Source organism: Panulirus ornatus, chromosome 19 (genome assembly GCF_036320965.1).
Source record: "Panulirus ornatus isolate Po-2019 chromosome 19, ASM3632096v1, whole genome shotgun sequence".
Classification (NCBI taxonomy): domain Eukaryota; kingdom Metazoa; phylum Arthropoda; class Malacostraca; order Decapoda; family Palinuridae; genus Panulirus; species Panulirus ornatus.
Window position 1 is genome coordinate 20002459 of NC_092242.1, and position 72089 is coordinate 20074547.

At 40.0% G+C, this 72089-nt stretch overlaps 2 protein-coding genes across 2 annotated transcripts in view; one reads left to right on the forward strand and one right to left on the reverse strand.

Moving 5' to 3' along the window:
• LOC139755677 (arylsulfatase H-like) overlaps positions 1-3041 on the forward strand; it is a 26857-nt gene extending 23816 nt beyond the window's left edge. The window contains 2 exon segments of the mRNA XM_071674323.1: positions 1687-1876; positions 2568-3041. Of these exon segments, the coding sequence (XP_071530424.1) occupies positions 1687-1876; positions 2568-2706 (329 nt within the window). The 3' untranslated portion in view covers positions 2707-3041.
• Positions 3042-29892: 26851 nt separating this feature from the next.
• Positions 29893-57654, reverse strand: p (WD40 repeat domain-containing protein pink). The gene is given in 9 exon segments (XM_071673740.1): positions 29893-31085; positions 34016-34127; positions 37132-40309; positions 40312-41002; positions 42895-43053; positions 44101-44187; positions 51888-51998; positions 55891-56015; positions 57575-57654. Coding segments are annotated over 8 exon segments (4818 nt in total). The 5' UTR covers positions 55972-56015; positions 57575-57654; the 3' UTR covers positions 29893-30686.
• Between the last annotated feature and the right edge of the window lie 14435 nt (positions 57655-72089).

Below are 72089 nucleotides of genomic sequence, written 5' to 3' on the forward strand. Positions count from 1 at the left end.
GGAAACAGACGAAAGAAATGGCCCAATCCCCCCCACACACATGTATATACATACGTCCACACACGCAAATATACATACCTACACAGCTTTCCATGGTTTACCCCAGACGCTTCACATGCCTTGATTCAATCCACTGACAGCACGTCAACCCCGGTATACCACATCGCTCCAATTCACTCTATTCCTTGCCCTCCTTTCACCCTCCTGCATGTTCAGGCCCCGATCACACAAAATCTTTTTCACTCCATCTTTCCACCTCCAATTTGGTCTCCCTCTTCTCCTCGTTCCCTCCACCTCCGACACATATATCCTCTTGGTCAATCTTTCCTCACTCATTCTCTCCATGTGCCCAAACCATTTCAAAACACCCTCTTCTGCTCTCTCAACCACGCTCTTTTTATTTCCACACATCTCTCTTACCCTTACGTTACTCACTCGATCAAACCACCTCACACCACACATTGTCCTCAAACATCTCATTTCCAGCACATCCATCCTCCTGCGCACAACTCTATCCATAGCCCACGCCTCGCAACCATACAACATTGTTGGAACCACTATTCCTTCAAACATACCCATTTTTGCTTTCCGAGATAATGTTCTCGACTTCCACTCATTCTTCAAGGCCCCCAGAATTTTCGCCCCCTCCCCCACCCTATGATCCACTTCCGCTTCCATGGTTCCATCCGCTGCCAGATCCACTCCCAGATATCTAAAACACTTCACTTCCTCCAGTTTTTCTCCATTCAAACTCACCTCCCAATTGACTTGACCCTCAACCCTACTGTACCTAATAACCTTGCTCTTATTCACATTTACTCTTAACTTTCTTCTTCCACACACTTTACCAAACTCAGTCACCAGCTTCTGCAGTTTCTCACATGAATCAGCCACCAGCGCTGTATCATCAGCGAACAACAACTGACTCACTTCCCAAGCTCTCTCATCCCCAACAGACTTCATACTTGCCCCTCTTTCCAAAACTCTTGCATTTACCTCCCTAACAACCCCATCCATAAACAAATTAAACAACCATAGAGACATCACACACCCCTGCCGCAAACCTACATTCACTGAGAACCAATCACTTTCCTCTCTTCCTACACGTACACATGCCTTACATCGTCGATAAAAACTTTTCACTGCTTCTAACAACTTTCCTCCCACACCATATATTCTTAATACCTTCCACAGAGCATCTCTATCAACTGTATCATATGCCTTCTCCAGATCCATAAATGCTACATACAAATCCATTTGCTTTTCTAAGTATTTCTCACATACATTCTTCAAAGCAAACACCTGATCCACACATCCTCTACCACTTCTGAAACCACACTGCTCTTCCCCAATCTGATGCTCTGTACATGCTTTCACCCTCTCAATCAATACCCTCCCATATAATTTCCCATATATATATATACATAAGAATTGGAGTTAAACAAATCTCATGACTGGGAGTCACTGAGAAAGACATTGTAATGACTACGAGGTCCTGAGGATAAGGAGTTGTTGAGAAGCAATTATAGTGGTGGTTGGGAGTTCCTGAGGGACATTAATAGTAGATGGCAATGTTATACGGTGAGCGCATTAACTTCCTAATCGGTGTGTGAGGGGAACATAGGCCAGACGCCACTCACTACTGTAAGTAACCACTAACTCCCGCTCTTGACGGCTCCCCGGCAGGAAAACACGTATACAAAATGTACCTGAAGAGGCAGCGATGGTTCCCGGGCGGCTCACAGTGCGGCTGGGGCCACCTCCAAGGCTGCAACTGTGCCGCTGACGTCGATGACGTCTCCCATCAGCCCCACCTGTATGACCTCAGCCGTGACCCTTACGAAGACGATGACCCAATAAGCCCCGACACAGAAGAGTAAGTCTACTGCAAAAGAGAGAAACTTGATGTTAGATTTATCGGATATATTCTGGTTTTGATCACATGGATTGCATTCACAAATACCAATTACCGTCACTGGATCATACTGGAACAAAAATAACGTATTCAGACATCTAGTAAAAACAAAGTTATTATAATATCAATCGACAGCTCTTAGTTCATAACAGATATTCCTCCGTTTATTGTGGTACATAAAAAGGTATATGCCTCCATTTTCTGACAAATGTGTCAACATATGGTAAGGTAAATTGCTGTCGATCAAGTGACGATGTGTGGTCACACCAAACTGGGATATCTTCTCCAGACTAAGAGAGTGTAGGTTGTATAGTGAAGCAGTGACGAGTGTATAGTATAGACTGTAGTGTGTAGAGGATAGGTTTGATGTGTACAATGTAGTGTAGCTGTTGCATTTACATTCTAATCAATGTAGGTTGTACTTATGCTGCGTGAAGAGTGTGCCATGTGTAGAGCAGGGAGTGTAGTTTGTGTATTGGGAAGTGTATCATGTGTAGAACGGGGAGTGTACTGTGTTTAGAGTGAGAAGTGTACCATGTGTAGAGCAAGGGGTGTAGTATGTAAATTGTAGTATTATGTGTATAGAGTGAGGAGTGTACCGTAGTGTGTGGAGTGAGGTGCACGTGCCGTCACTAAGGGATATCTCCGGCAGGTACCAGGAGGTTGTGAGCCTTCTGCAGCAGTACGTGAAGGAGTGGTCAGCTAGGGTCACCTACCCTCCCTCCCTGCTAAATAACCGCTCCCTGATGGAATGGAACCCCTGGCTACAACCAGTTTGTCTCACCTGCTGAACCCTCCATCTGCTGACCCATGCAGGCACCTACCTACCTTCCTGCCTGCCTTCTACTCGTCTGTCTACCTACTAACCTGATTAACGTTGATGTTTAAGGCTGAAAACCTATTCCAGCGACTCGCCTGCAAACTCCCCAGACTGTTCAAACATACTGACCTGCAAACTCTCTCATGTATTTTCTCCCGTTGTGCTAAACACCTGACTTTTCCCCCTGTTCACTTGTGCATCTACTTACCTGCGCAGTGGTACCTTGTACATATCACCAGATTTAGTACCTGCTAAAATGTACAAAAATCATTTTACAGTAATAAGAAAAAAAAAAGATGCACAGACTGACATGTCTCTCTCCTGGTGATGCGGGAAATCCTGCTCAGAGCAAATGAATTAAGAATAATGATCTGGGAAGCAGTTGAGCAACACCATGTTTTGATTTCCAGAAAGGATCGTAACAGCAACTGACTTGGTGCACTTGTAGACTCTAACCCTTTTCATAATTTTCAGGTTTTGCGGCCACTGTGTTTAATTTGTTTATGGATGGGGTTGTTAGAGAGGTGAATGCAAGAGTTTTGGAAAGAGGGGCAAGTATGAAGTCTGTTGTGGATAAGGGAGCTTGGGAAGTGAGTCAGTTGTTGTTCGCTGATGATACAGCGCTGGTGGCTGATTCATGTGAGAAACTGCAGAAGCTGGTGACTGAGTTTGGTAAAGTGTGTGAAAGAAGAAAGTTAAGAGTAAATGTGAATAAGAGCAAGGTTATTAGGTACAGTAGGGTTGAGGGTCAAGTCAATTGGGAGGTGAGTTTGAATGGAGAAAAACTGGAGGAAGTAAAGTGTTTTAGATATCTGGGAGTGGATCTGGCAGCGGATGGAACCATGGAAGCGGAAGTGAATCAAAGGGTGGGGGAGGGGGCGAAAATCCTGGGAGCCTTGAAGAATGTGTGGAAGTCGGGAACATTATCTCGGAAAGCAAAAATGGGTATGTTTGAAGGAATAGTGGTTCCAACAATCTTGTATGGTTGCGAGGCGTGGGCTATGGATAGAGTTGTGCGCAGGAGGATGGATGTGCTGGAAATGAGATGTTTGAGGACAATGTGTGGTGTGAGGTGGTTTGATCGAGTAAGTAATGTAAGGGTAAGAGAGATGTGTGGAAATAAAAAGAGCGTGGTTGAGAGAGCAGAAGAGGGTGTTTTGAAATGGTTTGGGCACATGGAGAGAATGAGTGAGGAAAGATTGACCAAGAGGATATACGTGTCGGAGGTGGAGGGAACGAGGAGAAGTGGGAGACCAAATTGGATGTGGAAAGATGGGGTGATAAAGATTTTGTGTGATCGGGGCCTGAACATGCAGGAGGGTGAAAGGAGGGCAAGGAATAGAGTGAATTGGATCGATGTGGTATACCGGGGTTGACGTGCTGTCAGTGGATTGAATCAGGGCATGTGAAGTGTCTGGGGTGAACCATGGAAAGCTGTGTAGGTATGTATATTTGCGTGTGTGGACGTATGTATATACATGTGTATGGGGGATGGGTTGGGCCATTTCTTTCATCTGTTTCCTTGCGCTACCTCACAAACGCGGGAGACAGCAAAAAAAAAAAATATATATATATATATAAATATATATATATATATATATATATATATATATATATATATATATATATATATATATATATATATATACATATGGATAGATAGATGACTAGATAGATATAGATATCCTTTGTCTACCGGTTGTTCTGCTGCTGCCCTTACAAAAAAAAAATCAATATCTTGGCAACTAGACATATATCCTAGGAAATCTGGTGTCTGCACTATGGTCGAAGATGAATTTGACGCTATCCACATCATGACATGCACTATAAATCTTGTTTGCAAATTAATTCCTCCTGAAGCGTAGAAATAATTTTTCTAATATTTTTATAACAATACATGAAAGTGATTTAGATTAACCTTCGTCTACACTTTGGGCAATTAGGGCTCTAATCAAGGCCATCTCATTAACTGCAGAAGTTGGTGACTGAGCTTAGGATAAGTGTGTGAAAGGAGAGAGTTGAGAGAAAATGTGAAGAAGAGCAAGGTCTCTAGCTATCATGTGTAATGCACCGAAACCACAACTCCCTATCCACATCCAGGCCCCACAGACCCTTCCATGGTTTACCCCAGATGCTTCACTTGTCCTGGTTCAGTCTATTGACAGCATGTCGACCCCGGTATACCACATTGTTCCAATTCACTCTGTTCCTTGCATGCCTCTCACCCTCCTGTATGCTTAGGCCCCGATTGTTCAAAATCAATATCACACCAGCTTTTGACCCCCAGTTTGGTCTACTGCTTCTCCTTGTTCCTCTGACACGTATCTCTTTGTCAATCTTTCCTCACTCATTCTCTCTATGTATCCAAACCATTTCAACACACCCTCTTCTGCTCTTGCAACCACACTTTTCATTTCCACATATCTCTCTTACCCTTTCATTACTTACTCAATCAAACCACCTCACACCACATATTGTCCTCAATAATTTCATTACTCGATCAAACCACCTCACACCACATATTGTCCTCGATAATTTCATTTCCAACACATCCACCCTCCTCTGTACAACCCTATCTATAGCCTATGCCTCACAACCATATAACATTGTTGGAACTACTATTCCTTCAAACATACCCATTTTTGCTCTCCAAGATAATGTTCTCTCCTTCTACACATTCTTCATCGCTCCCGGAACCTTTGCCCCCTCCCCCACCTTGTGACTTACTTTTGCTTCCATGGTTCCATCTACTGCTAAGTACTTTCCCAGATATCTAAAACAGTTCACTTCTTTCAGTTTTTCTCCATTCAAAATTACATCCCATCTAACTTGTCTCTCAACCCTACTGAACCTAATAACCTTGATCTTATTCATATTTACTCTCAATTTTCTCCTTTCACACACTTTTCAAAACTCAGTCACCAACTTCTGCAGTTTCTCACACAAATCAGCCACTAGAGCTGTTTCATCAGTGAACAACAACTGACTTACTTCCCAGGCCCTCTCATCCTCAACAGACTGCGTACTTGCCCCCTCTATGTAACTCTTGCATTTACCTCCCTTACCACCCCATCCATAAACAAATTAAACAACCATGGAGACATCAAGCACCCCTGCCACAAACCGATATTCACTGGGAACCAATCACTCTCCTCTCTTCCTACTCGTACACATGCCTTACATCCGCGGTAAAATCTTTTCACTGCTTCTAGCAACCTACCACCCACACCATATACTCTTAATACCTTCTACAAAACATCTATTAACCCTATCATATGCCTTCTCTAGATCCATAAATGCTATATACAAATCCATCTGTTTTTCTAAGTATTTCTCATTTACATTCTTTAAAGCAAACACCTGATCCACACATCCTCTACCACTTCTGAAACCACACTGCTCTTCCAAATCTGATGCTCTGTACATGCCTTCACCCTCTCAATCAATACCCTCCCATATAATTTCCCAGGAATACTCAGCAAACTTTATATATATTTCTTCAAGTGATTTCTGTATGAGACTTGTGGCATGATTTGGCAACTGTCTATAGTATTTACACCGAGGTGTGATGATCAACAATGAACTGCATCCCTGATGTCACTGTCTGGTGCCGCGGGGAGAGGATTCGATCTGATCTCCCTTGTGTGATATGTAATATGACCAGACTGACCTTAACCATCCGTTTAATGTGGTCATCACATTGATCTCTATCAGATCTCAAAAAAAAAAAAAATCCCCAGCAAGCTTCAGGCAATTTGATGATATATATATATATATATATATATATATATATATATATATATATATATATATATATATATATATATACATATATATATATATTTTTTTTTTTTTCAAACTATTCGCCATTTCCCGCGTTAGCGAGTTAGCGTTAAGAACAGAGGACTGGGCCATTGAGGGAATATCCTCACCTGGCCCCCTTCTCTGTTCCTTCTTTTGGAAAATTAAAAAAAATTGAGAGGGGAGGATTTCCAGCCCCCCGCTCCCTCCCCTTTTAGTCGCCTTCCACGACACGCAGGGAATACGTGGGAAGTATTCTTTCTCCCCTATCCCCAGGGATATACACATGTTATTTTTATTATTTTTTTTTATTATACTTTATCGCTGTCTCCCGCGTTTGCGAGGCAGCGCAAGGAAACAGACGAAAGAAATGGCCCAACCCACCCCCATACACATGTATATACATACGTCCACACACGCAAATATACATACCTACACAGCTTTCCATGGTTTACCCCAGACGCTTCACATGCCTTGATTCAATCCACTGACAGCACGTCAACCCCGGTATACCACATCGCTCCAATTCACTCTATTCCTTGCCCTCCTTTCACCCTCCTGCATGTTCAGGCCCCGATCACACAAAGTCTTTTTCACTCCATCTTTCCACCTCCAATTTGGTCTTCCTCTTCTCCTCGTTCCCTCCACCTCCGACACATATATCCTCTTGGTCAATCTTTCCTCACTCATTCTCTCCATGTGCCCAAACCATTTCAAAACACCCTCTTCTGCTCTCTCAACCATGCTCTTTTTATTCCAAACATCTCTCTTACCCTTACGTTACTCACTCGATCAAACCACCTCACACCACACATTGTCCTCAAACATCTCATTTCCAGCACATCCATCCTCCTGCGCACAACTCTATCCATAGCCCACGCCTCGCAACCATACAACATTGTAGTGTAATATATTTCCAAATGTATTCAAGTTATTCACCAGCATTATTATGACTGTATATGAAATAAAAGTAAACAGTGACACTATGTTCTGGAAAAAAAGAAACAAAAGTTCTAATATTCTTCTACACACATGCCAGCCACCCACCCTGCTCACACTCATTTTTAGTGTTTGTAGTGTAAGATTTCCAAACATATTCAAGTTATTCACCAATGACATTGTGCCATGTATGATAGTACAGTATGACACCAAGCCTACATGAAAGAATATAAACCTTCCATTTCCTTCTTTCTTAATAGGAGCTATCAGATGTCTATCTAAACTGGTGAACTTCAATGCTGCTTTTTAGACTCTTTAAACTCACTACTACTACCTGACGTGTCTAACTAATGTTACAACCTATTACTTTTACCTGATGCTCCAACCTAATATTCCTACATACAACTACCTAATGCTCCTGTCTAATGTTCCAACCTACTTCTGTCTATTCTTCCTACTGTTTTGCAAAAAGGCAGGGCTAGTGTACAGCGCTCACAATAAAAAAAAATCTAGAGATATGAAGAATGAGTCACATGAGTTAAGTGTTCTTAAGTGTTATGTGTGACAAGGAGAGAGAGTATGGTTGTGGACAGAATACCAGCAGTCCATTGCTCAGTAGTTGACCAGCCCAAAAGAGGTATTCATTTAACTTTCTAACCATTTTTTCTTATCTCTTCATGCTAATATATCATTAGGGAGGAGAAGAAAATTTTTTTCTTTGTCTTTCAAACTGCACAAGCACATCAACATTGCAGTAGCTTGAACAAAGGCTGTGAATAGCACCAACATTACTGGAAACTTTTAGTCAAAAGAAATGTACAGTCTCTATCTTGTTTATCTCACTTCATTCTGTTTTTTAAGCTTGTAGATTATGCCTATATCATGATTCATTGTTTTTACCTGGTTTCATCTGAAGGAAGGAATTGCTTTCATAACTTATGAATTGTACTATACTATAATTCCCGTTTTTCACTGTGACAACACTAGCCCCCCCCCCAATTTTTTTTTTTTTTACATATGGAGATTTGTGTCACATTACAAGATATAATTCAGTGTTGCCAAAGCAAATACTGTTGCATATAGATATACATCCCTCTTCAATCCTTGTAAAAATTTTATAATACATCATTATGTGGTTATGGAATTCTCAGTTAACCCTGAAATATATTTTCTATTTATTTTTTATTATACTTTGTCGCTGTCTCCCGCGTTTGCGAGGTAGCGCAAGGAAACAGACGAAAGAAATGGCCCAACCCCCCCCCCATACACATGTATATACATACGTCCACACACGCAAATATACATACCCACACAGCTTTCCATGGTTTACCCCAGACGCTTCACATGCCTTGCTTCAATCCACTGACAGCACGTCAACCCCGGTATACCACATCGCTCCAATTCACTCTATTCCTTGCCCTCCTTTCACCCTCCTGCATGTTCAGGCCCCGATCACACAAAATCTTTTTCACTCCATCTTTCCACCTCCAATTTGGTCTCCCTCTTCTCCTTGTTCCCTCCACCTCCGACACATATATCCTCTTGGTCAATCTTTCCTCACTCATCCTCTCCATGTGCCCAAACCACTTCAAAACACCCTCTTCTGATCTCTCAACCACGCTCTTTTTATTTCCACACATCTCTCTTACCCTTACGTTACTCACTCGATCAAACCACCTCACACCACACATTGTCCTCAAACATCTCATTTCCAGCACATCCATCCTCCTGCGCACAACTCTATCCATAGCCCACGCCTCGCAACCATACAACATTGTTGGAACCTACTATTCCTTCAAACATACCCATTTTTGCTTTCCGAGATAATGTTCTCGACTTCCACACATTCTTCAAGGCCCCCAGGATTTTCGCCCCCTCCCCCACCCTATGATCCACTTCCGCTTCCATGGTTCCATCCGCTGCCAGATCCACTCCCATATATCTAAAACACTTCACTTCCTCCAGTTTTTCTCCATTCAAACTTACCTCCCAATTGACTTGACCCTCAACCCTACTGTACCTAATAACCTTGCTCTTATTCACATTTACTCTTAACTTTCTTCTTTCACACACTTTACCAAAGTCAGTCACCAGCTTCTGCAGTTTCTCACATGAATCAGCCACCAGCGCTGTATCATCAGCGAACAACAACTGACTCACTTCCCAAGCTCTCTCATCCCCAACAGACTTCATACTTGCCCCTCTTTCCAAAACTCTTGCATTCACCTCCATAACAACCCCATCCATAAACAAATTAAACAACCATGGAGACATCACACACCCCTGCCGCAAACCTACATTCACTGAGAACCAATCACTTTCCTCTCTTCCTACACATACACATGCCTTACATCCTCGTTAAAAACTTTTCACTGCTTCTAACAACTTGCCTCCCACACCACATGTTCTTAATACCTACCACAGAGCATATCTATCAACTGTATCATATGCCTTCTCTAGATCCATAAATGCTACATACAAATCCATTTGCTTTTCTAAGTATTTCTCACATACATTCTTCAAAGCAAACACCTGATCCACACATCCTCTACCACTTCTGAAACCACACTGCTCTTCCCCAATCTGATGCTCTGTACATGCCTTCACCCTCTCAATCAATACCCTCCCATATAATTTTCCAGGAATACTCAACAAACTTATACCTCTGTAATTTGAGCACTCACTCTTATCCCCTTTGCCTTTGTACAATGGCACTATGCACGCATAAATATATATATATATATATATATATATATATATATATATATATATATATATTTTTTTTTTTCAAACTATTCGCCATTTCCCGCGTTAGTGAGGTAGCGTTAAGAACAGAGGACTGGGCCATTGGGGGAATATCCTCACCTGGCCCCTTCTCTGTTCCTTCTTTTGGAAAATTAAAGAAAAAAAAAAAAAATTGAGAGGGGAGGATTTCCAGCCCCCCGCTCCCTCCCCTTTTAGTCGCCTTCTACAACACGCAGGGAATACATGGTAAGTATTCTTTCTCCCCTATCCCCAGGGATGATATATATATATATATATATATATATATATATATATATATATATATATATATATATATATATATATATATATATATATTTTTTTTTTTTTTTTTGCTTTGTCGCTGTCTCCCGCGTTTGCGAGGTAGCGCAAGGAAACAGATGAAAGAAATGGCCCAACCCACCCCCATACACATGTATATACATACGTCCACACACGCAAATATACATACCTACACAGCTTTCCATGGTTTACCCCAGACGCTTCACATGCCTTGATTCAATCCACTGACAGCACGTCAACCCCGGTATACCACATCGATCCAATTCACTCTATTCCTTGCCCTCCTTTCACCCTCCTGCATGTTCAGGCCCTGATCACACAAAATCTTTTTCACTCCATCTTTCCACCTCCAATTTGGTCTCCCACTTCTCGTTCCCTTCACCTCCGACACATGTATCCTCTTGGTCAATCTTTCCTCACTCATTCTCTCCATGTGCCCAAACCATTTCAAAACACCCTCTTCTGCTCTCTCAACCACGCTCTTTTTATTTCCACACATCTCTCATACCCTTACGTTACTTACTCAATCAAACCACCTCACACCACACATTGTCCTCAAACATCTCATTTCCAGCACATCCATCCTCCTGCGCACAACTCTATCCATATCCCACACCTCGCAACCATACAACATTGTTGGAACCACTATTCCTTCAAACATACCCATTTTTGCTTTCCGAGATAATGTTCTCGACTTCCAAACATTCTTCAAGGCTCCCAGAATTTTCGCCCCCTCCCCCACCCTATGATCCACTTCCGCTTCCATGGTTCCATCCGCTGCCAGATCCACTCCCAGATATCTAAAACACTTTACTTCCTCCAGTTTTTCTCCATTCAAACTTACCTCCCAATTGACTTGAACCTCAACCCTACTGTACCTAATAACCTTGCTCTTATTCACATTTACTCTTAACTTTCTTCTTTCACACACTTTACCAAACTCAGTCACCAGCTTCTGCAGTTTCTCACATGAATCAGCCACCAGCGCTGTATCATCAGCGAACAACAACTGACTCACTTCCCAAGCTCTCTCATCCCCAACAGACTTCATCCTTGCCCCTCTTTCCAAAACTCTTGCATTCACCTCCCTAACAACCCCATCCATAAACAAATTAAACAACCATGGAGACATCACACACCCCTGCCGCAAACCTACATTCACTGAGAACCAATCACTTTCCTCTCTTCCTACACGTACACATGCCTTACAGCCTCGATAAAAACTTTTCACTGCTTCTAACAACTTGCCTCCCACACCATATATTCTTAATACCTTCCACAGAGCATCTCTATCAACTGTATCATATGCCTTCCCCAGATCCATAAATGCTACATACAAATCCATTTGCTTTTCTAAGTATTTCTCACATACATTCTTCAAAGCAAACACCTGATCCACACATCCTCTACCACTTCTGAAACCACACTGCTCTTCCCCAATCTGATGCTCTGTACATGCCTTCACCCTCTCAATCAATACCCTCCCATACAATTTGCCAGGAATACTCAACAAACTTATACCTCTGTAATTTGAGCACTCACTCTTATCCCCTTTGCCTTTGTACAATGGCACTATGCACGCATTCCGCCAATCCTCAGGCACCTCACCATGAGTCATACATACATTAAATAACCTTACCAACCAGTCAACAATACAGTCACCCCCTTTTTTTAATAAATTCCACTGCAATACCATCCAAACCTGCTGCCTTGCTGGCTTTCATCTTCCGCAAAGCTTTTACTACCTCTTCTCTGTTTACCAAATCATTTTCCCTAACCCTCGCACTTTGCACACCACCTCGACCAAAACACCCTATATCTGCCACTCTATCATCAAACACATTCAACAAACCTTCAAAATACTCACTCCATCTCCTTCTCACATCACCACTACTTGTTATCACCTCCCCATTTGCGCCCTTCACTGAAGTTCCCATTTGCTCCCTTGTCTTACACACTTTATTTACCTCCTTCCAGAACATCTTTTTATTCTCCCTAAAATTTAATGATACTCTCTCACCCCAACTCTCATTTGCCCTTTTTTTCACCTCTTGCACCTTTCTCTTGACCTCCTGTCTCTTTCTTTTATACGTCTCCCACTCAATTTCATTTTTTCCCTACAAAAATCGTCCAAATGCCTCTCTCTTCTCTTTCACTAATACTCTTACTTCTTCATCCCACCACTCACTACCCTTTCTAATCAACCCACCTTCCACTCTTCTCATGCCACAAGCATCTTTTGCGCAATCCATCACTGATTCCCTAAATACATCCCATTCCTCCCCCATTCCCCTTACTTCCATTGTTCTCACCTTTTTCCATTCTGTACTCAGTCTCTCCTGGTACTTCCTCACACAAGTCTCCTTCCCAAGCTCACTTACTCTCACCACCCTCTTCACCCCAACATTCACTCTTCTTTTCTGGAAACCCATACAAATCTTCACCTTAGCCTCCACAAGATAATGATCAGACATCCCTCCAGTTGCACCTCTCAGCACATTAACATCCAAAAGTCTCTCTTTCGCACGCCTGTCAATTAACACGTAATCCAATAACGCTCTCTGGCCATCTCTCCTACTTACATAAGTATACTTATGTATATCTCGCTTTTTAAACCAGGTATTCCCAATCATCAGTCCTTTTTCAGCACATAAATCTACAAGCTCTTCACCATTTCCATTTACAACACTGAACACCCCATGTATACCAATTATTCCCTCAACTGCCACATTACTCACCTTTGCATTCAAATCACCCAACACTATAACCCGGTCTCGTGCATCAAAACCACTAACACACTCATTCAGCTGCTCCCAAAACACTTGCCTCTCATGATCTTTCTTCTCATGCCCAGGTGCATATGCACCAATAATCACCCATCTCTCTCCATCAACTTTCAGTTTTACCCATATTAATCGAGAATTTACTTTCTTACATTCTATCACATACTTCCACAACTCCTGTTTCAGGAGTACTGCTACTCCTTCCCTTGCTCTTGTCCTCTCACTAACCCCTGACTTTACTCCCAAGACATTCCCAAACCACTCTTCCCCTTTACCCTTGAGCTTTGTTTCACTCAGAGCCAAAACATCCAGGTTCCTTTCCTCAAACATACTACCTATCTCTCCTTTTTTCACATCTTGGTTACATCCACACACATTTAGGCACCCCAATCTGAGCCTTCGAGGAGGATGAGCACTCCCCGCGTGACTCCTTCTTCTGTTTCCAATTTTAGAAAGTTAAAAAAAAAATACAAGGAGGGGAGGATTTCTGGCCCCCCGCTCCCGTCCCCTCTAGTCGCTTTCTACGACACGCGAGGAATGCGTGGGAAGTATTCTTTCACCCCTATCCCCAGGGATAATATACATATATATATACACATACACACACATACACACACACACGCACACATACACACACACACACATACATATATATACATGTGAAAAATGTAAGAAACAATTTAGAAAACTGAAACTTCTAGCTTGAAATGAAATGAAAAAATGAATGTCACATAATGGTTCAACCTCTGGCTATGGAAAAAGGAAATGTTTAATTTATTTACACAAACATCAATAGTAGTTCTCATCAATTTAACCACTGTATCAATAAGCTTCAATGTCTAAGCTACATTTTTTCAATTTCACTATTTTCTTGTCAAAGCACCATGTATGAAAACTATCACTCTAGTAACACAACTATAAACATTTACTTCCCCTTTCTAATTATTTCTTCATACATTTGACCCTTAACATATCTTAATTCTTAACTGTGTACCCTAATTTCATCTATATTATGCAAGTTATCCATCTCTATTCGTTTTATTTGGGACACAAATCCATAAAGCCCATTCAGATGAGGTTTCTTTTCACCTTCAGTTTGTCTCCATGTAAGAGTCTTCAGTTATCCTAAGTACTATCCTTGCTGAATATTTTTTTTTTTCTTTTTTTTTTTGCTTTGTCGCTGTCTCCCGCGTTTGTGAGGTAGCGCAAGGAAACAGACGAAAGAAATGGCCCAACCCACCCCCATACACATGTATATACATACGTCCACACACGCAAATATACATACCTACACAGCTTTCCATGGTTTACCCCAGACGCCTCACATGCCTTGATTCAATCCACTGACAGCACGTCAACCCCGGTATACCACATCGCTCCAATTCACTCTATTCCTTGCCCTCCTTTCACCCTCCTGCATGTTCAGGCCCCGATCACACAAAATCTTTTTCACTCCATCTTTCCACCTCCAATTTGGTCTCCCTCTTCTCCTCGTTCCCTCCACCTCCGACACATATATTCTCTTGGTTAATCTTTCCTCACTCATTCTCTCCATGTGCCCGAACCATTTCAAAACACCCTCTTCTGCTCTCTCAACCACGCTCTTTTTATTTCCACACATCTCTCTTACCCTTACGTTACTTACTCGATCAAACCACCTCACACCACATATTGTCCTCAAACATCTCATTTCCAGCACATCCATCCTCCTGCGCACAACTCTATCCATAGCCCACGTCTCGCAACCATACAACATTGTTGGAACCACTATTCCTTCAAACATACCCATTTTTGCTTTCCGAGATAATGTTCTCGACTTCCACACATTCTTCAAGGCTCCCAGAATTTTCGCCCCCTCCCCCACCCTATGATCCACTTCCGCTTCCATGGTTCCATCCGCTGCCAGATCCACTCCCAGATATCTAAAACACTTCACTTCCTCCAGTTTTTCTCCATTCAAACTCACCTCCCAATTGACTTGACCCTCAACCCTACTGTACCTGAATATAACCTCAAAATATCTAAACTCACCCTTAACTACTAGGTCTTACCATACAGACACATCTTACACTGTAATCTCCCATCCCTTTCAGAAAGTATACAAATACTTTTACTTGCATGTACTCATAGCATACTCTTTTTACACAAATTAATTAAATGAACCACCATTTCAAACACCTCTTCCTCTGATTCAGTGAAGAGCTTAGTCTCATCAGCATACAGCAGCTATGTCACTTTCATTTTGTTTCACCATGATCGAGTTGCATCTATATCAAGGTACCTTATTCTCATCACTGGATGTAATAATTCATCTATACAAACATTAAATAATCATGGTGACCTCATACAACTTCTACCTTTTAACCCAAACTCACATAGATCTATGTTGCCTGGTGAAGGGTAAGTCACATAGATCTACAATCCATGTTTTTGCACCAACAATCAAACTTTAATCAACCTATGGTGGTGACATGAGATGCCTAATCCTCCTCACAGCAATTACACATGAATTATTCAGTTACCCTTCAACCACTGCATGCACAGGATGTTACAGCAGACTGCTAAAAGTGTAGGTGACATTGTGCAGTATTTGCTCCATAGCAATAAAAAAGTACATTATGATCTGTATGATGAAGAAAATCTATTTGATGATAACACAAACCAAGTACATGAAAACAATACATAAATGATGTAGTGACAGTCGAGATACATCAACACCAGGCTATATATATATATATATATATATATATATATATATATATATATATATATATTTTTTTTTTGCTTTGTCGCTGTCTCCCGTGTTTGCGAGGTAGCGCAAGGAAACAGACGAAAGAAATGGCCCAACCCATCCCATACACATGTATATACATACGTCCACACACACGCAAATATACATACCTACACAGCTTTCCATGGTTTACCCCAGACGCTTCACATGCCTTGATTCAATCCACTGACAGCACGTTAACCCTGGTATACCACATCGCTCCAATTCACTCTATTCCTTGCCCTCCTTTCACCCTCCTGCATGTTCAGGCCCCGATCACTCAAAATCTTTTTCACTCCATCTTTCCACCTCCAATTTGGTCTCCCACTTCTCCTCGTTCCCTCCACCTCCAACACATATATCCTCTTGGTCAATCTTTCCTAACTCATTCTCTCCATGTGCCCAAACCATATCAAAACACCCTCTTCTGCTCTCTCGACCACACTCTTTTTATTTCCACACATCTCTCTTACCCTTACATTACTTACTCGATCAAACCACCTCACACCACATATTGTCCTCAAACATCTCATTTCCAGCACATCCACCCTCCTGCGCACAACTCTATCCATAGCCCACGCTTCGCAACCATACAACATTGTTGGAACCACTATTCCTTCAAACATACCCATTTTTGCTTTCTGAGATAACGTTCTCGACTTCCAAACATTCTTCAAGGCTCCCCGGATTTTCGCCCCCTCCCCCACCCTATGATTCACTTCCGCTTCCATGGTTCAATCTGCTGCCAGATCCCCTTCCAGATATCTATATATACATAGAGAGAGAGAGAGAGAGAGAGAGAGAGAGAGAGAGAGAGAGAGAGAGAGAGAGAGAGAGAGAGAGAGAGAGAGAGAGAGAAAGAATTATATATGAAAAGGGATAACTACAAATACAGTATCATCATAGGTACTTAAATGAAACAATCTATTATTATGAGATTTTACTGATACCTAAAATACAATATTAAATGCTGCAAACTCTTTCCATAAAATAAGATCAACATATTGTAGAAAAATGCTAAAAATATTTCATCATGTACAATTCTAATGCAATACTGTATATGGCACATTGCTGATCTATACTAATAGGAACAATCTAGGCACTCATGAAGGACACAAGTTCTGCTAATCACGACTATGTATAAATGCAATATTACATACACTGCATAATGAGAATATCAAGGGTTTAAAAGTGAGCAAACATACCTGAAAAATACTCTGTATGGCTACAGTTAAACTGATCTAATGTTGTACAATAATTGGAAGGATGAGCAATGGTGTATAATATCAACTCAATAACTAGACGTTTATACACTAATCTTCAGTTTTTAATCTTAAATATCTCTTAGCACTATAACAACAATGGCAATACTAACGAATGAAACATAATTTTTCATGCTAAATGGAAAATTTGAAGGAAAACTACAACTGTCATCAAGACAAGATCCTCACATGGCATGCACAATTGATACCTAAGGCCATTAGGATCCATAAGAACTTGTGGAATATGGTACCTACTTTGAATATTTCATAATGAGTTCATAACTTACTCAAGGTTTTAGTTCACTTTAACAAATATTCCATTCAGTCTTAACATTTTGAGTCTCATGACATCAACAATTCTTTCACTGAAAAATTTACTGGAGATAAGATTGATAGAATCTTAATACATCAAAATTTGACATTCTAAGGATAAAGTATGAAAGTTGACGTACTAGAGATAAAAGAAGTCTATCAAAAGCACTATGGTAACAGCCTAAGTTTTACTACCAGGAAAATTATGGGCCATTTGAGATACCTTAAAAAATCATGTAGTGATACAGATTTGTGAGAAATTATTGTAAAATGACCAAACTGAATGAAGAAATGAACTGTGGGCTACAAAAGCACACAGCTGGCAATACAGTAGAGGGAGTGAATCCTTTTGGACAACTCTGCTGTGAGCATGAAGGTTAACTGGTAAAAGCCTCTTTAAATATCATTCTATTTGCTTAACTACAAATGGAGGGAGGGAGATATTCTCTCAGAAGGAAAGGGTTTAACTAGTGAAGATAATCAGTATAATTCATTGACCAGTTTCTAGAACATGATGGTGAATGACAATTTACCAACTCAACCCAACTTTGGGGATTATGCTTGAGTTTCATAAGATTAGACAGAAAGAGCACTACAGCATTCCCTGGTGTGGCACATGCAGGTAAATAAGTATAAATACAAAGAGGAAACCGACATATGGTATGGATATAGAAAAGGAAGTTGGGGGGCCCTCAGAAGTCAAACAGTGCATTAGGATGAAAGGTGTATGTGCAGGTGTGTGGGTTAGAGGGAGATATGAGTTGGTTAGTAGATATGTGGGGGTGAATGTCATGCAGTATCCAGTACGTTAAAAAAAATGAAAGTCCCTCTCCTTTATCAGCTGGCAGATTGCTTCATTGCATAATCACACAGGACAGCAGTTTCTACAAGAGGGAAGAGTTCTAAGTACTCAAAATAATGCAGTAGTAGCATATGTATAAGGCATCGTGATAACATTAATATTCAGTGAACATTATCATCTTTATAAAACAATGTCACAGTACTCTATGTAGTTTTACATAAAACTTTACTATTTCAAGAGTAAATGCCATGAATTATATGAAGAATATGTGTATAATCATGAATTATGTGAAGAATATGTGTATATTTTAATGAAGCTTCTGTCGTAATTCTCGGATAAATCAAGAGATAAATTACGAGAAGGAAACATATATATGAAAAGGTAATTTGTAATATCACTTCATAAATTCTATACAATGTTACAATTATTCATTTTAGAAAACACTATAACTTTCAATTACCTTTACAAATCTGTAGATCTGTTACAAATATCTTTATGCTGAAACTATGCATGTTAAAATATGTTTCTTCACCTCCATAATTCAATGTATACTTGTATTTACCTAAAACATGCTTTACATGTCAAAATCAGAAAAAATGCATCTTCTACAACAGAGGTATTGTAAGAAATGCTATGTCATAAATACTTTGCAAAGTAAGATCTTTTAACACTGACACAAAGAAAAGTGGTCATTGATGAAACTCACTATATCAAAAAAGTAATTTGAAAACTGGTCAGTGTGTTGTATCAGCTACAGCTAGCAAGCCAAAATGCAACTAACATTTGGAACAATTCAGAAAACTTTTTCACAATAGTTTGGTGTTTTCCACCACAGCATATAACATCAGGAACAAGTGACTTAGTCTTAAGGAAAAATCCTCACTTTCTTATTTCCACCGTGTCTTCTTTTGGAAAGTAATACTACAGGATGGGAGGATTTCCAGCTACCTGCTCCCTCACTCCTCTTTGTTGCCTTCTATAGTAAGCACATGATACATGGGTAGTATTCTTTCCCCATATTCCCTGTGATAATGTTAATTATTAGAGTTAATGAGAATAATTACAAGAACATGAGGATGAGATGGTTCCTGTAAAGAATACCAATATGATTTAAGTCTACACAAATCTGATACTGTAACTGAAGTTTTGAGTTAAATTTCTTATGGAAAGACAAAATACAAAGTGTGACAGGGTATTCCAATTCTAAACAGTATTACAGCATCACTTATGTGTTCTTTGGGGAGTTTACATTCGTACTACACATTCCTTCACATAATGCTTTTTAGCCAATTCTCTGCCTTGAATGTTCCCGTTATTGCAACCTGTGTGATTATTCAGAGTTCATTAATTTTTTCCTCTCTGTACGTTTTCTGAGGTAATCATCACTTATTTTCACAAACTTTGTTTCCTAAGGGTATGCATGTAAAGTCTACTTTAATTCTGTGATTGTCAAGCCAACATGCAATCTTTACCATATGTTTCACTTCTGAAGGGTCTATGACACTTGAAGGTGTGGGTATCCAGGAAACATTGCGTTTAAGGATAACATTCTGAATATGAAACATCTTACTCTTATAAGCAGTACAGATACAGTACACATATGGCACATACATGACAATTCACTCCACTGCTATACCATGCTATTTGTGACACTTAAAATGTGGTCAAATCGGTGATAACAGCAAGCACAACTACAATAGGTGATGACAGCCAATCACAACTACAATAGGTGACGACAGCCGGTCACAACTACAAAATGAAAAAGTAGAAAGCCACAAATATTTCCTATTGCATTAATGGCAATAAACAACAAAAGCTATTCCTAATAAGCAACATACCCAGTAGTGAGGAACTGATACAGAATTTCAAAATTCCTTTTTGGTTTACTGCTAGCTGCATTCTGATATGAAACATGTCTTATTAAATGGGAATATATCTCTCTTATACATAATTAGTTTTCCTGCCTTAACATGAAGAATCAGAAACAGGTGAACAACAGCCTCAATTACACATATTCACTCTCTAAACATAGATAATGCACCAAAATCAGAGCCTAGTTTCCATAGCCAAGCCCCAGAGACTATTCCATCATTTACCCTTACTGCTTCATATGACCTGGTTCAGCCCACTGATAGCAAGTCATCCCTACTTACTACATAAATCCAATCCATTTTATACCTGATTGTTAAAGCCCTGATAAACCAAAGCCTTTTTCACTCCATCTCTCTTCTTGGTCTCTTCCTCCTTCCTCATCTGACACACTGGTCCTCTTGGTCAGTCTTTTTTCACTCATCTCTGTCTCAAAAATTTCAGCACATCCTGGTCAACTTTTAATCACACTATTTTTAGTTCCAGACCTCTCTCTCTCTTGCACAATCATTCCTCACATGCTAAACTTGCCTCACCCCACATTTCGTTCTCTGGCATTTCATCTTCGGCATGTCCACCCCTTCTGTTCTTTTGTATTAATGGTCCAAGACTCACATCAGCTCTATTACATCTTTAATTATTCCCATCTATGCCCTAACAGACACCAACTTCTCCTTTTACACACTCTTCAAAGTACCATTCTTAACTTCCTCTCCCAACCTAAAACTCACTTCAGTCCCATGGTTCCATCGGCTGCCAAGTCCATTCCCAGGTCCTCCATATTCAAAATTGCTCTCAAACCATTCTGTTTCATTCCTCTACTGTCCATGAATACTTTATGTTTGTTGATATTCACTCTTAACTTTCTCCTTTCACACACTCCCAAACTCAGTTACAAGCTTCTGAAGTTTCATTGGAATATGCCATCAGAACCAATCATCTCCAAACAGCAAATGATTCACCTTCAATGCCTGACTACCCCCATCACAGAGTAAACCTGTCATTCACTGTAAGACACTTCTATTCTTCATCACCCCATCCATAAACATATTAAAAAGTCATGGTACACATCCTTGAAACTGGGAACCACTCACTCTCCATCAATCCTTATTCACAGAGCCAAGTGTACAATACAGGTTTAATGAACTTTTAAAAAAAGACTTGTTAATATGTGGAATCATAAAAGCTTTTAGGATGCATTTTTTAATGAAATTCTTATCTAAAAATTCAGGCTTTGTTAACTGCACTGATAATTCCTGGTATTTTCTGTCATTTTGTTAAAAGATCATGCTGAGGTTATCATGCATAGTCAAATTATTTGTTTCATTTACTTCAAGCACTGACAAAGTAAAACACATGAAATCAAGCACGGATTTTTCCTCATTGTTTCAGACATCTGTTCTTAACAGTGGATTGCTACAGCAGACGGGAAGGATATCACAAAATGTTGAAGAAGAGAAGGAGCAAAGTGAGTGGCTTGGTCATTTGTTCCTGATCCCACCTTTTTAAGGCAGGAAAGGCAAACATGTAAAAATAAAAAAAATCATAATGCTGCATATCGTTCTATAATAAAACTGACCTTCAATATTAACCCAAAAGGTTAGGGGACTTATAAAAATGATATCAATCAACATCATCACCCTGTTATAAGGATCAACTTTACATTTTGAAATATTAACGAGTGTTTAAAAAACTCTGAATGTAATATCAGAAAGGCACAAATTGGTTGAGGTAAAATTTCAAGAATTATTCTTAAACAAGTATGGGATGTGAAAGCACAACAATCAAAATATAAAACAAAAATGCATGCAATTGTCACTATTTTGCAAATTATAACAAAGCTCCTGAAATGTTACTAGATATTTATAAATAAAGAACACCCTTTCCCATCAGCATCATTTCTTATACAATATTGATACTTTGTCAGCTACAAATAAAAATCAAATCAATCATGTAATATGATGTATTTCCAAAAAAAAAACTTTACCCTTATTTGCAGTTATTAAAGTATATTCATAAATGCTATATGTATATTGGTAATGATACAAGAGGATTTCACCAATATAATGCCCATTTTCTATTTGTGTTACTAATGAGAATTATGTGTGGAATTCAGCAATGGGAACCAAGGGGAAGGCAGAAGGTGAGGATGTCATTCACCATTCCAAACAAAAAACTCCTCTGAGATCTATAATGTCCATTAATACTAATTCATTTTCTGCCCTAGGTAGTGTTTATGAATAAGGATGAATACAGCTATTCCTCACTATTTGTAACCTTCCAGGAAAATACCACATATACTAAAACCATTAGTACTATGAGATCATAGGAAAAATGGGGTTAGGTTTCAGGGCTTTTGGGATGCTAGTGTAAAGTCGTTCTTTATCTATCTATTTATCATACATGATCGCCATTTCCCGCATCAGCGAGGTAGCACCTGGAAACAGAATGAAGAATGGCCTATCCTCTCGCATACACATATATATACATAAATGCCCATACACGCACATATTCATACATATACATACACATACAGACATATACATATATACATATGCACACATTCATACTTGCTCACCTTCATCTATTTCTGGTGCTACCCACCCCACAGGAAACAGTTTCACTACCCCCTGCTTCAGCGAGGTAGTGCCACGAAAACAGACAAAAAAGGCCACATTTTTCCACACTAAGTCTCTGGCTGTCATGTGCAATGCACCAAAACGACAGCTCCCTATCCACATCCAAGCCCCACAGACCTTTCCATGGTTTACCCCAGACTTTTCACATGCCCTGATTCAGTCCATTGATAGCACATTGACCCCAGTATACCACATTGTTCCAATTCACTCTATTCCTTGCATGCCTTCTATCCTCCTGTATGTTCAGGCCCCGGTCACTCAAAATTCTTTTCACTCCATCCTTTCACCTCCAATTTGGTCTCTCACTTCTCCTTGTTCCCTCCACCTCTGACACATACATCCTCTTTGTCAATCTTTCCTCATGCATTCACTCCATATGTCCAAACCATTTCAACAAACCCACTTTTGCTCTCTCAACCACACTCTTTTTATTTCCACACATCTCTCTTACCCTTTCATTACTCAATCTCATTACTCAATCAAACCACCTCACAACACATACTGTCTTCAAACATTTCATTTCTAACACATCTACCCTCCTCCGTACAACCCTATCTATAGCCCATGCCTCGCAACCACATAATACTGTCGGAACTACTATTCCTTCAAACATATCCAATTTTGCTCTCAGAGATAACGTTCTTTCCTTCCACACATTCTTCATCGCTCCTAGAACCTTTGCCTCCTCTTCGACCCTGTGACACTTCCACTTCCATGGTTCCATTTGCTGCTAATTCTACTCTCAGATATCTAAAACACTTCACTTTCTCCAATTTTTCTCCATTCAAACTTACATCCCAATTAACTTGTCCCTCAACCCTGCTGAACTGAATACCCTTGCTCTTATTCACATTTACTCTCAACTTTCTTGTCTTACACACTTTTCCAAACTTAGTCACCAACTTCTGCGGTCTCGCACTCAAACCAGCCACTAGAGCTGTATCATCGGTGAACAAAAACTGACACTTCCTAGGCCCTCTCATCCCCAACAAACTGCACACTCGCCTGTCTCTCCAAAGCTCTTGCATTTACCTCCCTAACCACACCATCCTTAAACAAATTAAACAACCATGGGGACATCACACACCCCTGCTGCAGACCAGCATTCACTGGGAACCAATCACTCTCCTCTCTTCCTACTCGTACACAAGCCTTACATCCTTGGTAAAAACTTTTCACTGCTTCTAGCAACTTACCTCCCACACCATACGGTCTTAAGACCATCCATAAAGTATCTCTTCTATGATTATATATCACACAGGCATTTCAGGAATGAGGTCAATGCATGAACAATCTAGACTTTACTGGCCGGGAGGATGGTAAATAAACACAGGGGTTTCATCACATGTGGGCCTCAAAAGCTGAAGCTATATGTAATATGTCACAACCTTGACAGCAAAGACTGCAAGATTCATTCTACTCTAGGGTATGTACTGTAAAACATATATCTAATGATCACTAATGATGGTTTCACTTATATGGAGTCCAATGAGAAGACAAATCAAATGAAGACATAAGCTGTTAAAATACTGAATGCAACAAATGCAGTGACTGCTCTGGGGCTGCTTCTGCTAAGGCAGGCAGTCCAACTCACTTCAGCATATAGTTGTGGTACAACCCACATCCTTATGTTGTAATATCACTTAAACCCCCTATAGGTATGTGAGCAGCAAAATGAACCCCTACTAAGCTGATTGTGTGTGTGTTTGGGGGGGTAGGAGTGGTGGGATGGCTGTCTATTTGAGAAGTGCTCATGATGTCCAACTTATTTGACTTTAATATATTTTTCCAAGTATGCGCCAAGTCTTTGGAGGGGTTGGTTGCATTATTGTGACTTTCAATTCAATTACCCAAAACTGTGATAATCAAATCTTAACCATGGCTATCAAAAAGTGTTGGTAGGGGTCATGGCAGGCAATGAGGGGATAGCCGTCACAGCTTGTCCCTCCTTCCTCCTTACTTGTTTCACCACCACAGGACCTCAGCTGGTTTCTTTGATTTGCTGCTATTGACACATCTCTTCCCTTCTTTGATTTCACATTCAGTATTTGTACAAAACCTCCTGTAATATTCCTATTCACTCTAAATCCATAGAATCAATATCAATAAACTAATACTATCATGTTTTAACCTTTGTGACAAAGTAATACTTCAGAACGTACAGGACAAATACCGAATGTAATATTCAAGTATGGAAAGATTTACACAATGACAACCAACTAAAGCCAGCTGAAGGTATGCATTGATGGAGCAAGCAAATGAGAAGGAAGGACAAGTGGTGGTGGTTACTCCCCTCTGCATCATACTCTGCCACCATCTTCTTCAGCCTCACTTGTGGATCAACTATTTACTTTCTAAGCAAAGAATTAGCATGTATGTTAACTAAAAATGTGGTGGATTCTTAATAATTTTGACAATGGGAATGAGCTCATTCATTATTCAACAGAAATGTTTCTAGAAAAATTAAATTTTTTTCTGACGTACTTGTACTGAAATGAAATATCAAACAGAGAGAAGAGAGGTTGACAAAGAGAATATATATGTCAGAAATGGAGAGGTCAGTCGAAAATGGAGATCAAATTGGAGATGGAAGGATGGAATAAAAAAGATTTTGTGATCAGGACCTGAACATGCAAGAGGGTGAAAGGCATGCATAGGACAGAATGAACTAGAATGATGAGGAAACAGTAGTTGATGTTCTATCATTGGACTGAGCAAAACATATGAAGTGGATGGTGGAAACCATGGAAAGGTTTGTGGGACCTGGTTGAGGATAGGGGGCTGTGGTTTTGGTGCACTGCATGACAGCTTAGAGTGGATGTCAGCAAATGCAGCCTTTCTTCATATGTTCCTGGCACTATCTTTCCACTGTAGGGAACCTCAATCAAATGTAAAAAAAAATACATACATTACGAAAAACGTGGTAGAACTGATTCAGTGCCAGTGAGAAGTCATGCCATTATGTGGGTGTAAATAATGTAACAGAAACATGCTTCCAGGAGAAATTGCTTGAATATCTTATTTTTTTTCTGGCGTGCTTGTGTTGGCATAAACAGTAAGGATGGATCTCCATCAAGTGATATACTATGTCCTCAGTCTATGTACTTCTATCAGATTTGTGGGAAATTCTGGATATCTATAAAATGTAATTATCCTTAGTAAATTTTTCTTGGTTGATCTCAGGGAATTCAAATGATCTATCAGACCATACTAGACGCTATATTAACATCACACTCCAAACAAAATTCCACATTACCCTTCCCACCATTCTGACCTGTGCCTGAATGTTTGCTTCTACTTGTAAGTGCTCTTGTCAGCTTTTGTATTGATTTCATACAATACACTTTCATATTATACTTACACTTAATACAGCATATGTAAGGTGCACTACACATTCTTCTCTCAAGAGTCATGAATAATAGATAAAGATGCTAGGACACAAGTAAGCCATAGTGCTAAGTTGTGAAGTACATATGTATATGGAGTGAATCAGAGTGGTAGAGTGGAAAGATAACTGTAGATCCACAAAAGGTTGAAAATATGGTACAGCAAATAGTAAACAGGAATACATCATTTTTTTTTGCAAACAATCAAAACTGTGAATGCTGAAACAGAAAATATAGAGTAACAGATGTACAGAAAATACTAAACAGTGATTTATCACAATGAAAAATGAACTCACCTACCAAATACTAAGTACTGTATAACTTATATGCTGCACAATGCTAGGTAATGCATCACTAAGAACTTATCGAAAACATTACATAAAAATTCTTCTTCAAACCCCAAAATCTTCATAATTTCACTTCTCACATATATATCTTTCAACGGTGAATAACAACTGACTTGTAAAAATAAAACTGACCGATAGCATTCACTGATGCCAAGTTATGTCGATCTGAGATCTTGCTAGTCCTGATAAAAGTTTTGCTCTTATAGATATCTAATGAATTTCATTTTCCCATAAAACCATCAGTACAAGGAATATGTTTCTCTATTTCCTTAATCAGAGAGATTCATCTATGATTTATCAGGCAGAGAGATTCTCAACTTTATGCTAAGGGATGATAATGCCTAAAATCATGCTATGCATAGGAAAACAGTTTATATATCTACAAGTTATACATCTTTAGCCTTAAAGAGTATTGGAATATTTGTAATATATGCTGATATTACAAAGGCCACATTCATTATGGAAACAATCAAACAACGTCCTGATTAATTAACCATAATGTGATATCACAGAAGAAATAAAAAAATATACCCAAAAATATAATAATGTCTATGACTATGAACAGAGAAGCATGGCTATGCTCTTTTCAGTTAATTACATCCTTACGGTAAGAGAAAGCAGATCTGAATTAATCGTCAAAAATTCCTGAACAATGATTTGCGGCAATTGAATAAAGCAGCATGACGCTTCCAGACAAGAGAAAATATCTAAGGCTGCACATATATGCTGCTCTGCATTTTCAGTATATCAATTCTACCTATACTCTACATTGCTAACTCAAATACATGCTCACTTCTATGAAAGAAACTAACAGAAAAATCAGATCTATATGTGGGAAGCTCTACCAGTCATATGTTTCCTTAATGAGTAAGATCAATTTCTTCACCGTATTCTAAGGGTCAAAGCTATCTACAAACCACACTACTTGGCCAATTGTGTGTTATGCTCTAACACCATATATGAGCTATGCTCAATCACTGAGATTTGTATGTGCACTTTGCTGGCCATACTGGCCAGTAGTGTAACCTACTAAATCTATCTGAACTAGATCCTGATCACATGCCACATACACTCATGTAAATGTATTTTCACATTTATATGTTTCGGTTGCTTTTATTCTGTTCTCTGAAGAACATCCACAATGGACTAGTTATCATTCAAAGTAACTACATAAAACTATGGAATAGGTTAACTTACTTAATTACATTCAAATCTAGCCCCCTAAAGAAGACTGAAAAGCATTGGCTATATGCCTACAAATTTTGGGTTATTGTACTGATTTTTTTCAAATTTCTCTGCATGCTGATTCTTTTACAAATCCCTTAACAAACAGCAGAAAACATCATTAAAAGATGAGAAATAGTAGCTGTAAATACTATAAACAAATAAAATCTAATTAAGCGTGCAAAGAAAACTGTGGATAATATCCTCACAATATGAAAAATGCATATGAAATTAAGGAAAGTAGTAAAGCATCTAGCTCTAAGTTTTACATCACACTTAAGCCATTACTACCGGAAAACAGAGTGAGCCAGCCTTATACTCTGTAAAAACAAACATCATAAGTAGATTTCTATGAGCACAAGGCAAACATGAAAGAGAAAGTAAAAGGGGTACATAAATGAAACTGAGTAAAATTCAATAAAAACATATTACAGAATGGTAATACAGGCTAAAGCAAGAACAAAAAATTAGCTTAGTTAACTGCAGAAAATTGTAAGCCATGATATTTGTCTTTGCCTAATACATATACATTAAAAACTTCATCTTCCCAACATTCAACATTCCTGAGTTACAGCAAATGCCAGAAAATAAAGTTCACCTCATTAACATACAAATATATTTAACTACATACCGCTAAATCTAGACTTTTTGTCGTCTCCATGTAGGTTGCTATTGTGTACGTATCAAGTTTCTATTATGTATTGTTCTTGAATTATTGTGCTAATGTGTCCACAGGTATAAAGATACAGAGGGTGATGACATAATGTCCTGCATATACAAGGAATAGCAGAGGGTATAAAATTGAATGGGGTGGAACAGTTTGAGAACCAGTTCTTCCCATTACATTATGTCTCATTAGGCTAACTGTTATGGTAGTGCTACTTCCTCCTTGGCCTTAACCTGCTTATCATTTTGTACTGATACAGAGTAACTACTTGAAACTATATTTTTGAAAATACCCATGAACATCCAGAGAACTCAGTCACACATCAAGCAATTGGGCTTACATGGCTTTGGCTACAAAGATGGAAATTTTAGAAGAGGTAGAATTGTGTTAGCCTATATGCCAATATCTATGAAGTCTGGTTCAGACTTGTGCAATATATATTATGTACCTTGTACTATGTACACGATGTAAATAATCTGTGAAACTTCAGAGTAAAGCACAGTCTAAAGTGCATCTGAGTATGTGGTTGCCAATGTAAATACTTTTTGCCAATCATTGCAACATAAATGAACAATTATGCATAATTCTAAGAGAACCATGAGACATACAGTATATGCTGAGGTTTTCTACTATTTCTTTTCTAACTGGGCAATGTCCATGTCTTACTGGCGAATAAAAAAGTAATGTTGAACACTTATTATTTACAATTACAAAAATAAAAAAGGTACCATTTCAAAGTCAAATTGCATTTATGATAATAATACTATTAATTGTATTCATTCTGGAATTCTGAAACTGTTCCACTCTATATACTCTGTTAAATTGGATGTTCCCTAAATACAATTCTATCACATAACTATGTGTTGCTGGACACTGCATCCTGGAGGTTACACCACAAGTGAAGAGTGACCTTTTGTGAAGCTGTATCATTGTTACTTAACACAAGAGAGTGCAGTCTTGTCAAAGACCTTGTCGCTTCAAAGGAGTCCATCCTGTCCCTGGAACCGAGTACAGTACAACACATGGATTGGGGGTCCTGGGGTTATAAAAATAAGTCACAAATAGAAATGCCAACATCTGTGAGCAAATGCAGTGTCTCCTTCCATTTTCACCTTGAATACTTTTGTGCCAAGACTCATCTAGGTCAACAAACTAAAAAGTGCATTTCTACCATACCCTCCACAAATTCATCTTCCCATCACCCTCAACAAAATTAGTTACTTCAGACTTGACAAATGCATCCTTACTACACCTCTAATACATCTTAATTCACTCCACTGAATTTTCACTCTACCTTTGGCAAATGTACCTTCATCGCTATCCCAGTAAACCTAAATCTACTTCACCCTCAACAAATGCATCTTCACCTTACTCTTGACACAATCATCTTCACTTTACCCTGACATATGCAGATTTACTACACCACCAACACTAATCATCTTCAATAAATTTACGCATCCAAGATATTTTGAATATTTTATTGACTGTTGGGGAGATAAAAAAGAATAACAAGGCTTTTTTTTTTTATCTAACTGCTAAAGTCATGTAGCATCAAGATTAGATGAACAATTTGTATATTGTCATTATCAAACTACAGCATCATGTATACTTCATCGAAACAAATGCTCAGCATTAATAGCCAAACTCCACAGTTTACCTTGACTGCTTTATGAACTCTACTTCAGCCTGCTAACAGCATATAATGATAAAAAGAAACTGAGTAGAAACAGTGTCTCCCTCCTGCAGAGGGAGACAGAACAACTGGCACTTCTACAAAGTTAGGTGGCATGCTCCAAGATATAGAAATCTGCTAATAAGGGCAGAGTTAAGGTAACTTACCAGATTACTAATTTCAATCAGTGTAACATACCTTCACTATGGAAATGAGAAATGTCAGATAAAACAAAATTTTTTGAAAAATGCAAAAAATGGAGAAAAATCTAAATTATAAGAGTACAGTGCAGCAAAATAACTTGTGAAAGAAATACATGTAATCATCATGGAGTTACTAGGTAACTTTAAATGGAAGAAAATCATTGCATGACTGCCATGCACGTCTTGCAATCTTCAATATAATCTAGTGATTAGTATTTCAAATAGTTCTGAGGCACATTTTCATCACATCTGACACAATGGAGGCCCCTGTGAGTTAAACAAATGGTATGGTAAGCATGGCTGCATGGGAAGACAGTGATACCTCCTTCACTCACCAGTGCCTGAGTAGGTAATCTAAGATGGCAACAGTAACATACTCCCTGCAAGACCTGAGCTTGTACACCCCAGTGGTACCCCAAGTATCTTAGTTGTTGGGGACAAGGTACTGATGGTCTTGGAGGTAAAGGATCATTGTTCTGATTTAAGATTGATTCATTTGATTGTTCTTCATCTGCAACATCTTTACAATTATGTTCTGACACCAGCCTTCCACCTTCTTGATTTGTGTTATTTTCCACACCCTCACGTCTATGAAGAGCTTGAGCTACCTGCCAAAATTCCCCAGCAATGACAACAGTGATTTTTTTACATCTTCAATGCTATGTGTTCTTTTAAAGAAGAAATTCAAGGCAGTGTTTTGCAAATTTTTCTACAAAAATAACATTTGTTCAGTACACAATAAATAAAAAATCATGAAAATGTTCAAAAAATTAAATGCAGATGAAGACACAATCTATGTGCAAGTCATTTTTGAATGTCCTATAAAATACATTCATATGTTTATCATAATCAACAATAACATTACTTTCTAAATATAAATACATATAAGTAAACTTAAAGAAACACTGTTTTCATGTACTAAGCTGCTCTTCTGTCACCACTGGTAATTTCTGGAAGTGTTTCTGTCATAGACAGTATGATTAATTTGAATTTTCATCACTAAAATAAATCATTTTGCAAGGGTGTCACAATTTCACAAATCATTATGCTGAATAACATGAGGGGTCAGATCTTGTATGGAGCTCCTTGACTGAACAGTGCATGGAAAAACTTCAGGTAGTTAAGTATCGTTAACAATGTGTGGGATGTCACTACAAGCGTTAATGGCTGTACATTTCACTCTGAGGCAGAGACCGCTGATTCAAAAATTCTTTTTGTATAAACCCTAAATGCTGATGCGGGAAATGGTGATCAAATACAAAGAAAAAAAATCATATACAACTCAGCTACAATGAATGGATTATTTATCTATTTTCATTTATTTTGCTTTGTCGCTGTCTCCCGCATTTGCGAGGTAGCGCAAGGAAACAGACGAAAGAAATGGCCCAACCCACCCCCATACACATGTCTATACATACATGTCCACACACGCAAATATACATACCCATACATCTCAATGTACACATATATATACACACACAGACACATACATATATACACATGCACACAATTCACACTGTCTGTCTTTATTCATTCCCATCGCCACCTCGCCACACATGGAATAACAACCCCCTCCCCCCTCATGTGTGCGAGGTAGCGCTAGGAAAAGACAACAAAGGCCCCATTCGTTCACACTCAGTCTCTAGCTGTCATGCAATAATGCCCGAAACCACAGTTCCCTTTCCACATCCAGGCCCCACAGAACTTTCCATGGTTTACCCCAGACGTTTCACATGCCCTGATTCAATCCATTGACAGCACGACGACCCCGGTATACCACATCGATCCAATACACTCTATTCCTTTCCCGCCTTTCACCCTCCTGCATGTTCAGGCCCCGATCACTCAAAATCTTTTTCACTCCATCTTTCCACCTCCAATTTGGTCTCCCACTTCTCCTCGTTCCCTCCACCTTGGACACACACATATATATATATATGGATTAATGTGGGTGATTTCTATTGTACCATACACGATGCCAACTTTGCACAGGAAACTTGTTCCCCCATAATTCTTAAATGCACATGTACTTCCCTTTCCTTTATATAGTGGAGCAATTGCTCATTTCATTCAGTCATCAGGCACCTGATCATTTTTTTCGTTTCCATACATATTCAATTTCCAGATCAACTCGACAGCAGTTTCACCTTCATTCTTCTCCAAACCATCTCTACCCTCAATTTTTTCATCTTTAGGAGCTTTAATACCCTTCTTACTTCTTCCAATGCAATGTCTTCCTCTCCCATTTAACTGTTTTTCTATCACCTTATCTCTCCTAATACTGTACCAATAGACACATCCCTTACACCATTATCTCCAACTGCTTATCGAAAATACTCTCTTCATTTCTTACAAAACTTTATCCTTTATTAATAAGCACTGTCTTAGAACTTGTAATACACTTTCCTTCCAACACATATCTCTTTCCTAATTTTTTCACCTCTTTCCAGAAACTGCGTGATATTTTCTTTTAACTTCCGACTAAATTTTCTTCCAAAATCCTAATATATCATCTTTTCATTCACTCTTGTCCAGGACATTATAATCTACACTAAGTACCTTACATTTATTCATATTCTCTGGCAAATTCAGTTTCCCCCTCACAAATCTTTCTTCCCCATCACCTTTCTTAGATCATTCGTTTTCATGTTATACCTCTCTTTCTGCTACCCATGAATGTTCTTGATCAAAGAAAATATATGGCTTCTGCAACACTTAATGTCCAGCTAAAAGTAAAAAATAAAAATGTAAGCCATTAATATTTGTCTTTGCCTAATACACAAAATAAATGTTAAAAGTTTCAGCATCCTATTGCTAAACACTCCTAAGCTAAAGCACTTGCACCAAAAGGCAAACCTTTCCTTCCTAATAAGCAATGCTACATGACTATGCACCCCCACATTATCTATTGATCATCCCCACAAGGGCTACCTATGGTGTAAGTATGAAGTTTCCATTATTATTCTTCTTGAGGTATTGTGCTAAAAGAAAGTGTTGACAGAAAGACAGACAAAGAAAAATCAGAAGATGCAAAGGTAGTATCATGAAGTCCTGCAATTACTTTTGTAGTGGTGAGACATAATCATAGTTCAATACATCTTTTCTTTATCTATATTGATATCATATACTTGTTTGAAAATGTAAAAATCATGCAGACATTGGTAGTCTAGATCAAATATCACAAGGATGTTAATATAACACTGGCATGTGAAGGAAAAGATTAACTGATAAATTACAGTTAACTATGACGACCACATCAAACAGCATTAAAAATGACAAATCAGATAAAAACTTCATTACAGTAATAATTTGTCTCAGTGCCAGTCAAATGATCAAAAAGAGACATTTGTAGTAGAGGCATAAAAATGTTTCTACATTTTCCCTTCTTTAGTTACACAAATATTACATACTGAGTTGAAAATATAAAAACTGTGTGTAGAGTTGATGGTTGTGGAGAAAGAAGGGTACGACATGAGGAATAATTACAAGATCCAACAGACTGTTCAGCTAATAGCATAAAAAACAAAACATTACGTACCTTATGAGAATAACATTTTGTTTCTGTGCCAGTCAAAGAATCCAAAAGGGACCATCGTGCAGCTGGCCCTTTCTTCTCAGCCAGTGAAGACAGAATACACCAACTATACACTCTGTAATTTTCAAAATGGCATTAAACATTATTCCTTTTATATGGCATGCCTTTCTCTCATGGACAGTTAATTCTCTTTATCTACTTGCACAAAATACAGCTATTTTGCAGGATTACTCAACAAAACCATACCTTCAAATGGAACACTGCAATGTCTTTAGCTTCCATTTTACTCCAATATTCTTCAGAGCCACATCAGTATCTTTAACGCTAACCGTATCTTTCACAACTTAATCCTTACCCATCAATATTCATGTCAAATAACTACAGAAATATTATTTTTTTTTTTTTATTATACTTTGTCGCTGTCTCCCGCGTTTGCGAGGTAGCGCAAGGAAACAGACGAAAGAAATGGCCCAACCTCCCCCCATACACATGTATATACATACGTCCACACACGCAAATATACATACCTACACAGCTTTCCATGGTTTACCCCAGACGCTTCACATGCCTTGATTCAATCCACTGACAGCACGTCAACCCCGGTATACCACATCGCTCCAATTCACTCTATTCCTTGCCCTCCTTTCACCCTCCTGCATGTTCAGGCCCCGATCACACAAAATCTTTTTCACTCCATCTTTCCACCTCCAATTTGGTCTCCCTCTTCTCCTCGTTCCCTCCACCTCCGACACATATATCCTCTTGGTCAATCTTTCCTCACTCATTCTCTCCATGTGCCCAAACCACTTCAAAACACCCTCTTCTGCTCTCTCAACCATGCTCTTTTTATTTCCACACATCTCTCTTACCCTTACGTTACTCACTCGATCAAACCACCTCACACCACACATTGTCCTCAAACATCTCATTTCCAGCACATCCATCCTCCTGCGCACAACTCTATCCATAGCCCACGCCTCGCAACCATACAACATTGTTGGAACCACTATTCCTTCAAACATACCCATTTTTGCTTTCCGAGATAATGTTCTCGACTTCCACACATTCTTCAAGGCCCCCAGAATTTTCGCCCCCTCCCCCACCCTATGATCCACTTCCGCTTCCATGGTTCCATCCGCTGCCAGATCCACTCCCAGATATCTAAAACACTTCACTTCCTCCAGTTTTTCTCCATTCAAACTCACCTCCCAATTGACTTGACCCTCAACCCTACTGTACCTAATAACCTTGCTCTTATTCACATTTACTCTTAACTTTCTTCTTCCACACACTTTACCAAACTCAGTCACCAGCTTCTGCAGTTTCTCACATGAATCAGCCACCAGCGCTGTATCATCAGCGAACAACAACTGACTCACTTCCCAAGCTCTCTCATCCCCAACAGACTTCATACTTGCCCCTCTTTCCAAAACTCTTGCATTTACCTCCCTAACAACCCCATCCATAAACAAATTAAACAACCATGGAGACATCACACACCCCTGCCGCAAACCTACATTCACTGAGAACCAATCACTTTCCTCTCTTCCTACACGTACACATGCCTTACATCCTCGATAAAAACTTTTCACTGCTTCTAACAACTTTCCTCCCACACCATATATTCTTAATACCTTCCACAGAGCATCTCTATCAACTCTATCATATGCCTCCTCCAGATCCATAAATGCTACATACAAATCCATTTGCTTTTCTAAGTATTTCTCACATACATTCTTCAAAGCAAACACCTGATCCACACATCCTCTACCACTTCTGAAACCACAGAAATATTACTTACTCCAAATCTAACCTCAAACCAGTCCTCCAACCTCATATAACTTTAAAGCAAGATTTACTAATTTTACCTCTGCATGCCATCTTCCTACATGATCTACCCTTAACCATTTCACTGTGCCAAACTTAATATTGGAGGGACAATCTGTGTGCAGATATTCTCAAATGTTTTAGCAAAATATCTGTGTAAGCTTATTATTAATAGTAACCACGACATAATTTTCTAAATGAGATGATATACAACTCAACTGGTTGATATACAATTGTGTTCTATACATCCTTTAACTTATGCTGTGCTGCAGCCTAGTGTATGAGGTACTCCAGGAGTACTTTTATGAATTTTTTTTTTTTTTTCTTTTTTTTATACCTCGTCGCTGTCTCCCGCGTTTGCGAGGAAGCGCAAGGAAACAGACGAAAGAAATGGCCCAACCCCCCCCCCCATACACATGTACATACACACGTCCACACACGCAAATATACATACCTACACAGCTTTCCATGGTTTACCGCGGACGCTTCACATGCCTTGATTCAATCCACTGACAGCACGTCAACCCCTGTATACCACATCGCTCCAATTCACTCTATTCCTTGCCCTCCTTTCACCCTCCTGCATGTTCAGGCCCCGATCACACAAAATCCTTTTCACTCCATCTTTCCACCTCCAATTTGGTCTCCCTCTTCTCCTCGTTCCCTCCACCTTCGACACATATATCCTCTTGGTCAATCTTTCCTCACTCATTATCTCCATGTGCCCAAACCATTTCAAAACACCCTCTTCTGCTCTCTCAACCACGCTCTTTTTATTTCCACACATCTCTCTTACCCTTACGTTACTTACTCGATCAAACCACCTCACACCACACATTGTCCTCAAACATCTCATTTCCAGCACATCCATCCTCCTGCGAACAACTCTATCCATAGCCCACGCCTCGCAACCATACAACATTGTTGGAACCACTATTCCTTCAAAAAGTACCCTGGGTGTGGGTACTTTTATGAATATAAAATGATATAAACAGTACCTTTTTGAAGTATTTTTGTCATAAACAAAAATGATTACCAGGGGTTGTTATAAGTAAAATCTATTATCTTGTAAAGTTACACTGCTTTAAAAATTAGTACAGAATTTAAGGGTACATATCTTGTACAGGCTACCTTGTCATCTCCACACAATGACCAGTGTATGGAAAAGATTTAGGCCATAGTGTATGGAAACAATACATGAGATGCAACTACAAGCAATAATAACAGAGCATACATGTTCTAACCATAGTTACACTTCATAAGTCATGCTAAATCTCACTGAAAATAATTACCTCTTTGGCAATATTCCAGGTGGAATACTATCCTGAACTGCACTCAGTATTTTCAATGTCTCTGTGGCTCCAATTCTTCGTAGGATCTGTACCACCACTGTCTCCCACAGCTGTTTCATATTCACAACATTTGTCTTAAGTAATGTTTCATGCTGTACCATTTGTTCTTCAATGTGTCCATTAGTATCACTGTCTGCATTACACAATGATTCAGTTTTGTCAAGAAAACCTTCAGAATTTAAATCTGTATAATGAGGTTCACCATTTACTTGAAATTTATATTCAAATTTTGTTTGTCTACTCAAAGCATTAGCTGCATCCTTTTCAGGAAAGTTAATTGTATTGTGGCATCTATAGCACTTCATAACAGATGGATCTACACTCGTGATACTTGCTAATGTATCAAACAGCATAACATACTCATCTGAACATAAAACTTCCATGACATCATCAAGAAGGTACAGATCACAGTTCTGCAAGAGGTATGGAAAACACTGACTGTTGGACTTCAAATTATATGCCAAACTAATTGTACAATATCCTTTCCAAAATCCTAAGCTCTGGCAGAGCTCTGACATATTTCTGGCATCCAAAATATCATAGGCAAGTATGGTGTCTGCAAGGTTCTCTAATGACACAGGTCTCTTACCTGGCAGTGGCATTCCACAACTACAAGAAAAAACTTTAGGACAGACGGAATTTAATAAGGCACTAAGAATGTCGTACTGAAGCTCTGGACATGAACTCCAATAATTCAGGTAAAATCTTATCAAATCTCTGTTGTGAGACAGTTCAATCATGTACTGTTGGAGGTGTTTTTGTGACTGTGACTTGCTCACTGCACAACCTACTTCTAGTGACTGAGATGTCATATAATTCAACATATATATCACATCATACATCACAGTAGGATTTTCAAACTGAGCTGCAGCTGTTATAAAATTCTTCATATTTCCAGAAGAAGCTTGTTTGTGGAGAAATGATACTCGCTGAGATCGAGTAAAGTCCAAATCAGGAATGATGTCAGGCAGATGATGATGGTTACAGAACTTATCACTGTCTCTTGTCACTTTTTCAAGTAAGGCAGCCCAAGTTAGAATGCAGTAATGCTGACCAAGAGATTCTATGGCATTGAGAAGGTTTGAATAGTGAAGCAAACCACAATCATTTGATATCAAATAAGCATACAGAGTATCCAGTTTCTTAACCCCTTCAGGTGTCAATGGATGTTGCAGGGCATCTGGTGTAAGTGACCCAGAGGTTACTTTAGCACTGTGAAGATTACCAGCATATACTCCTGCCTGATAACACTGAAGAAACAAATCAGTAATCTGCTCAAGGATGTCAGCACTCATGGCAGATGGTTCAAAGCCAATATCAGTACTGTCCCAGTGAAGTGAATCACATGATGTTCCTCCACTACCATGCGAATGTGAAGACTCAACTGAAGATAATGACACAGGTCCATCACCCTGTATATCCTCACTGGCTTGTGGGGATAAATGTTTACGCAGCTGAATCTGCTGGACAGTACTACAATAAACCTCAAGCCAATGGGTTAATAGGCCATAGGCTTCTGCTTTGTTATCTGTATTCACTATCTGTCGAACAGTGGAAGTGACCAATTCATTCAAATTTCTGACAACTCCTGGAAGCTCTGTACTAGGTCTTAAGATTTCCTCAGTGTTTGGAAGAGTGGATGACCTATTCAAAGATGACACAGCTCCAGCGTTATTTCTATTATGTCTTTTCTTATGTTTCGTTTTAATTACAATATTTGTATCAAAACCATCTGTCTCATCTGTATCCCCTGATGTGCTGCTTTGCAGCTGATCTTCTTGATCTGTATTAGTGTTACTTCCAAGCATATCTAGCATGGAAAATGGACCATCAACTGATTTCCTGGATGAGCTATCTCCTGATGATATCAACGGTGTCACACTTTTCAGTCTTTCAGTTAGATTCTTAGTTCCTGAGGTTATGGTGCCAACCATGTTAGTTGCAACATTTTCCATAAGATCCTGGAAAAGAGTAGCTGCTTCTGAGCCTGGATGAATGGGAGCATATGCCAGGTTATAAAAGCTCTGAGAATCATAAGGATTGACAGAAGACTGATTACTGTCTAAAAATAATCTTGATGCCCTCTCAAAATCAGGTGAGCTATCATCAGAGGGAAATAAAGGGTCTTCATACATTTCTAATGAACTGTCAAGACTCTTATGAGATGATTTATTGTCCGATTTTTGTGAACATCTTCCAGAGGACAGAGTAGGACTGCTAAGTCTTCTATCATGACCTGATTCTGGACTGCTGGACTTTCTATCAAATGAATGCGAAGCAGAACTAAACCCACTAAAGGATTTCCCAGATGATTTTGACTGTAGTGTGTCCTCACTGGAAAAGCGACACAAAGATAAATGACTCTGTTTATCAGGCATGTAAGTTGAAGTACTGCCAAGATTTTTTTCCATCTTTATATGATGAATTGGACTGTTTTCAACTGAAACAGTGCCACGCTGAGCAACTGAGCTATCTTGCTGTCCACGACCTAGATAAGGGTCACTGTACCATCTTGTGACAGACATTGGTAGAAAAATATGATTCCCCCACTTTAATACAGATCTGAGGCTTTTTCTTATTTCTTCTGCTTCATAACTATTATTCCTTACTTCCACAACACCAGATTTTAAAGGAAAATTGCAACTGTATTTTTCCTTTTCTCCATCAAAATTTGAGATAGCTTTTAAACTCAGAAGATTCTCCTTAATAACTTCAGACTTTATTTGACTGGAAAGGTCTGTTAAAATCTTTGGTCCTATTCGAGATAGTAATTCATTGTTAGAGAATACCTCTTTATTTTGTAAACAAAGTCGAGCACACTCAATAGGTAATCCTCTTGTATGTAAGACCAATATGGCAATATCCACTGTGGTTATCATAAAGTTCTGTATACAGCCATTACCAGTTTTATAGATTAGGGTATTTCCTGATACTTTGACATCAGTAACACTTTCAGACACACTAATCCATAGGAGTACTTTGGAGTTTGCTGGATCTATAATATATACCCCATAAGTAGAGATTGCAAGAAGGTAATTGCTGTAAAAGCTAATCAGTTTTGTAAATGCTACACTAACAGGTGGATGTGATGCAACACATGCTGCTCTACTGATTGAGAGGATTCTGCAGTTTTCATCTTAAAATTCTTTTTCTCTGTGGTGCCTCCAGCTTTCTGATTCATATTTTGATAATGATATTCTAATACTTGATTGCTTGTTGATGTCCTATTAATCTCATCTATCAGCTCTTGCTCACCAAAAGACCCATCAGTGAGGAGTATATCTGCCGGAGGAACCATAAGGGCCCTTTTGAGCTGATGAGTTACAAGGACTTTTCCAGAATGGTCTGCCTCCCAAATTCTAGTACCAGGACGAGCACAAAAAATCCGAGATGTTAATCCAGATATTGGCACACCACTTAGCTTTTCTCTACTAAGTTTAATATTTTGATAGGCTTGATCCTCTTCTACAGCTTCATAACAATCAGACAATCCAAATTTTCCAGAGCCAGACAATGACAATTCAACAATCTGAGGGCCCTCTAAACTTTCATCCAGTTCCTGGTACATACTTTTTGTACAGTAAGTGGTCTGATTGATGCTACTGCTGGGATTCACTTGACAGAAACATCCTCCATATTCACCCTGTCTTAACTTTGTCCCAATTTGTGTGAAGGTCTCTAGACTTGTGTTGCAGATGAAGGAACGGGTAAGAGTTGACACCAGGAGATAGCCATCACTATAATCCAGCTGAGTAACACCTGACTCCAGGGTCATCAGATGCACAGAGGAACTTTTAAACAAAGAGGCTGTCTGCAAAAACAGAGAGCACTTATAAGTACCTTTGACAATATATCAAGGGTTCAGTAGAAAACTCTACAGAGAAAAACTGGAGGCTAAAATTATAAAGCAATATTACTTTAGATAAAAACAATTCAAGACGGGAACATGATATAAAAGCACAATATTTGGTCACTGATATATATGTCATAGTAATGATGTGGTATGTTAAAATAAAACTACCACTGTCTAATTTGTAAGAGATGTGATTTGGTCTCTATTATTGTTTGCTTTTAATCTATATATATGTCATAAGCAATGATCAATTATATGGAAGGAGAAAGTTCAGTGAGATATTGTTACTTTGAGAATATAATTCATTTTTTTAGGTTAAGCATAAAGCAATGATCCAATGTCTGCAGTTTCATATGGTTCTATTCTACTGAAGTAAAAATTTTCATGCAAAAGGAAGACGCAATTAGCTGAAAGTGTTTCTTCTTGCACATTCAATCAAACAATCAGCATCACTGAGGGGAAAGGTTGGTACTACATCCCATTCTGTAATATCTTAGTTATTCACAAACACTACTCTGTACAATATCATATAGCATTTAATTCCCCTACTTTAAAGCCCTTGAATTTCTTAATCCTCACATTTTCTACAGTGTTTTTAATGACCACCATGGCTTCTATAAAGCTATATCAAATGGTGACATTCATTTCTATCTGACTTACATCAGGTCTTCCCAATTCAAGGATTTACAGGCATCTTCTGTATTGACTTTTCTAATATTACAAAATGTTCAGACTGGGTCCAGCACAAGTCTGATTTCCACACTTACATCCTTTAGCTTTCCCATCCTAATATGTAAACTCATTTTCAACTTTTCGAAATCAGTTTACTGCTGATTTGTTTATCTTGAAGCTTCTCTCTTCTCTTCATGAATTATCTTTATCATCCAATAATCCTACAGACTCTCAAACTAATGACATTACTCTGCACTCTTCTCTCTATAAAGACCAACTTTGCTCACTTGCTGACTTATTCTACTCTCCTACTTTTCTTGATTCAGATATCAATACCAATTCTTGCTGGGATATACATAACATAGTTAAGTATAGTGCTTCCAATTTTTAGTTTTTTCCTACTTTCTCTTTAAAATTTCCCTGAATATTCTGTTATTCATATTTTCACATCTACCAATATACAGTAAACCCTCAAAGTAATGTACCCCGATATAATGGATTTCAGATTTAATGGACCGGAAAATAATAATACACTACACTAATAATAATCTAAAAAATCCTTTACCTCCTTCTAAAACATCTTTATATTCTCCCTAAAGTTTAATTATACTCTCTCACCCCAACTTTTTCAACCCCTGCACCTTCCTCTTGATCTGCTGCTTCCTTTTATACATCTCCCAATCATTTGCACTCCTTCCTTGAAGTAATGCCCAAACACCTCTCTTTTCTCTTTTACTACAAACTTTTCTCTTAAACTACAATTCAACTAGGTTACATTCAATTTAACGGACCTAAGGCATTAACAGACACACCTTCCCCCCCTATTAGTCTGTTAAATTGAGGGTTTCCTGTACTTGGAAATAATCATAAATGAACCACTATCATATCTATGAAACTCCATATCACTAACAGGGCCAATTATGTCACTATGAAACTGGGGATTCTGTTGAAGTCTCACTCACTTCTTAATTTCAATGCTGCTTCTCTTTTGCAAATTTTACTTTGGTTTTTGCTTTCATGAGCTGACTGCTTGCATGTCTCCTCTTCTGAGCAAATCTATTAAGCTGTAGAACTTTTTATCTTCTATATTTCCTAACTTTTAAAATTTATTCTTTTACATTAAGCTAAACCATGACATGTTAAATGCCTTAAATGAACTACAGATCTCCTAAACTTACCTTACTTTTGGAGACATTGAGAACTGAAACTCTGCCAGATGTATCTCCAATATATACCTCACTACCATTATGTGCCCAAGCAACTGATGATACAACATGGCCTTCATGTTCATGCGACCGGACAAGATGACGAGACCCACTTCCACCATGGCTAAGGAGCTGATGTAAGGGTGATCCTCTTTAGGAACATTTATTCAGCATAAAACATGAGTGTAATATACTACAGGAAAAAAAAAGATGGAGAAATAAGACTAGCAAAAACAGAATAACAAAAATTGTGAAAAGAAGTTGAGTGCTTCTTGAAACAGAGGAGTTCTAACTCCTTCTAGAAGAAGGATGCATGATAAATCTAGAGAGAATAAGAAACTACCCTAGAAGGTGTTGGTTTTAAATAAGTGCAGTAAGAGAATCAGTGTCCTGAGCAATCTGAAATAGTGTGACTAACAAATCTGGTAGTATACCAAGAAAGGAAAAAACTTTAGTAATTTATGTAATGTGAATACTGAAAAAAATTGTACATGTAGGTGATAATGCGATACATACGAATATGCATATGGTAATAAACAATTATCACTGCCATCAGTATTATCCAGACAGCTTAAAAGGCAACCTTGCTGGATGAACTTAATGTGTCATTTGAATGTAGCTATCTTCTATACCCAGAGAAAAACATTAACTGGTTTTATAGAATTGAAAATGTAAAATAATGTGTTCAGTTGGTACAGGCAAGATAAATGCGATGGAGATAATATCTTAAGTGTTTATGTAATTATAGCAGACAGAGTATGGGCTAAAAGATCAAATGTATAGATGATAGGGAGAGGGATGGAGCATTTGTATGAGAGAAAGGAAACAACTGTGGAAAGTGGTGAGCTGTAGAGGAAACATGGCATTTTGCGTAAGTTGTGTACATGCTGCAAGTGCAATTCAGAGTAATATATAAATTCATCATTTGGAAAAATCTTTTTCTTTCAGTGTTACTGATATGATACCCCATGTGTACATACATACCACTCAGTTAAAAAAGTATACGTATCGACAGTGATAATTAAATATATTTTCATAAAGAGAAGATATGATTAAAATTTTTCTAAAAATATAAAACTGAGCAAATTTTCAAATGTCCTTTTCATTACTTTTACTATTAGCACCTTTCAGTTTAACAACTTGTATAAAACTAATTACTAAAATTATCAGATAACTTACCTCAAATATCTCTACAGATCCATTACTAAGAGCACAAGCAATCAGACTTTCATCTGAAGATATGCTTAGTTGTACAACTGATCCATTCTTGGGGAAAAAAGAAAAGCAGTTTTAATACATATAAGAGTCTTTTCAGTGAAATGAATGTGGATGGCTTAAATGTTCAAGTATCACAGAAAAGAAATGGCCCCTAAATGCACGTTATTCTTTAACATTAATTCATTCATAGGCTTCAAGAATAAAATATAAACATGCTTGACATTTACTTCATGAAGGCAATACATATAAAGTCATGAAAGGTATTTCCTGTACACTTATATTACAACACATGATTTTGTTTACATATATTTCATTTTTTTTTTTTCAATTTTCCAAAAGAAGGAACAGAGAATTGGGCCAGGTGAGGGTATTCCCTCAAAGGCCCAGTCCTCTGTTCTTAACGCTACCTCGCTAATGCGGGAAATGGCGAATAGTTTGAAAGAAAAGAAGATATTTCATTCTTACCAAAAAGGTAGAAATATCATCAACAGATAAATAACAAGGCGGCGGGTTTGGATGGTATTGCAGTGGAATTTATTAAAAATGGGGGTGACTGTATTGTTGACTGGTTGGTAAGGTTATTTAATGTATGTATGACTCATGGTGAGGTGCCTGAGGATTGGCAGAATGCTTGCATAGTGCCAATGTACAAAGGCAAAGGGGATAAAGGAGAGTGCTCAAATTATAGAGGTATAATAATCCTGGGAAATTATATGGGAGGGTATTGAGTGAGAGGGTGAAGGCATGTACAGAGCATCAGATTGGGGAAGAGCAGTGTGGCTTCAGAAGTGGTAGAGGATGTGTGGATCAGGTGTTTGCTTTGAAGAATGTATGTGGGAAACACTTAGAAAAGCAAATGGATTTGTATGTAGCATTTATGGATATGGAGAAGGCATATTATAGAGTTGATAGAGATGCTCTGTGGAAGGTATTCTTAATACCTTCCACAGAGCATCTCTATCAACTCTATCATATGCCTTCTCCAGATCCATAAATGCAACATACAAATCCATTTGCTTTTCTAAGTATTTCTCACATACATTCTTCAAAGCAAACACCTGATCCACACATCCTCTACCACTTCTGAAACCACACTGCTCTTCCCCAATCTGATGCTCTGTACATGCCTTCACCCTCTCAATCAATACCCTCCCATATAATTTGCCAGGAATACTCAACAAACTTATACCTCTGTAATTTGAGCACTCACTCTTATCCCCTTTGCCTTTGTACAATGGCACTATGCACGCATTCCGCCAATCCTCAGGCACCTCACCATGAGTCATACATACATTAAATAACCTTACCAACCAGTCAACAATACAGTCACCCCCTTTTTTAATAAATTCCACTGCAATACCATCCAAACCTGCTGCCTTGCCGGCTTTCATCTTCCGCAAAGCTTTTACTACTTCTTCTCTGTTTACCAACTCATTTTCCCTAACCCTCGCACTTTGCACACCACCTCGACCAAAACACCCTATATCTGCCACTCTATCATCAAACACATTTAACAAACCTTCAAAATACTCACTCCATCTCCTCACATCACCACTACTTGTTATCACCTCCCCATTTGTGTCCTTCACTGAAGTTCCCATTTGCTCCCTTGTCTTACGCACTTTATTTACCTCCTTCCAGAACATCTTTTTATATATATATATATATATATATATATATATATATATATATATATATATGGAGAGAGGTGAGTGATTATTGGTGCATATGCACCTGGGCATGAGAAGAAAGATCAAGAGAGGCAAGTGTTTTGGGAGCAGCTGAATGAGTGTGTTAGTGGTTTTGATGCACGAGACAGGGTTATAGTGATGGGTGATTTGAATGCAAAGGTGAGTAATGTGGCAGTTGAGGGAATAATTGGTATACATGGGGTGTTCAGTGTTGTAAATGGAAATGGTGAAGAGCTTGTAGATTTATGTGCTGAAAAAGGACTGATGATTGGGAATACCTGGTTTAAAAAGCGAGATATACATAAGTATACTTATGTAAGTAGGAGAGATGGCCAGAGAGCGTTATTGGATTACGTGTTAATTGACAGGCGTGCGAAAGAGAGACTTTTGGATGTTAATGTGCTGAGAGGTGCAACTGGAGGGATGTCTGATCATTATCTTGTGGAGGCTAAGGTGAAGATTTGTATGGGTTTTCAGAAAAGAAGAGTGAATGTTGGGGTGAAGAGGGTGGTGAGAGTAAGTGAGCTTGAGAAGGAGACCTGTGTGAGGAAGTACCTGGAGAGACTGAGTACAGAATGGAAAAAGGTGAGAACAATGGAAGCAAGGGGAGTGGGGGAGGAATGGGATGTATTTATGGAATCAGTGATGGATTGCACAAAAGATGCTTGTGGCATGAGAAGAGTGGGAGGTGGGTTGATTAGAAAGGGTAGTGAGTGGTGGGATGAAGAAGTAAGAGTATTAGTGAAAGAGAAGAGAGAGGCATTTGGACGATTTTTGCAGGGAAAAAATGCGATTGAATGGGAGATGTATAAAAGAAAGAGACAGGAGGTCAAGAGAAAGGTGCAAGAGGTGAAAAAAAGGGCAAATGAGAGTTGGGGTGAGAGAGTATCATTAAATTTTAGGGAGAATAAAAAGATGTTCTGGAAGGAGGTAAATAAAGTGCGTAAGACAAGGGAGCAAATGGGAACTTCAGTGAAGGGCGCAAATGGGGAGGTGATAACAAGTAGTGGTGATGTGAGAAGGAGATGGAGTGAGTATTTTGAAGGTTTGTTGAATGTGTTTGATGATAGAGTGGCAGATATAGGGTGTTTTGGTCGAGGTGGTGTGCAAAGTGAGAGGGTTAGGGAAAATGATTTGGTAAACAGAGAAGAGGTAGTGAAAGCTTTGCGGAAGATGAAAGACGGCAAGGCAGCAGGTTTGGATGGTATTGCAGTGGATTTTATTAAAAAAGGGGGTGACTGTATTGTTGACTGGTTGGTAAGGTTATTTCATGTATGTATGACTCATGGTGAGGTGCCTGAGGATTGGCGGAATGCGTGCATAATGCCACTGTACAAAGGCAAAGGGGATAAGAGTGAGTGCTCAAATTACAGAGGTATAAGTTTGTTGAGTATTCCTGGTAAATTATATGGGAGGGTATTGATTGAGAGGGTGAAGGCATGTACAGAGCATCAGATTGGGGAAGAGCAGTGTGGTTTCAGAAGTGGTAGAGGATGTGTGGATCAGGTGTTTGCTTTGAAGAATGTATGTGAGAAATACTTAGAAAAGCAAATGGATTTGTATGTAGCATTTATGGATCTGGAGAAGGCATATGATAGAGTTGATAGAGATGCTCTGTGGAAGGTATTAAGAATATATGGTGTGGGAGGAAAGTTGTTAGAAGCAGTGAAAAGTTTTTATCGAGGATGTAAGGCATGTGTACGTGTAGGAAGAGAGGAAAGTGATTGGTTCTCAGTGAATGTAGGTTTGCGACAGGGGTGTGTGATGTCTCCATGGTTGTTTAATTTGTTTATGGATGGGGTTGTTAGGGAGGTAAATGCAAGAGTTTTGGAAAGAGGGGCAAGTATGAAGTCTGTTGGGGATGAGAGAGCTTGGGAAGTGAGTCAGTTGTTGTTCGCTGATGATACAGCGCTGGTGGCTGATTCATGTGAGAGACTGCAGAAGCTGGTGACTGAGTTTGGTAAAGTGTGTGGAAGAAGAAAGTTGAGAGTGAATGTGAATAAGAGCAAGGTTATTAGGTACAGTAGGGTTGAGGGTCAAGTCATTTGGGAGGTGAGTTTGAATGGAGAAAAACTGGAGGAAGTGAAGTGTTTTAGATATCTGGGAGTGGATCTGGCAGTGGATGGAACCATGGAAGCGGAAGTGGATCATAGGGTGGGGGAGGGGGCGAAAATTCTGGGGGCCTTGAAGAATGTGTGGAAGTCGAGAACATTATCTCGGAAAGCAAAAATGGGTTTGTTTGAAGGAATAGTGGTTCCAACAATGTTGTATGGTTGCGAGGCGTGGGCTATGGATAGAGTTGTGCGCAGGAGGATGGATGTGCTGGAAATGAGATGTTTGAGGACAATGTGTGGTGTGAGGTGGTTTGATCGAGTGAGTAACGTAAGGGTAAGAGAGATGTGTGGAAATAAAAAGAGCGTGGTTGAGAGAGCAGAAGAGGGTGTTTTGAAGTGGTTTGGGCACATGGAGAGGATGAGTGAGGAAAGATTGACCAAGAGGATATATGTGTCGGAGGTGGAGGGAGCAAGGAGAAGAGGGAGAACAAATTGGAGGTGGAAAGATGGAGTGAAAAAGATTTTGTGTGATCAGGGCCTGAACATGCAGGAGGGTGAAAGGAGGGCAAGGAATAGAGTGAATTGGAGCGATGTGGTATACCGGGGTTGACGTGCTGTCAGTGGATTGAATCAAGGCATGTGAAGCGTCTGGGGTAAACCATGGAAAGCTGTGTAGGTATGTGTATTTGCGTGTGTGGACGTGTGTATATGTATGTGTGTGGGGGGGGGTTGGGCCATTTCTTTCGTCTGTTTCCTTGCGCTACCTCGCAAACGCGGGAGACAGCGACAAAGTATAAATAAAAAAAAAAAAAAAAAATATATATATATATATATTATCCCTGGGGATAGGGGATTAAGAATACTTCCCATGTATTCCCTGCGTGTCGTAGAAGGCGACTAAAAGGGGATGGAGCGGGTGGCTGGAAATCCTCCCCTCTCGTTTTTTTTTTTTTTTTTTTTAATTTTCCAAAAGAAGGAACAGAGGGGGGCCAGGTGAGGATATTCCCTCAAAGGTTTAGTCCTCTGTTCTTAACGCTACCTCGCTAACGCGGGAAATGGCGAATAGTTTAAAAGAAAAAGAAAGATATATATATATATATGTATACGTTGAGATGTATAGGTATGTATATGTGCATGTGTGGACGTGTATGTATATATATGTGTATGTGGGTGGGTTGGGCCATTCTTTCGTCTGTTTCTTTGTGCTACCTTGCTAACGAGGAAGACAGCGACAAAGTATAATAAAATAAAGATAAATAACAATATTGATTTCATATATGTTTACTGCTTCCCACATTATAAAGGTAGGTCCAGGAACAGATGAAGCAAAGGCTTCATTTGTGTCCTGCAATACAATCAATGCCCCCTATCCACAACCAGGCCCCACAGGCTGTTCCATGGTTTCTCCTAGCCCTGACTCAGTTCAGCGACAGCATGTCACCCCTTGTATACCACACTGCTTCAATTCACTCATTCCTAAGCATGTTTTGTACCTCCATGAAAGTTCAGGTTCTGAACACTCAATCTAAGCCTTATTCACTCCATTCCTCCACTTCCAATTCAGTCTCTCTCTTCTCCTTGTCCCCTCAACTTCAGACACTTATATCCTCTTTGTCAACCTCTCTTTACTCATTCTCTCCATTTGTACAAACCACTGCAGCACACCTTCAACTCTCAACCATAATCTTCTTATCACTCTATCAATTTTACTCGTTCAACACTCCTCAAACTACATGGTGTCCTAAAACATTTCATTTCCAGCAGAGTCACCCTCTTCTACACATTCCTAACATGCTATGTGTCCCATCCATACAATAGTATCATAGGACTACTATACCTTCAAACATACTCTCCTTCATCCTCCTAGATAGCGGCTTCTCTTTCCACACTTTCCTTAATATTCCCAGAACCTTTGTCTCCTCAAACACTCTGACTCGCTTCAGTTCCACTCCCATATATCTAAAACAGTTCACTTCCTCAAAGTTCTCTCCATTCAGACTCACACCCTAACTAAAACTGTCTCTTCACTGCCAAGCCTAATAACCTTACTGTCATTCATATCTACTTTCAACTTTCTCTTTCACACAACCTCCCAAATTTAGACATAACTTCTGCAGTTTCTCACTTAAATCTGCCTCTAGAACCATGTCATCAGCTAACAACATCGACTCAACTCACAGGCCCCCGAGCACCCCATAAATTGCATACTTGCAACTCCTTCCAAAGCTTATGTATTTACCAACTTCACCACTCCAGCCATAAACAGACTAAACAGCCATGGTGACCCACCTTCATCTGAAACCACTTATCCTCCTCTCTACTTACTTGCACACAAATCTTACTCTCTTTATAAAAACTCCTCAGTTTCTAATAACTTTCCTATCACACCATTCATTTGTAACACCTTCCACAAAGCATCTCTATTCTTCACCAGATCCATAAATGCCACATACAAATCCTTTTGTTTCTCTGAGTATTTCTATCACACATTTTTCAAAGCAGATCCACACATCTACTACTCCTGATGACACATTATTCCTCCCCATTCTGATGCTCTGTGCATGCTACTACCCTCTCAGTTACCACTTGCCATGACTCTCATTTCATATACCTTCCTGATCCATATACCCTTCATCTGCCACCCAATCATCAAATACACTCAACAATATGCTGCCATATCCACTCCCAAACATCTAAAATACTCTTCTTCCTCCTGTTTCTCTCCATTCAAACTCATACTCCAAGTAACCAGTCTCTCTCTACTACTGAATTATATACCCCTACCTCAATTAACATTGACTGTCAATTTTCTTCTTACACACACTCTACCAAACTCAGAAGCCAGCTTCTGCAATTTCTAATTTGAATCTGCCACCAGAGCTGTGCCATTAGCAGAAAGCAAATCACTGCCCTGTCTCCAAGACCCTTGTATTCACCTTCCTCACCATACCATCCATAATCAGATTAAACAGCCATTTTAACATCACACAACCCTGCCACAGGCCCACATTCACCTGGAACCACTCGCCCTCCTTATCTCTTAATTATACACATTCCTTACTCTCCTGATAAAAACTCTTCATTGCTTCCAGTAGCTTTCCCTCCATATCAAATATCTGTAAAATCCTCCACAAAACATCTCTATTAACTGTATCATACACTTTCTCTACATCTATACAGGCCACATACAAATCCCTGTTCTCGAAGTATTTCTCACACAAATTCTTCAAAGCAAACACCTGATTCAAACATCCTTTACCAATCCTGAAGCCACAGTGTTCCTTCCTCCCTGTTTCTCCCCAATCTAACACTCTGTTCATGTCACCTCTCTCTCAATCACCATTCTGTCATACAAATTACCAAGTATACTAAAGCAAACTTATACTTCTGTAGTCTGAACTATACACCTATACAAGCATTCTGCCAATCCTTATGCATCTCACCTTCCACGACATAGGCACTATATATTCCATCTAATCTATAAACAACACTGTCATCTTTTTCTGAGAAATTCAACTGGAATCTCATCCACCTCAGCCACTCTGCCATATTTCATCTTTCACAAGGCATTCACTACCTCTTCTCTTTTCACTGAGCCACTTGCCATGACTGTCACTTTACATACCTGTATGTCCTAAACATCACACATGTGCAACCTTATCTAACACATTCTACAACCCTTCAAAATATTCACTCCATCTCATCACCTCTTCTTTGCCAGTTACCATTTCCCTACCTGCTCTCTTCACTGGTATTCCATCTGTTTTCTTGCTCTAGTCACTCTATTTACCTCCTTTCAAATAATTTTCCCATTCTCCCCAAGTCTGCTGATATTCTCTCAACCCAACTCTAAATTGCCTTCTTTTTCAGCCCTTGTAGTTTCCTTTGCTGCTTATCTTGCATGTCTCCCCATCACATGCTCACATGCACTCCTCTTTAGGTAATGCTCATGTAACTCTTTTTTTCGTTCACTACGTACAGTAGACAAAGACAGATCACTTACCCCAGTTGGAATTTGACTTTTAAGTTTTAGAGTCTCATGATCCAGGACATATATGGTGCCACTATTTGCTCCCAGCACTATCAATGATGGACACAAGTCAAAACATATTACCTGTGGGAAAAATGATTCTAGGAGTCATTTCAAACTACAAAGATATGGTACTATTCCTTGTTTATAATCAATGAGACTACTTTAGTATACATGTAATCAATAATGTATTCATATTCACTGCTTCAATTCAAAGTATGACTTCTCATATTCAAAGATGAGAAAAGGTTTTTCAGAAAAGGAGGGAAGGCCAGGCATGGACAGAAAAACAGAAAAACTGGAGTAACACCAGGACACTATCAAGAGTAACACCATGGCCAGGACCATGTTAAGTGACACCAGGGGTGTGTCAAGAGTAACACCAAGACTCTGTTGAGTGTAACATCAGGAACCTGTTGATAGTAACACCAGGGGACTGTCGAGAGTAATGCTAGGCCCCTGTTGAGAGTAACAGCAGAAACCTAGGACCTTGTCGAGAGCAACACCGTGACCCTGTGAAAAGTAATATTAGGACCCTATCAAATGTAACACCAAGATCCTGTCGAAAGTAACACTAGTGCCCTGTCAAGGGTAATGCTAGTACCCTATCAAGAGTAACATTAAGGCCCTGTTGAAAGGAACATCAGAAACCTGTTGAGAATAACACCAGGACCTTGTTCAGAGTATTACCAGGGCCCTGTTGAAGTTAACACCAGGGCCCTGTTGAAAGTAAAACCTGGGCCCTGTTGAGAGTAACACAAGGACCCTGTCGAGAGTGACACCAGGGCCCTGTTGAGAGTAACACCAGGGCCCCTGTCGAGAGTAACAACAGGACCAAATCTTGAGTCACACCAAAGCACTGTCAAGAGTAACACCAGATCCCTGTCGAGAGTAACAGCAGGACCCTGTTAGGAGTAACACCATGACTGAATCAAAAGTATTTACAGGACCCTGAAGACAGTAACACCAGTACTCTGTCAAGAGTAGCACTAGGGCCCTGTCAAGATTAACACCTGTAAAGAGTAACAGTAGGACCCTGTTGAGAATAACACCATGACCCAAGCAAAAGTACTAACAGGACCCTGTCAACAGTAACACCAGGACTCTGCTGAATCACCAAGACCCTGTTGAGAATAACACCAGTGCCCTGTTGAGAGCAACACCGGAACCGTGTAAAGTAACACCAGGACTCTACCAAAAGTAACATCCAGACCCTGTTGAGAGTGACACATGGGCCCTGTCAAAAGTGACATCAGGGATAAGGGAGAAAGAATACTTCCCATGCATTCCCAGCGTATCGTAAAAGGTGACTACAAGGGGAAGGAGTGGGGGCTGGATATTCTCCCCTCTAGTTTTTACTTTCCTAAAAGAAGGAACAGAGGAGGGGGCCAATTCAGGATATTCCCTGCAAGGATCAGTCCTCTGTTCTTAATGCTACCTTGCTAACATGGGAAATAGTGAATATGTATAGAAAAAAAATATTATACTGAGTGAATAGGAATGATGTTGTATACCAGGGTTGATGTGCTCTCAATTCATTTTATCATACTTGATCGCAGTTTCCCAAGTCAGCAAGGCAGCACCAGGAAACAGACAAAGAAAGACCCATCCACTCATATATACACATACAAGTACATACATATATACATACATACTAGCTTGTGAATAAGGCTTACTGGAAAGTTAAGGAGACATCTTGTGCACCTAGAAACAAAAATGTGAAAAAGGATGATAGGTCTAAATGCTTAGTGTTGCTTTTAATGTTGCATTCCAGTACAATAACACTATCAGCAAGATTTCAATTAAAAGTAGGACAAATCATCTGAAAATTGGGAGTTTTTACACCATCAAATGTAAGTCACGTAAAGATGTATACATTGGCCAGACTGGTAAAACAGTAACAGAGAGAAGCTACTGCCACCACTATTCAGTACACAGGGATGGCCAAAGAAATGCAATCGCTAAACACTGTCATGAAAATGATCACCCTGTAGACCTCATAAACCAAATCACATTGTACCCCTCTTCTGATTATGTTGCCTACAATGTCATTGAATCCATCTTAATTGCTAATACTAAGAACTCAAATTTGTCCCTATTATCAACCAAATCCTTATGAATGAATTGTCAAGAAAAGATAGCATAAGAAAAATATTTGAACACACATTTTGTTGCCCAGGCCAACCTCACACATACACACACACACATACACAAAACTTCCCTTAACTACAAGGCACTCCCAACTTTCATTTTACAGGTCACACCAGTGTGTAGTCGAGAACAGCAGAGGAAAGATGGAATTTTTGTGGTGGTGGTGAGATTCAAAAAAACGTCATGAATTGTTTGCACCTGATAAGGCTTTGTTTCTGTGAAACATGTAGTGCTACATTTACAGAAATATTACGTTAAATAAAATCATCTGAATCACGGCTACTAAGCACAATAATAATATTCATTTACTTACTTATCATACTTTGTCACTGTCTCCTGCGTTAGAGAGGTAGCGCAAGGAAACAGATGAAAGAATGGCCCAACCCACCCACATACACATGTATATACATAAACACTCACACATGCACATATACATACCTATACATTTCAACGTAAACATACATATACATACACAGACATATATATTCATACACTGTACATATTCATACACAATACCTTCATCCATTCCCATCGCCAACCCACAGCACATGAAATGGCACCCCCCTACCCCCGCGTGTGTGCGAGGTAGCACTAGGAAATGACATCAAAGGCCACATTTGTTCACACTCATTCTCTAGCTGTCATGTGTAATGCACTGAAACCACAACTCCCTTTCCACACCCAGGCCCCACAAAGCTTTCCATGGTTTACCCCAGATGCTCCACATGCCCTGGTTCAATCCATTGACAGCACATCGACCCCGGTATACCACATCATTCCAATTCACTCTATTCCTTGCATGCCTCTCATCCTCCTGTATGTTCAAGCCCCGATCGCTCAAAATCTTTTTCACTCCATCCTTCCACCTCCAATTTGATCTCCCACTTCTCCTCATTCCCTATACCTGTGACACATATATCCTCTTTGTCAATCTTTCCTCCCTCATTCTCTCCATGCGACCAAACCATCTCAATACATCCTCTTCTGCTCTCTCAACCACACTCACTTTATTACCATACATCTCTCTTACCCTTTCGTTACTTACTCGATCAAACCACCTCACACTACATAGTCCTCAAACATCTCATTTCCAATACATCCTCCCTCCTCCACACAACCCTATCTATAGCCCATGCCTTGCAATCATATAACATTGTTGGAGCCACTATTCCTTCAAACATACCCATTTTTGCTCTCCGAGATACTGTTCTCGCCTTCCACATATTCTTCAACCCTCCTAGAACCTTTGCCCCCTCCCTCACCCCGTGACTCACTTCTGCTTCCATGGTTCCCTCTGCTGCTAAATCTACTCCCAGATATCTAAAACATTTCACTTCCTACAGTTTTTCTCTATTAAAACTTATCTCCCAATCAACTTGTCCCTCAAACCTACTAAAATCAGAAACAAGGATATAATGGACTCCTTTGAAAACAGAAATTCCTTTCTGAGACTGTACTCCTAAAGACAACTTTAAACTTGCAGAATAACTACATGCAAGCAGTCTAGTAATGACTGTCTGCTACTTAAATACTGTTATAACTTGGGATACACGAACTTATATGCATAAGATTTTTGCAAAGAGGAAGTTGTGAACCAGATGTGAGAAAATTACTCCTTTGGCTTACTTTGCATTCCTTTGGTTTACTTTGCAGTGCTATAACTAACAAAGAACACAGATAAATGTTCTACAAACTACTTCCTATCACTTTCACTAAATGGAAGTTTCTAAAACCAGAATATGAACCTCTATCAATTGAAGAATACCTTCCAAACAGTCCTACAGCAGTTTACATCAATCAGAAAGTTTCATTAGTTTCATCCTACCCTGAGTCTGGTGCCACCCTGATGAAGGAAGTTCAGTTGCTGTAGATCATTAGCCTGGATGACCACCAAATCTGATGACATCTTTGCAGGTGATTTCACTTAGAAATCATGGTAAGGCACAATACCTGTGTGAAAAGCTCAAAAATTATCTAACATTAAATCTATAGAAAAACAAATAAGTTTGCATTTTATTAGGAAACTTATATACACTCAAGATGACTATGCACCCATTCCTTGCTTTATGCAGGGGTGATGTTTTTCATAAATCTTGCACAAGGAGAAATTGCACATTGTAAACCCATAATTACAAAGAAAGACTGAAATTTTTGGCGCACTTTCTACCATACATGCCAGCATAGTATTAAATTTTGATCACATAAAAAGGACTGGTAAAAGTAGGTTCCTTACAGTATAACAAAATAGCATATGGTGACCCCTCATAAAATGAAGGGTGGGTGTTATGAAAATGCCCAGACAGTCTGTGAGAAACAACCAAAGAGAAAGGTTATAGTAATACACATAAGTATTATGAACCTTGTCAGAGTGGAACACACTAGTAACTGTTAGAGTCCAGTTTGCAATCATTGTACCCTCCCCTACGCTTACACATTACTTTCATGAGTTATCAGCAATTCTTACCAATGCTCAAGTCCACTGACTTTAAAAATATGTTTTGGAACCTACCAATAAGTGTTAGTCTTTTTCCATGAATTACACTTAATCAAAGCATGTTTCCATGATGTAAACATTTGGGTCTTTTGGCAAAAGCGAAACATACAAGCAAGCATTAATCATCCTTCAAGTTTTCCTGATGTTCAAAACCCTCATCACTAATCCTGTATTAAGAAAAAAAAAACTTTACTAAGCTCAAAATCATTCCCTAAGGATTTGATCCTATTCTGTAAGCTTTACTCTCCTACTTTAGAACAAAACCATTCAGTATTCAGAGCCATTTAACATACCTATCTAATCTGTAAATTTACCAACCACTTAATGCTATGAAACAAAAATCATTAATATCTTCTGAAGTCAAAAAGCTTACATAATTTTAAAAATCGTTTAGTTCCTTTTCAACATACTCAGAGATTTTGTTTTGTAATAATCTATACCTAATATCATATTTTCTAAGCACTACATTGGCACTGGATAATAATTCATTTAAGATAGGGAGTTAATAGAGATGCGGAGCTGAACTCGTACATTACCATAATTTCTAATATATGTAATTCTCTTAAGTCTTTTTCAACATACCTAAAATAAGTAAAACGATACGTGATACATGTATCTACATTTATTCCTACAATGTTAAATGATATGTAAGGGAAACGAGTGACACATGTGCGTTTAGAAATGTCAAGGTCGCATATTAAGGAAAAACGTACTCTAAATTATTTTACCCTAATTTTTCCTGGTCCTTCAAAGTCCTCCACACTTTAGTCAGGAATCTAGATTTGTACACAGGCTTGATTACGGTACATCAGCGTTATGAAAGCTAATGATACACTGGTGGTTCGTCTTTGCCAGCAAACAACTAATCATATTCGCGAATTTTGATGAGAAAATATTTAGCACGTTCGCAAGTTTACTACAAGTTTTTCCGGATCTACTTATAAAGAGATGACAGTAAAAACTAACATCACCATACATACACCGATGTTACATATATATTTACTCTCATACTTACCCGTTTATGTGTCCCCAAATTTTGCAAGGTAGGCTGGACAACCTTGAGCTGTCGCCACCTCCTTGTCAGGTGACCAAAACCGCAATGTGATCATGATTATAAATGTTTACACAATGATGATATCTTTATAATATAAATTCATATATTTCATACCTCATAGAAAAACAGAGTTGAAAAGAAGCATATTGTCTTGTAGATTACTGAAATGAATGTAATGATAAATTTCCTATAGTTTCGATCCCTGAGAAGCATACAACATTTTCTGACTGAATCCTATATTCATTAGATATTACTTTACACGATGAATATAATTGCTTTCGAATCGCATGCTGCCTTAATCATACTCATCTGAAGCTTGGAAGAGGAAGAACAAAGACAAATACAATATTTGAAAAAGAAGATAGAAGTAATTAAGGTATCCACAGATAAGTTTAGCCATACTTGAGCACTTAGCAGTTTGCAAGGTCACAAGAGAGAAACTGATTAGAAAACCACATAAAAGAATTCATGACATTGAACAGCCCTCCCCCCCCTCAAAAAACATCGTAGGTTCATATTGGGTCCCTGTACTATGCTCCAACTTCAAGAAGTTATGGATAAGTAGTGGACGGAAGTTAAAAGATGGTAGGCTTAAAGATAACCAAAAAGCATTTGAGCCCCTCACAAACGAACGATCAACAGACTGAAACTATGGAATAACCTACTAGAGAGTAATGGTGAAAGTGTAAACATGTCCAAACCAAAGGGAATCGCAAGTCCCTGCATATGGGGATTGTTTGAACAACTTCACTCTGGTAAAAAGTACACATGGAACACCTCAGGGGTTCGAGGTAACTAAGACCAATACTGTTCCTTATCTTCATATACGATTAAATAAAGGCGGTCAAGTATGCGATGTATCTGTCTGTTTATGATACGAGGATGTTGAGGATCATACACAGGCGTAAGAATGATTTTTATTTGGGTGGGGACAATTTCCAATATAGCAATGGTTCCCAGACTGTGCTCCGGGACTTCCGTGTGTCTTGGGTTTAGAGGCTACAAAACCCCAGGTGCTCAGTTGAAGAAGTACTTTCTAATTGCATTATGGGCCACTTTGCTAAATGATTATGATTAGATGCTTACTTTATAGAGAATCTTCTCTACTTAATAATTAGTACCCAGCAATAGGTAACTCCCAGTGGTTGTATCAGATGTGATGCCTTTTTTTTTTTTTTTCGTAAAGGTGTGTCGTGGCGAATTTTCATCGCTCTGGGTACACCGGTGCATAATACTTTCAGTGAACCACAGCGACGAACGCAGATTCCACTTTAGTACTTTAACTGCTGGAAACGCTGTGTGAACGGAAAACGGTTTAGTGGAGGCAGAGGGAACGTTGCTTGGAAATACACTCAGAAACGGCCAAGGAAACTTTTGGAACCCCACCAAGAGGAACTAACGCCACGCTAATCTTTTCCCCTCGTCGTAGATCTTCCGAGTCTGTGACTGTTGACTCAGAGGTTGGCTGATATGGGGGCAGGACATGCACAGCAGGATCATGGAGGTCTACCTCTGACCTGGAAACAAAATGGGAGATAACATATCCATGCCCTTGACCAGGTAAGACAATGCCTCCCTCCCTTTCTATCCCCCAAGTGCATTCATCAAATCAAACAGTGCTGAAACCTAAACACGGACCTGATGGATGAGCAGGGCTTTGAGTGTCTGAGTTTTGGGTTCCAGTTTGGGTCGATGCCAGTTCAGATGAAAGCTTGGTTCCAACACATAACGTACCTCTCCAAACATCGCGCCAGTCACGGGTGCAACGCAGATCTTAATGCATCGTCTGATAATAAACACCCGCGTAGGAATATTACTGGGGTGGAACGGATGATGACCCACCTTTGTTCCTCTTGAAATATCGACTGGACACTGTCTTTCCTGACCCCACACTTCCGGTTCCAATGCCACTGATATAAAGAAAAAAAAAAGGATAAGGTTGGTAGGCTTCGGCAAGTTGACCCTAGGACAGGCTGGAGTGAGACGTGGTCGTTAAACTTTCATCTTGACGGACGGAAAATAAAGAGGTCACTAATAGATGTCGACTTTGTAATAAAACTCTACAAACAGTGGAACTGGAAAAGAACGGTGAGTGACTACAATTTCTCATTCAAATTAATGTGACCAGATTCTCATTCAAAATTTGAAAAGCATGCTGAAGAGAGAGAAAAAAATGATTATATGTCAGTCTTGTCAAGGCACATCTCTCAAGATTAAAATTCAAACAATATTTCACTAAATGAATCACCCGTGAGACTATACAACTTGACTGTAAGCCCAGTTTGGCCACCAATCAGAACGAAATGTGTGGAGTAGGTAGAGTGGGTCCAGCATTTAAAGAATTTGATATACCCTGAAGGACTGAAGAAGCTAAAGTTGCCAACCAAACGGGTATAAGGCGATAGTGTAAAGAAATGCAACGTATTTGCAGGGATATATGACCGAGATGCGAGTCAACTTTTGCCCAAAGACCGGAGGAGGTTGTATCTTCAACATCCCTGAGTCCTCTCGTCCACGAATTTCATTCTTCAGAGGAGTCTATTGTGTCCTTGCTACTGAGAAGCAAGGAAAAGGCGTCCTGGTGCAACATCAAGTCCCCATTTCCAGTGAACATACCGTGTCCTCCAATAGCAAAGTGATAAGGATAGAACACCGTGATGCAAGAGACCTCAGTATGAATATAGTCTGGCAATGATACACGCTACAGGAATCTGGGTGTGAGAGGGACATGAGGAGTCAACATTGTACCTAACCTGTCGTCAGAGCTCCACCTAAGGAGAATTTTGAAGATAACATCTTAAACGTTTGTCGGCAAACGTTAGAAATGCCTTTAAGGTACATATGTAAAAAAATATCCCTGGGTATAGGGGAGAAAGAATACTTCCCACGTATTCCCTGCGTGTCGTAGAAGGCGACTAAAAGGGAAGGGAGCGGGGGGCTGGAAATCCTCCCCTCTCGTTTTTTTTTTTTTTAATTTTCCAAAAGAAGGAACAGAGAAGGGGGCCAGGTGAGGATATTCCCTCAAAGGCCCAGTCCTCTGTTCTTAACGCTACCTCGCTATCGCGGGAAATGACGAATAGTATAAAAAAAATATAAAAAAATGTTTAGCAATATTTAGATCACTAGAAAAAAAATAAAAAAATATAATGGTCAAGGTCGAGAGGAGGGCGACAAAGATGGTTCCTCAAATTAAAGAGCTGAGTTACAACGAACTTTTGAATACTATAAATTAACCAACCATGGAAATGAGAAGGGAAGATTTGGTATCACAGCCTTCGAGTTTATAAACCAATTTCGCAATGACGTCAGTGAATAAACCAATTTCGCAATGACGTCAGTGAAGAGCTCCCTGAGAGATGGGAATACATTGCAACCAAACATCATGACAAGAAATGGAGCAAAAGACACGTTGAGAATAGATGTTATAAACAATCTTGAGAGTATGAAAGTAGCTGATGAGTGGAATAAGCTAAGAGATGAAACTGTGAAAGCCATCACTACCTATCTAAATATATTTTCAAATTGCTTGATAATAGAAAAGTTCGAGGGATGGGGCCCAACGAACGTAAAACTTCTTTCCCTTCATGTACCAGTAGGTAATAACACAAGAGGAGGCGATCCTTATTTGTCGCAGTTCCTAACTACACGTACACAGGCCAAAACGTTCTCCGTTACCCGCGCACCTTACGTGCTCTGTGTATTATCACCTGAGATCGCTTCTCCAATAATACAGACGTCTAGGCTACAAAAGTTCTCCAGCTGTTGACCTATCCTAAAACATACTGTAATTAGATTTCTGTGACACGCAGAAAAACGTTTGAGACGCAACTGGATTTTTGCCCAAACCTCATCCTCTTGAGCCAGGTCGTCCCGAGCCAGCTGGTAAGAGAGGTGTCTGCTGTCACTATGCGTCATCCACAAAACCATGAAAGATGTCTACATCTACATTTCAAAATGACTTAACCTGAACAGCAATGATTATCAGGGTGATAGTCAATCTAAGCTATTGGAAACCCTTCTGTCATCATTCTCATTATCGTCTCGATATCATCGTATCGTCAGCAGATCTAGAGACTTTGGAAGCTGGAAGATAAAAAAAAAGGTTGTTAAAGTGCCACAGAGAGCCTTGATACAAAGAATACCATAACGGAGAGAGAAATCATCGCTTGAGACAAAGAACTGAAAGATTCCATTCTCTATAGAAGTCCATCACAAAACCTTCCTGGGAAAATCTGACTTACTTTTTTATGCCATTCGTGTCAAACATAGTTTAAAGCTACACTAGATATTTCATATCCCATTCCTCAGAATTTGTTTGACAAAGACACACACACACACACACACACACACACACTATTCCCAGGAACCCTGAAGCGGTAGAGGAAAGCCTGACAAGGAGCCAGACGTAGCGGAAGCTGCACCAATGCTCCTGCCTCTGCCCGGACAACTTGCAAGCTGGCCATGTTTTATTTATGAAGGAGTTCCCTTGAGGCTGGACTTACGATTCACGTCTCCTCCACAGGTGCAATTCCTGACGCCTTCTGAGGTCCATCTGAAGCTCGCCTGAATATGTCATGTATCCCATTACCAACGACATGCATCCCTTCACGTTTTGTTATAAAGACAATACTAAGGATAAACTTGAGCTCCAGACTCTCCACTTACAATGCCTATATTATTCCTGATGCTGAAGAATGATACAATAATTCTTACTTACCTCTCAAAGCAGGTGATATGGGTTAATCAATGTTGGTATGTTACCACAACATGGTCAGGGAAAGATCAATGGTTGAGAAGGTAGCATGTTATACCACGCCTTACGATGACTGATTAAACGAATTATTTCATATCGGAGAGTGACAAGTGATGATCAAGCCTAGTCTTGAAGATACTAAGGGTGTTGCTCTGAACAATATCTTCTGGGAGCTTATTTGGTGCATCAAGAATGCCGTTGGTAAAAATAAGATATTCGTACAGTCGAAGTTAACTCGGTGACGTGAGCTCTATAAGTTTTAATGTTCAATATCGACGTTGTTGAATCCTTTAAGCACTGTGAAACATTCTACTAATTTGCCCCGGAGGCGCTTCGTGCTTAGGGAGAACAAGTTTAATTCTCGCAGTCTCTCCTCATATGGTTTGTTACACAAGGAGGGAATCAATTTAATTGTTCATCGCTGCACTGCTTCCAATTTAAGAATGTTCTTACTTAAGTGAGGGTCCAAAACTGCACTACATATTCGAGGTGTGGTCTAACTAGGCTTAGGTATAGTAGCAATATCACATCCTTGCTCTTGTACGTATAGTTTATGTTTATAAATTCTAACATCCTATTTGCTTTTTTGGCAGCTTCATTACAATGTTGGGAGAACAAACTTGAAGTTGGAGACAGTGACCCCTAAATCTCTCACACTAGGGGTGTCTTTATCTCGTGGCCCATCAGTTCATAATAATCTCTTTTTGTTTAGGTCTCTTATTGTAACTGCTGATATTCATTGACGTTAAATGGCATTTGCCATTTACTAGACCATTCAGCGATTTTATCAAGATCCTCTTGTAATCTTAGCCTACCTTCTCTAAGTTAATGTGACATTGCCGATCTTTGTGGTATCTGCAAATTTACATAGCAGGTCATTTAGCCCAACGTCAATATCGTTAATGTAAATGATGAAAAGTATAGGGCCAAGTACAGATCCCTGGGGAACTCCACTAGTAACAATGGGTGACCACGGTGAGGATTCCCACTTCATTACGACTCGCTGCTTTCTAACACGTAACCAGACATCTGTCCAATTCCCTATGCAACCCGTAATCTCCCAAGGCCCGGACTTTATACATCAGTTTAATGAGAGGGACTTTGTCAAATGCTTTCTGGAAGTCTGGAAATATCATATCTATTGCTTTAGTCTTGTCGTGAGTATTGAATAATGTATGATAAGATTCAACGAGGTTTGTAAGGCATGATTTGCGTCTTCTAAAACAATGCTGTGTATTATCAATGAGGCTGTGTTGTCCCAGATAAGCTACGACTTTAATATATTTATATACAATTGATGTGAGGTTGATAGGACAGTGATCACCAGGCATTTCGCGGCTTCCCATTTTGTATAAAGGAGTGACGTCTGCCAATCTTCAGTACTCTGGGTCTCTACCATACTGAAGCGCTGTTGAAAATCTGGGTTAACGGTCCGACAATTTCGTGTTTGACGTTTTTATTCTCTCGTGGATAGACACGATCAGGGCCTGAGCTTTTATTAGTCTTCAACATATCTATCGGTGTTGGTACTTCTCTAACTGTGACGGTAAATTCTTGTATCGTGTGAGTGCTATTTTTCACTACCTCAAAATTCGTGTCGTTGCTTTCAAGCGTAAAAACAGAACTGATAAGCTAGTTCAGGGTTGATGCTAAGCTTTTATTGTCCACAGTGGGTTCCCCATCCTCGTTCAATAAGGGTCTTATTAGAGAGAGAGAGAGAGAGAGAGAGAGAGAGAGAGAGAGAGAGAGAGAGAGAGAGAGAGAGAGAGAGAGAGAGAGAGAGAGAGAGAGATCCACCATGAGGAGGCTAGAGATAGAGAGTATGATGGGCGTCCATCAAGGGAATGCGGTGTCACCATGGCTGTTTAATCTGTTAATGGATGAGGATGGTTAGTCAGGTAAATTCGAGGCTTTTGGGAAGAGAGGCGGGATTGCAGTCTGTTAGGGGTAGTGTTGGGTTAGGGTAAGGGTTAGCTTGTTGTTTGCAGATGACACGGCGCTGGTGGCGGACTCGAATGAGACACTGAAGAAACTGGTGTCTTAGTTTGGAACGGTGTGTGAAAGGAGAAAGTTGATAGAAAATATGTACTATATAAAGGATGATCTGTCTGTTTATCTATCTGTCTGTCTTTCTGCACACACGCCGAAAAAGTTGCCAGACGAATAGACGCCAATAATCCACCTATTTCCTTGGCAGGGTAAACATTGCTTACCGCAAGGGATGATATATTTTCGGGAAAATATGATAACGTAGAGCGGGGAACACTGTGCACGCATAAGAAGGATCACAGATATAAGAGAAACGCACCGTCTTTTGATCTTGTCTCAAGTAGAATCGAACGCTTTGAAACTGCAACAGTGATGGCGAATTGTGGAGGTGGGCGGAGTGTGTAGGTAACTTATGACAAACAACTCCACCAAACCTGTCTCACTCACTGAGCCTTAACCCTCAGCCAGTCGGTCAGCAATTGACCTCCCGACTCCGAATGCGAATGGAAACCTCCCCCCACTGAGCATGCTCAAGCAAACTCCCAGAGGTGGGCAAGACAAGCAACAGATCACAAGGTCTTAGAGGTGGGCAAGACAAGCAACAGATCATAAGCTCCCACAGATGGGCAAGACAAGCAACAGATCATAAGCTCCCACAGGTGGGCAAGACAAGCTACAAAATCACGAGGTCTTAAGTGATGGGCAATACAAGCACCAGATCACCCACTCCCAGAGGTGGGCAAGATAAGCAACAGATCACCCACTCCACATCCCCAGCATTTGTGTAGCGCCCAGCTTTCCCGGGATCCCTCGGGTCGGGCTGATTGGCGCTTCCCTACCACCTTATTGGGAAAATTGACCAATCACAGCCCAGAGAAGAAGGTAAGAAAACCGACCATCTCTCACTTGTAGAAAATGTTCCATTTCCTCCTCACTACGCACTTGTACCGGGACGAAGCTGACCAATCACACACAGTTTAGGAGCGGGTAAGGCAGGAAACCAATCGTCGTAAAGCTGTCAGACTCATTTATACATATGTATATATATATATATATATATATATATATATATATATATATATATATATATATATACTCCAAAGTCTCATATCATCCTGTAGTACACACATACGATATTCTGGTGAGACTATGAATACCTCTTACATATTTGGCGCACAGAAGACACGTTCTTGCTGAGCGTCAGAGATGGTTCAGGGTGAAATTACAAATGACATGACATATCTCCAGTGTCAGGGAATTAGCCAGTGAGTGAGCCAGGGATTGAGCCAGGGAATGAGCCAGGGAGTAAGCCAGGGAATGAGCCAGGGAGTGAGCGAGGGAATGAGCCGGGGAGCGAGCCAGGGAGTGAGCCAGGGAATGAGCCAGAGATTTCGAGACTTTGGATCATGAAATCCTTCAACCGTTGAATTGGATTGTACGTGCCCTTGAGCACGATGGTACGGCACTAGGGTTATGATGGTACGGGCCCTTGAGCACGATGGTACGGCACTAGGGTTATGATGGTACGGGCCTTTGAGCACGATGGTACGGCACTAGGGTTGTGATGGTACGGGCCCTTGAGCACGACGGTACGGCACTAGGGTTGTGATCGTACAGGCCCTTGAGCACGACGGTACGGCACTAGGGTTGTGATCGTACAGGCCCTTGAGCACGACGGTACGGCACTAGGGTTGTGATGGTACGGGCCCTTGAGCACGACGGTACGGCACTAGGGTTATGATGGTACGGACCCTTGAGCATGACGGTACGGCACTAGGGTTATGATGGTACGGACCCTTGAGCACGACGGTACGGCACTAGGGTTATGACGGACCCTTAAGCACAACGGTATAGCACAAGGGTTATAATGAAACTGTCTGCTGTATGATATGTACATGATTCGTTGCGATTCATTGTAAAAACGTATGCAAATGTGGCTGTGAGAGTCTCCGATAATTCCTTGCCAACTAGCCAGCCAACAAGTTAGCCAACTCATCAGCCAACTAGCCAGCCAACTAGCCAACTGCTCAGCCAACTAGCAAGCCAACATGTTAGCCAACTAGCCAGCCAACAAATCAGCCAGCTACTCAACCAACTAGCCAGCCATCAAGTAAGCCAACTACTCAGCCAACTAGCCAGCAAACAAGTTAGCCAGCTACTCAGCCAATTAGCCAGAAAACATGTTTGCTAACTTATCAACCAACTAGCCAGCCAACGAGTCAGCCAGCTACTCATCCAACTAGCCAGTCAGCATGTTAGCCAAATACTCAGCCAGCTAGACAGTAAACTAGCCAGCCATGAAGTTAGCCAACTACTTAGCCAGCTACCCAGCCAACTAGTTAGTTAATTACTCAGCCAACTAGCCAACCAATCAACTAACCAGCCAGCCAGACAACTACACAGCCAACTAGACAGCCAACAAATTTGCCAAATCAGCCAACTAGCCAGCCAAACACTCAGTCAATTAACCAGCCAACAAGTTAGCCAACTAGCCAGCCAACAAGTCAGTCAACTACTCAGCCAACTAGCCATCCAACAAGTTAACCAACTACTCAGCCAACTAGCCAGCCACTAAGTTAGCCAACTAATCAGCCAACTGGCCAGCCAACGAACTAGCCAGCCAGCTAGAATACCAACTACTCATCCAACAGGCCAGCTTCTGCTAGTGTCAAACTAGCCTTCGTACACTGCCGGAGGTCTTTGATGCTTTAACGACAAAGTTAATTGCGCAGTTTATCTTCTGTGCCTCACCATCGGTGGCGGCGCGTATGACCAACTCGCCCTCTTCTTTAACTCAATTGCTGGGTATGTGCGGCACAGATCATTGCCCGGTGTTGACTGGGGGAGTCTTCGAGGTCTTGGAGCACGACGGTACGATCTCTTGAGCATGGCGGTACATACGGCCTTGAGCACGACTGATACATGACGTCCTTGAACACGACGGTACGACCTCTTGAGCACGACGGTACAACCCTTGAGCACGGCGGTACATACGGTCCTTGAGCACGACTGCATGACCCTTGAGCACGACGGTACGACCCTTGAGCACGACGGTACATACGGTCCTTGAGCACGACGGTACATACGGTCCTTGAGCACGACGGCACGACCCTTGAGCACGACGGTACATACGGTCCTTGAGCACGGCGGTACGACCCTTGAGCACGACAATACGGTCCTTGAACACGACGGTACGACCCTTGAGCACGACGGTACATACGGTCCTTGAGCACGACGGTACATACGGTCCTTGAGCACGACGGTACATACGGTCCTTGAGCACGGCGGTATGACCCTTGAGCACGACAATGCGACTCCTGGCCAGTGTGGTGGCCCGGCCTTTGGTCTGACCCTTAAAGGTTAACGTGTGTGTGTGTGTGTGTGTGGCGCAGCTTTGTGACCTCTGTGAGTAATCTCAAGTCAAGCACATTGCCTTATCACTCATTGTTGCCTTTTGATTCCGTGCAGAAGTGAAGGATGATTATAACCAACTCATGGGCCACGTCTCATCTTAACCATTAGCTATTAAACTCAGCTTTAACAACGTCCTTTAACTCTGTAGTTAACAAATTCACAGGTAACAACATCTTGTCTGTCGGGTTGGCTTACGAGGCGAATTAATGCTGCAAAATTCAAATCGCTGGGCAGTAAAATATACAGAAAAGCTCAAATCTATTTTTACCCTTCCTTCAGTAAATGTCTACCTGAACTAACTAATTTGATGCAAACACCACACCACAAACCAGGGCCTTGATGGTAATAAGAAAAGTAATTTACTATTTATTTCGAAGAGTTTGACAGTAGCCAAGGAAAACTGGGTTGTGAATGTCATATTTTTTCTTTTTCTTGTTTATGAGAGCAACAGTGCTGGATATATAAAGTGACAGTCGATATTATGGCATTATTGTTGATTAAGCCACTGTCACAGGAGTCACTGTATCACCGTTGCACTGCTTTTTTTTTCACTCTCTCTCTCTCGTACTATGACCGTGCTTGTTCGCCCCGCCAGATAAACGGACGGTCTTCGAGACAAATTATGAGTGAGGTGAGGGAAGTGAAGGAGGCATCCCATTAGCATGCAGGTAAGGTTCTGGCTAACACAGGTGCCCGACACAGTTAGTGGTCATTAGCGGGAGATTGGCACTCGCTACACCTCTGCTGGAGACAAGTTTCTACACCCGGCGAGGTCTGTGTACTGACGCCACCGTGAGGGTGTAGCCAGGGTGGTGATTTGTTCAGGGTTCTTACAGGATGGACATTGTGTCTGTGGCTGTATGTGTGTTACGGAAAGAGGGTTTTACACACGTGATGCTCTGTCTCTTAACTTTGTATATATGTGAAATATCTTTACTTCTATGTGTGTATACACACATACAACCCAGCCTAAGGGTCGTACCATTGTGCTCAAGGGTTAAAGAGAACGTACTTAGGCGATCTAAGGGGTTGGAGGTGAGCAGTGAGGGAATCATATACAATGTAGTATGCAGGTATGCCAGCCTCGGTAATGCGTTCTCGGATTTGTAACCCGGATGGCAGACGCTGCTCCCAGTTGAGAGGAACTCGAACGGCATATGAAAAGACAGATTCGGCCATTTTCAAACTGTCAAACTTCTTTTTTTCACTTCTAATATTCCGCAAATATAGATACATTTTCGCATGACATTTGGTTAACGGAGAGAGAACGGCGACTTGGGAGTCACATCTCGTTCGTTCAGTGAACGAGTTGTTCGCTTATCTCTCCTTATCAGTGGCCCTCCTCGACCTGCTGTGAATATATAAACACCTCACATCATCCCAACACCTTCACTCCACTCCGGTAGACTACTTGATCTCACCTCCCCTAATAACGGCATCTCTACCACTTTTGTTTTTTCTTCGGGGTTGGATCGTCATAAACCTGTAGGTCTTGATCCCCTCTCTTGTCACGAAGGTCGGTCGGGAAAGTGATTAGATAGCAGGGTCGGCGGGGGACATGTTGGTTCTGTAGTTGACTTTCTCAATCAGAGGAGGAGGATTCGATACCACTTAACTCTGGGCTCTGTCACATGAGCTCAAAGGGACCGAACTTGGATATACCTGAAGGAGAAGGTCTCATTGCCCAGCCAATTAGCCTCTCCGATATATCAAGTAATTAGTCGACTGGGAGAACTCCTAAAGAGCAGTGACAAAAAATAGGGGAAAAAATATATTCGGAAGCGGTGAAACTCAAAGTTTTTAACAAAGTATCGAATATCTCTTTTTTTTTTAGTATCTTTGAGTAAAACTAGTTTCTTTGATCTGCTCTCAGATATTGTAAGCTGTATATTTAAGGTCGATTCTAAAGCACGGGATTTCACTGTCTCTATCTATCGTCCAATCCACCACGACACAAGGTGACAGCAAAACATCCCTTAGACACAATTGGGGCTTCTTTTTTCCCCACCCTTGAAACTTAGTGGTGATTCTGTACGTGGTAGTGAGGACATGAGCGATGACTGCATAGTCAGTTATGCAGGGACGAGATGTGATGTGCCAGTGTGAACCCCAGACGGGGTTTTAGGAAGACCCAAGAACGGCAGGTGTCGTTATTACCTCCAGAGGTTCTCCTGTGGTTGATGAGTTTACCTGAAGCTCAGCATATCCTGGGCGATGCAAACTCTGTTTGTGATCTGCAAGGATTCTGTTCAAGATGAGTTTTGCTGCTAAACACAACGTCTCTCGAAAAGAATATCAGCATGTTTACCAAATGGCATCCTAGCTTCGTCTCTTCGATGTATATCAACTAACTGTTATATTTCTCTCTTGTGTCTCCCCTGATGATGTGATTATTACTCGAAAGTGCACTTGGGAACTTATCGTGTTTCATTTTCCCCGTGGACTCATAGGAATGTATATATATATATATATATATATATATATATATATATATATATATATATATATATATATATATATATATATATTTTTTTTTTTTTTTTTTTTTTTGCTTTGTCGCTGTCTCCCGCGTTTGCGAGGTAGCGCAAGGAAACAGACGAAAGAAATGGCCCAACCCACCACCATACACATGTATATACATACGTCCACACACGCAAATATACATACCTACACAGCTTTCCATGGTTTACCCCAGACGCTTCACATGCCTTGATTCAATCCACTGACAGCACGTCAACCCCGGTATACCACATCGCTCCAATTCACTCTATTCCTTGCCCTCCTTTCACCCTCCCGCATGTTCAGGCCCCGATCACACAAAATCTTTTTTACTCCATCTTTCCACCTCCAATTTAGTCTCCCTCTTCTCCTCGTTCCCTCCACCTCCGACACATATATCCTCTTGGTCAATCTTTCCTCACTCATTCTCTCCATGTGACCAAACCATTTCAAAACACCCTCTTCTGCTCTCTCAACCACGCTCTTTTTATTTCCACACATCTCTCTTACCCTTACGTTACTTACTCGATCAAACCACCTCACACCACACATTGTCCTCAAACATCTCATTTCCAGCACATCCATGCTCCTGCGCACAACTCTATCCATAGTCCACGCCTCGCAACCATACAACATTGTTGGAACCACTATTCCTTCAAACATACCCATTTTTGCTTTCCGAGATAATGTTCTCGACTTCCACACATTCTTCAAGGCTCCCAGAATTTTCGCCCCCTCCCCCACCCTATGATCCACTTCCGCTTCCATGTTTCCATCCGCTGCCAGATCCACTCCCAGATATCTAAAACACTTCACTTCCTCCAGTTTTTCTCCATTCAAACTTACCTCCCAATTGACTTGACCCTCAACCCTACTGTACCTAATAACCTTGCTCTTATTCACATTTACTCTTAACTTTCTTCTTTCACACACTTTACCAAACTCAGTCACCAGCTTCTGCAGTTTCTCACATGAATCAGCCACCAGCGCTGTATCATCAGCGAACAACAACTGACTCACTTCCCAAGCTCTCTCATCCACAACAGACTTCATACTTGCTCCACTTTCCAAAACTCTTGCATTCACCTCCCTAACAACCCCATCCATAAACAAATTAAACAACCATGGAGATCGCACACCCCTGCCGCAAACCTACATTCACTGAGAACCAATCACTTTCCTCTCTTCCTACACGTACACATGCCTTACATCCTCGATAAAAACTTTTCACTGCTTCTAACAACTTGCCTCCCACACCATATATTCTTAACACCTTCCACAGAGCATCTCTATCAACTCTAGCATATCAACTCTATTATATATAGGGGATAAGGGAGAAAGAATACTTCCCACGTATTCCCTGCGTGTCGTAGAAGGCGACTAAAAGGGAGGGAGCTGGGGGCTGGAAATCCTCCCTTCCCGTTTTCCTTTATCCAAAAGAAGGAACAGAGAAGGGGGCCAAGCGAGGATAGTCCCTCTAAGGTTCAGTCCTCTGTCCTAACGCTACCTCGCTAACGCGGGAAATGGCGAATATATATATATATATATATATATATATATATATATATATATATATATATATATATATATATATATATATATATATATTTGCACATAGTATCAAATACGACAGCATATTTAGGGTTATCAATCTTCATTTTTATGTTTTTCTATTTTTTCATTGTTAATCTACAGTTAGTTGGGTGTTCAAGCACCAGTTATCCAATATTATCCCTTTTATGATATTATATTTCAATCAAGCTTTCGCCTTCACAGAGGCATCATCAGGAATCTACAAAAAGAAGAAGAAAAAACAGCTGC